At 50.1% G+C, this 70330-nt stretch overlaps 3 protein-coding genes and 1 long non-coding RNA gene across 4 annotated transcripts in view; 1 reads left to right on the top strand and 3 right to left on the bottom strand.

The window, feature by feature from the left end:
• The window catches only part of LOC147199678 (protein ELFN1-like), a 29567-nt gene extending 15466 nt beyond the window's left edge, over positions 1-14101 (top strand). Inside the window, exons 2-5 of the mRNA XM_086119501.1 lie at positions 7411-7778; positions 7860-8013; positions 8789-8955; positions 9132-14101. Of these exons, the coding sequence (XP_085975627.1) occupies positions 7483-7778; positions 7860-8013; positions 8789-8955; positions 9132-10965 (2451 nt within the window). The 5' untranslated portion in view covers positions 7411-7482 and the 3' untranslated portion in view covers positions 10966-14101. The remainder of the gene's footprint in view (positions 1-7410; positions 7779-7859; positions 8014-8788; positions 8956-9131) is intronic.
• Positions 14102-18005: 3904 nt separating this feature from the next.
• mad1l1 (mitotic arrest deficient 1 like 1) lies at positions 18006-48494 on the bottom strand. Its single transcript, XM_086119503.1, has 18 exons — positions 48223-48494; positions 47050-47205; positions 46838-46978; positions 46198-46377; positions 44307-44431; positions 44147-44228; positions 43940-44070; positions 42995-43109; positions 42818-42879; positions 37722-37808; positions 35255-35399; positions 31966-32106; positions 31766-31822; positions 30106-30197; positions 29900-29990; positions 25495-25714; positions 24844-25037; positions 18006-18272 (listed from the first exon to the last, which is right to left on the bottom strand). The coding sequence occupies exons 2-18, from the start codon at positions 47194-47196 to the stop codon at positions 18120-18122; spliced, it is 2163 nt and encodes a 720-aa protein (XP_085975629.1). The 5' UTR covers positions 47197-47205; positions 48223-48494; the 3' UTR covers positions 18006-18119.
• An 8875-nt stretch (positions 48495-57369) lies between these two features.
• On the bottom strand, positions 57370-62162 carry LOC147199676 (galanin receptor type 1-like). The gene is made up of 2 exons (XM_086119580.1): positions 60404-62162; positions 57370-58686 (listed from the first exon to the last, which is right to left on the bottom strand). The coding sequence occupies exons 1-2, from the start codon at positions 61066-61068 to the stop codon at positions 57849-57851; spliced, it is 1503 nt and encodes a 500-aa protein (XP_085975706.1). The 5' UTR covers positions 61069-62162; the 3' UTR covers positions 57370-57848.
• A 7145-nt stretch (positions 62163-69307) lies between these two features.
• Positions 69308-70330, bottom strand: part of LOC147199675 (uncharacterized) — a 1511-nt gene continuing 488 nt past the window's right edge. Inside the window, exon 2 of the long non-coding RNA XR_015101788.1 lies at positions 69308-69569. This is a non-coding gene — a long non-coding RNA (uncharacterized LOC147199675). The remainder of the gene's footprint in view (positions 69570-70330) is intronic.

The raw sequence follows: 70330 nt of genomic DNA, 5'->3' as shown, positions 1-70330 counted from the left end.
GGCAAGCATGCGGGGCGCCCGTCTTACTTTGGATACGGTCAGATCGGCGAGGGCGAGGGCGGCGGACGTTTACGAAAGGGAAGGAATCGGAATCGGAAAGGCTTCGCACGGAGTCGTTGACTCGCGCGACGCCGTGTGGCAACGATTAGGGCGGGCGAGTCTTGCGGGACGGTTGGGGGGATGCGGATGGTGAGTTTTCACGCGGGGGGGGGGTGAGCGAGTCTTCTTGTCACGTGTTACACATACAGCACATTTGACAATAAAGTTGTATTCAATTCAATTCAATATTCAGTTGTTCGGCATTGGGGTCAAGAGGTCACGGGTGGCGCAGACACAAGGGCTGACTTTTGCCTTTGAAGGACATTGAAAAGTGGGGCTCCCGCGTCGTCCAAGCCGGCGGCCGATCGGTACGGACCGGCGGTGGGCATCGTCGTCATCGGGGGCTCGGATTTGCCACAGAAGAGTTGTCGGGTCGGGTCGGCTCCTGGCGCTTCAGGGCTTCGTTTCCGCGGTTGCGTCGGTTGAGTTGCCGTGGGTCGGGGTGAGCGGGTGGCGAGGAATCGGGGGCTTCGCGCGTTCTCGGCCGCTGACGGTCGGGGCCGGGCCGCCGCTCTCGGGGTCGCCGACAATGGGGTGGCTCAGGAAGCCTCCAGAACGGGCGGCGCGACTCAGGCCGCCGACTTGAAGGGGATGCAGGGAGAGGTCGGGTGTGTTTTTTCAACGGATCCGCTTCCTCGCCGATGTCGGCTCTCGTTTGTCTTTTCTGGGAAGAACCGCGACGGAATACTGATGATAGCGCGCGCGCGCACACACACACACACACAGCCTTCTCTTCACCGCCGCCATTTATCCTCTCAACACGTACTCTACATTCTGTCTGCTCAACTGATTTCCTGCCTGCCGTCTCAGCTCCCCGTGCAGCTGCACTCTGCCGACCCAGATTTCCATCCGTTCGCTCCCTCCCCGCCCCCCCCGCCCTCGCATGGCCTTGGCTGTGACACACCTCGCCGACGTGAGTCACCGCCGTCCCATCTCTCTCGTCATTTAGGCGCGAGCCGAGTCGGCGTCCTCCGCGGGCTCAGGTGGCGGAGGAGACGTGACACGGGAGGCCGCGGGACAGCCGGCCGGAAGGCGGCGCCGATGAAAGGACTCGCGTGTCCTCATGTGACGACTCGCGGACGACCGAGCAGCTCGCGTGTCTGCGCGCGCGCCCCGTTGCGATTCGGCGCTAAATGTTCTTTGCGAAAACAAGTTCTGGCGGTTTGCTGCTGTGAAGGCTTTCAATAAAACCTCGGTTTTCGACCATAATCCGTTCCAGAAGGCTGTTCGAAAAACCCAAACCATGTTTCCCGTTGTAATCAATCGGTAATCAAAAAAATAATAATCCCTTCCCAGTCCAGTAAACATCTTTTTCAAAAGCATTTTAAAAATGATTTTACACCATTAACTGTATACGCCTGTTATAAGAGAGCAGGTAATATGTAAAATACTGTACAAACAAAGTACAAACATTTTGTATGTTTTCTTTTCACCAATTTGGGCTGCCGTTTGTGCGCCGGGTCTCAATCACGACCCGTTTTTGTGAAACCGGAATAATCATTTCCCACGCTGTTTTTTGTCGTCGCGGACTTTGTCCTCCTTCATCCGCCGCTGCCTTTCACGCCAAGCGTTGGGTCAAACGGTCGCGACCTTTTGGATGAATGTGACCTGGGCATCAAGACCGCAGGCGTTCAGTTTTTAAGCGGGTGCGAAAAAATTTGGATTGTTGGTCTTTGAGAATTCAAGCCAAATGTTGTGATTTTTTCCCCAAAAGATGCCGTGGCGGCTGACATATGTGGCGGCAAATGCTTTTGCACTCCTGACAGACAAAGATATGGGCATTGACCTGGGGTGTGCTGGTGACTTGAGCCCATGAAGCGCAGCCCACTAAAATATGGGATGATAAATGGAGGGGGGGGGGGGGGGGTCAGTGGCGTTTAGCCCCAAAGGTTCATCGCGTTTTACCTCCGCCGCCGACCGGCTGCCTTTTGTCCGGATGAAAGGAGCGTTGAAAAAGTCCCGTCCTTCCTTCACTCGACAAAGTTTGGAGCCCAACTTGCGCTGTGGGCGTTTGCGGGGTGCCAAAGCATCTGGTGGCATTTGGCGGCGGCAAAATTGCTTTTCAACGGGCCATCTGTGTGCTCTCTTTCCAAATTAAACATCTCGCCACGCCGCCGTACACAAAACGTGGGATTGATGTGAACCGACAGACAGCCGCTTTCATTGCGCACTTCGCGTCAGTCGAAGGCGTTTTCTGTCAATTGCAAGCCAGTCGCCGAATGGGCCGCGTTTCGCACGTGGTCGCTCGCGGGACTCGGTGACCCGATGCCACCGAATCGCCCGAGTCTGCGTTTGACTCGAGTCGGGGAGCCGAATCATCTCCCTCTGTCGCGTTATGGCGAGTCAATCGGCGGACTCGACTGAACTCAATCTGAGTCCGCCTTGTTTCTGTTGAGTTGACTCTGAATGGGTCTCTGACTCGCCAGTCGGCTCGACTCGACGACTCGGTCAAACGGGTCATCGTTTGACTCGGTGTTTCCGCTGAGTCGGAGTCTAACTTGTGTGAGCCGAAGAGTCAAGTGAATCACCGGACCGCACCGGGGCTCTGCTGGTTTTGCCGACCGGTCGGATTATCCGAATCCGCCGCCTTTCCGGCGCTCGACCGGCTCGGCTCAGTCGTCCGATTCAACTTAACCGGATTTGTCTGCTTGTTTTCCACTAACTCGGTGCGCCCGCCGACTCCCGTCAGCGAACCGAATCGAGTGAGTCTGCCGCGTTTACGGCAAGTCTGTCTCTTTTCCGTTGAGTCCTTTGAACTCTTCCTGTTTTTGGGTGAGCGCGCCGTCCGATCCACCCGAATCGCTTCGGTCCGCGTTATCGATGGTGCGCGGGCGACGTCGAGTCGATCACCGGATCGGACGGAATGGCCGGAGTCCGTGTTGTTTCCGGCGCGACGGCCAACGCGTGGCGGCGACTCGGATGGTCCGAGTCGATTTTGTGTTTCCGGTTGACTCCCATCGACTGTTGTCAACCGACTGTTGTCCGTACCGTTTTTGCGGCCCACCTGCGGGATGGGAGTGGACCTTGCGCTCCGATAATCCACGGTTGACCGCCACGTCGTCACCGCCGACACGCGGGCTGGCGCTCGGGCTCGCCGAGTGTTACCTAAGTGACATTCAGTCAAGAGCCAGGCTGCCGCGACCGGCTCGCTGCACTCGCGCCCGCTCCCTCTGCTTGGTCAGGAGTCGCTCATATGACCAACAAGCCCCCCCCCCTCCCCCCACTGCTGATGGCAACCAGCCGAATGTGACTCAGTGAGCGGGCTCCCGCAGCTTCCTGTTCGGGTGGCACCTGACGGCGCTGCGCTTTTTGATGCCAACGTGCGTGCGTGTGCCACACCCTGAGCCAGGCCATGAATGAATCAATTCATTTGGCATCAGAAGTCGGTTTGAGGGAGATTCCAAACTGATTTGAACGGCGGGCCTCCTTTCTGGCTCTTTTTTTTAATTTAAGATAAGATATCCTTTATTTGTCCCACACTGGGGAAATTTACAAATTTACGCAGCAGAAAAGGAAGTCTCTGTTGTGTCATAGATTTATTGATCGGGTATTTTATTTTATTTTATTTTTTAGATTTCTGGCATTTTTTTTTTCATTTTTCATGCCTTTAAGTCCATGCAGGAAGAACGGAAAGCCTCCCGACCTCGGCACCGTTAGGCGGACGTGCGAACCGGTTGACCGCCTATTTTCAATGCGTTTGTTCACGGCTTCTTTGAAATGCTGACTCAATGCATTCATCTCTGAAATGACCTTTGCAGAGACTCAAGCCTCGATTTCATCGCGTTCCACAAAACTCTTATTTCCCGCCGACCCCCAACAACCGTGTCGCATTCAAGTACAAGTGGGAAAATTTCGACGGGAACGACCATCATTGGTGCCTTTTGTCACTTTGACCTTCATCACACTGTGCTGGAGAACATCATAAAAATGAATTATTAGATATAAACACATAACGGGGTAGGACTAGATAAGTTTTTTACTTCTTCCTACTCCCTTGAACATAATAACTGTGTTGAATGAAGACTGATTTTATCTACCTTATTTTCTGTCAAATTATTACTGTATATGTTTTATGTTCAATAAACAACAACAACAATCATCATCATCTTAGCGGCGCCATTTTGGCACCAAACATGTTGTGTGTGTCCCCCCCCCCCCCCCCCCCCCCCGCCCCCCACATACACACACTCGCCTGCAATGATTTTGCTTCGTCCGCGTCCTCTCGCCCTGTCACCAGCACTGATTCAATGTTGAGATTGAAAGGCCGGTGAGCGGGTGGGGCGCCGTGCGCGCGCATGTGTGGAAACTCGGCCTCTTTTTCGCAATTTTAAGACCACTGCTATTTTTTTCCTTTATAATTATATGATATTTAAGGCTCCAATTTTTACTTGAATTTTCATTAAGCCAGACAGTTGCACTCCGTGACAGTCGACACCCCCCAAAAAAACGAAGCAGACTTTGCACAGACTCGTACCAGGATCAAAGGAATGTCACAAAGATAAAAGGAAAGGAAACAAGTGAAGACAACGAGGGACTCCAAACGAAAAGACAAATCGTCCCTTTGAAATAATCTCGTGAGTGTGTTTGCCTCAACGCTGTCAAACAATCCACAATCAGCTCATTAGCATACCAGGTTTTGGCTAAATGGAAAAAAACCCAAAACAGATCGTGGATGACGAAGGAATGACGAGCGTGTCTCTCGTCTCATTGTAAACATGTCGGAGCGAAGCCATAACGTGACAGCGCAGTGGACAGTTTTTATGCTCCGTGACGATGACAAATGTTTCCCAATTGTGTGTGTGTGTGTGTATGTATATATATATATATATACATATATATATTTGTATATACTGTGTATAGCTAGCTAGCTAGCTTGGTGGACGTAACAAACCAACCAGTTTGCTGTTTGCCAAGGTTACCCCCCCCCCCCAAACAAAACCCTGTAGAGGACAAACAAAATGAATCACCAAGTTTCATATGCAGCGCAACTGCCAAGAAGCAAACAGCCTCAGCTCAACAGATGGAGCTCGTTGCCAGTGCGTGTTTGCACTCCCGAGTCCTTCAAACAACGGGTTGAAAATACAGCAAGCAAAGCTCACACTAATGGTTTAGTTTCGGATTGAACGTGGATCGACAGCTTCGGGGGGGGGGGGGGGGGGGCGTCGCGGATTAGCCTTCCCCGAGCAGATCAGCACTCAACACTTAGCATCGCGCGCTAACGTGTTGCGGCCGGGAAAGATGACTCGTCCGCACGTCGAAGGATGAGAGACGCGCGCGCACACAGATGGCGGACGCGCGCGTCTGGGGATGCGGTGCCAACGTGTGGCGTCAATTGGTGTGATATCACACCCCCCCCCCCCCCCGGCGGCACGCGACTTCCGAGTCATAAGACTGAATCCCGTTTGCGCTGATTTGTCAAAGATTCTCGAAGTGTCAAGACAAAAAAACAAGCTAGCCTCAATTCAGCTGAGGCATCGGACACGAGCGGCGGGTGCGTTTGATTTGTCAACTCGGACAGTTCTATTGTCAAGTATTCGGACTAAATCACTTTAGGAACAACACGACCAACTAATTGACCCAGTAAATGACCGACCAACTAAGTGACTCATCGTCAGCTAACCGGACTGACTCATTGAACCGCCAGCCGATTCTTATCATTTTTTTTTCCCTTTAACGTAACCTCGACGCGCCCCCTTGCGGCGTAAATGTGCAGCGCCTGACAGATGGAACCAACCGGTTGGCGATGATGCAGAATGACTGACAACCGCGGCCAACTCATCGCCGCCGCCGCATTGAACGTCCCAGCGCGCAAAACGACCAATGAGGAGCGAGCGATGCAGGCGACCAATCGCTGCCACCTCGGGGCAAACCGCCAGTTGGCAACAAGCTCGACTTGAACAATAACTTGATGGAAACGCATTGATGACCAACAAATCCATCAGCTGCCACAAGCCAAAGTTCTCCCAGTCCGGCGTGTTGTGTGTGCGTGTGTCAGTTAATGTGTAATTGTGTGTTAAGTGCATGTGTATCACGCTCTGAGATGGCGTGATGGATGGAAAGGTTCATCATTCCTGACAGATGCTACGTGCTACGCTAAATCACCACCGAAGTGCCTGTGTGTGTGTGTGAGAGAGATGAGTGCACGTCTGCCCCATGATTGCATCGTTACGAGGAGACGAAGGGGGTCGTCCATCGGCATGGTAACGAGCAGTCTTGCTAATATCGTCAACGTGACCAGACAGTGCGTGCGTGCGTGCGTCCCATCGATCTTGGATTTGAGCATTTGATGGTGAATTCCCGAAGGACCAGTCTTCTCACGCGCCGCTCCCTGTCAAGAGGAGCGGCGCCTCACTCGCCGCGTTTCCAGCGGGTCGACGCGAACTGCCGCCGAGGCCCGTCAATCGTTTCGCACGCGATTTACTCTCAATCGGTCGGTCTCCATTCCGCTCGCTTCGTACGCCCTCCGTCGATTGGTCACTCACTGTCGATTGGTTGTTCTCCCTTCCGGTCGCTTCATGCGCCGTCAGTGATTGGTCACTTGCTCACGATGGGTCGGTCTGCGTTTATCATTGATTCTTGATTGACTGGTCTCTGTTCCGGTCACTCCCCACACCGCCGGTGATCAGTCAGTTTTGTCGTTTCGTTTTGATTGGTCGGTCTCTGCTCAGAGTTTGTCACACACATCGGTTGGTCGCGACGTGCATCGCCAACGACAGGTCGTTTTTTTTTTTTTGTGGCTTACAAATCAGAACACGGATGTCGTGACTCGCGTCCATCATGCCGACGTGACTCCGTCTACACGTGAATCCTTCATTTGTTTTGTTTATGTCAGTCATGGTGATTTTCGTCGCCGGCCCCTCCGTGATCGGCCACCACGCCAGTCATTGCGATATCCCGCAAAAGATGGCCGCCGGGGCGACTTTGCCTTTGGCTGACGCGACCGCTCGCCAAACACGGATTTCCTCCCGAGCGGCCCATCTCGTTCCCGCGCTTTGATGCGCGGCGGCTCCTTCCGCTCCCCGTCCGGGCGATCGCGTGCGGCCGGACGTCGTTCGTTTGCGTGCGTGCAAAAGTCAAATTTGCATAGAAACGCAAGCAACCATCTGCGTTTCCGATTCGTCTCTTCTCGAATCGATTTCGAGGTTGTTTCACTTTGCGGTTTTTTCACATTTTCAGGAGATGCGGACGACCGATTCCGTTCGACTCTCATTTGACTTCGCTCGGCAAGACTTGCCGTTTTAGTTTTCCCCCGACGGAGAATTTTGGGACGTAACGTTTTGCCACCTGCCTCCGTGTCGTCCTCTGCTCCAGGGGTCCGGCGGGCACCGGAATCCGGAGGATGAGGAAGCGCGGGAGGAAGTGCTCGTGCGACCCCAGCGGCGGATGGCCGCTCAGGACGTGAGGACCGAGCGAGCGATTCGGGCACCGGGGCCGAAGCCTCCGCAGGCGTTCCCTCCCGCCGCTCCGGCTCATTCTGCGATGGATCCGGCGACGGCGGCCCGTCGGCCCGGACAAAGTGCCGCCTCGGTCTTGGCCTGGCTCGCCCTGCTCTCCGTCACGCGGTTGCCCGCGGCGGCGGGCGACTGCTGGCTGATCGAGGGCGAGAAGGGCTTCGTGTGGTTGGCCATCTGCAGCATGAACCAGCCGCCCTACGAGGCCATCCCGGCCCACGTCAACAGGTAAGCGCCAGCGCGCCCGCCTCCGTCGGCGGGACCGGGCCGAGAGCCGCCACGGAGCCTTTTGCCGTCTGCCGACCGCAGCACCGTCGTGGATCTGAGGCTGAACGAGAACAAGATCCGCTCGGTGCACTACTCTTCGCTCAGCCGCTTCGGCAACCTCACCTACCTCAACCTCACCAAGAACGACATCGCTTACGTGGAGGACGGAGCCTTCTCGGCGCAGTTCAACCTGCAGGTGAGCGCCGGCGGCAAGCGAAGCGACGGCCGAGAAACGCGCCGAAAAGCCGCACGGGCGGAATGTGACGGCGCCGAAGCCCGGCGAAGATGACGAGTGACGTCGCGGCGCCGGCGCCGTGACGACGGCGCGAAGCGACGGCATCGGCGCGTCTTCACGCGTGCACACGGGGTTAAAACGGCGCGCGCGGCGGGAGGTGACAATATTGACACCTTATCGGATGAGGTGAAAACCGGGCGCCGGTTTTTCACCTTCGCCTTGGGCCAGGTTAGCGTATTTTCCGCACTAAAAGGCGCACTGGATTATGAGGCGCAATCTACAATGTATCCACTAGATGGAGCTACGCTCCCCGCGTTCGACTCGAGAGGCGTTCATGAAAAAACTGTAACGATGACTTCAAGGAAACTATGAAAATGGAAAATAATGCATCAAAGCAGAAAATCACAAAATAAATTCGACCCGACGTATTATCGTAATGACCAGACACAAGGCGCGCCGTCAGCTTTTCAGAAAACGGAAGACTTTTCCGTGCGCCTTAGAGTGCGTAAACTGCGCTACTTGAATTCAGCGAAGTCAATCTCAGCTCCCTCCTGAACATCCTGCGGCAGGGATGCGTCCAGACCAAAGCAATCGATTCCGAGAGTCGTCGCACGTCTCGCCGCCGCCGCCGACATTGCGGAGCGGCGAGCGTCCCCGGATGCAAAACAGCCAGCCGCCGACCCCGCGTTAGCTCCCCGAGATGACCGGTCGTCCCGCTTGTCTTTGCCCCCCCAAGGTCCTCCAGATGGGCTTCAACAAACTTCGGAACCTGACGGAGGGAATGCTGCGAGGTCTGGGCAAGCTGCAGTACCTTTACCTGCAGGCCAACCTCATCGAAAGCGTGGCGCCCAACACCTTCTGGGAGTGCCCCGGCATCGAGAACGTCGACCTCTCCATGAACAGGTACCGTACCTCCGGAACAGGACGCCGAATGGCTCGGATCGGTCCGAGATTTTTGGTTTGAGGGGAAAGCAAAGCCCGGCCGGAAGCGTTTCTCGGCTCAGTTTGGCTCGAGCGAACCGGAATAGGAGACGCATCGACCGTCCGCGCGTGCGGATCTGTCTTGTCTCGGTCCTCAGGATCCAGGTGCTGGACGGGACTTTGTTCTCCGGCCTCTCCAAGCTGACCACCTGCGAGCTGTACGCCAACCCCTTCAACTGCTCCTGCGAGCTTCTGCCCTTCCTGCGCTGGCTCGCCGCCTTCCCCAACCGGACGGGCGATCGCATGGTGTGCGAGGCCCCTCGCGGCTTCTCCGGCTACAACCTGCTGACGGCGTCGGGCCGGCGCGACGCCTTGCACGCGCTGGGCCCGGTGTGCGCCGAGGACGGCGGCAACTCCACCGGCTTCTTCGTCGAGGGGCCGCCGGACGCCGCCACCGCGCCGCCGCCGCCGCTCGACTTTTCCCCGTGCGGCCTGGACGACTGCGCCTCGGGAACGCCGCCGGACGAGGTCATCTACCGCACCGTCTTGGCCGACGTCAATCCCGTCATGACGCTGAAGCGGGTGCTGCACTCCAGCGCCGTGATCACGGTGGAGATCCCGCACCCGTACCGCAAGATGTACATCCTGATGCTGTACAACAACAGCTTCTTCACCGACATCGGGACCCTGAAGTACCAGAGGCAGGACGTGGAGCTGAGCGACCTGAAAGCCGACACCGACTACACCTACTGCGTGGCCTCCGTCCGCAACTCGCTGCGTTTCAACCACACCTGCCTGACCATCTCCACGGGTCGCGGGGCCGGGCCGGAGCGGACGGCCGAGCGCTCGTCGGCCACCCGCTACATCGTGACCGTGCTGGGCGGCCTGTTTGGAATGCTGCTCTTCCTGGGCCTGGCGGTCCACTGCCTCCGGCGCAGGAGGATCGCCGAGGAGAAGGAACGCCGGCCGAGCCGCATCCGGAGGACGCCGACGGAGCTCGAGTACGGCGACGGAGGCGAGACGGAGAGCGCCGGCGGCCCCCCTTCCCCGCCCCGGACGGTAGACCCTTACCGGCCGCGGGAGGCGGCGGAGACGCCGGCGCGCGAGCCCGCCGAGCTCAGCTACGCGGAGGTGCGAGGGTCCGGCGCCGAGAGGCGGCGAGAGATCTCGCCCCGGGCCGAGATCTCCACCATCGCCAAGGAAGTGGACAAGGTGAACCAGATCATCAACAACTGCATCGACGCCCTCAAGTCCGAGTCCACGTCCTTCCAGCGGTCCGCCGCCGAGCCGCAGCCGCCGCTCCACTCCCCGGTCTACCGCCATTCCTTGCGGCGGCACCATAGCACGGAGGCCCCCGCCGGCTCCAAGGGGCCCAGCGCCTCCTCGTCCCCGGGCTCCGCCAGGAGTCCCCGTTCTCTCCGCTCGGAGGGGGGCTGCCGCGCCTCGGAGACCGGCTACATCCAGAGGGGCTCGCCCGGCGGCGGCGGCGGCGGCGAGGAAGCGGTCCGCACGGTCAACCCGGCGGCGGCCATCCTGCGAGCCGAGGCCCGGAGGATCCGGCAGTACCGCGAGCACCGCCACTCCTACCCGGGCCCCCGAGAACTCCAGCGCCACCCGCAGGAGCTCCGCCACCACCCGGGCGGACGCCAACCCTCCGTCCCGGACCCGCTCACCCTCGGCCGGCGGGCCGAGCAGAGGGAGCTGGCGTACTCCCAGCTGGCCCCGCGCTATCACAACCTCAGCTACTGCTCCAGCCCAGAAGACGAGGAGGAGGAGGAGGAGGAAGAAGAAGGGCTCCTGTGCACCCCCACCCTGGGCCTGTGGGAGCGCTTCAAGCTGCACCGAAAGAGGCACCGGCAGGCGTCGGCCGAGGACGAAGGCTACGTGGCGGCCGGCCACGCGCTGCGCCGCAAAGTCCAGTTCGCCAAGGACGAGGATCTACACGATATTTTGGACTACTGGAAGGGGGTCTCGGCCCAGCAGAAGGCCTGAGGGGGGCACCGCGGAAAACCTGTAAATATCAAAACACGCAACCCGCATCGCCGGGAACTGAAGAATCAAAAAAACAAAAAACGGGAGGAGGAAATGCTGTTTGACTCCAAACAAAAAGCAGAACTTCAAGATTCCCCTTTTGTTCAATATCTAACTCGTAGCTCTCTAATTATGTAGATGTTCGAGAATTTGAGGAAGAAAAAGTGACCCGGCAGCCCGTCCCGAACTTTTTTTTTTAGGACGGGTTGTGAAGAAGAGACAAGAAGTGGCTCCGTTTCTTCAGAGACATTTTGCGGGATTGGACGCAATTGTCCTTTGCTTCCAGGGCGGGCGGCCGGGCAACGTTAGCGCCCCCTTTCACCCGGTGACGCACTCGCAACTAGCTAGCTGTCCACCGTGTCCGTGGACCCGCAGCATTTGACTGGCGCGGCGGCAAGTGTGTCGCCGATCCGCTTTCCTTTTCATCGTGGATCGAATTTGCCTTGATTTCTACGACCCCCAAATGCGGCGGCGGGCCGAGGAGTCGCCCGCTGCCGCTGCCGCGCCCGCCGTCTCCGGGTTCTCCTCTTGGCTAAAACGCTTCTCCTTCCCGCGGCCCTCGTTTATCTTGGCGGTGATCTCATCAGGACCGCCTGCTCCTCTTTTCAGCAGAAACGCAACCGCCTCAAATCCGGGAAGATGCGGCGAGAAGCGCGGGCATCGGGAAGCGTGGCGGCGAGTCCCGTACGACGTGCCAAATACTGCGTGTGACTCCTCGCCAAACTCTTTTCTAGACGGAATTTCAAGATTTTCTAAAAAGATTATCCTCGTTATTATTAAGTCAAATTCTGGACTCTTATTCTTATCTTCTTACTGTTCCTACGATCCTCCTCATTAATGGCCCGAGCACAAGAGCGCCCCCTTTTGACCTGGAGCACTTCAAACAGGGATTCAAGAACGTTAGATGTTAGCTAGTGAGTTTGAAAAAAACAACTTCAAATGAATGTTTTAGTTCCCGCGAACATGTGGGGCAAATCGCACTGTTGAACTGTTGAAAAACTTCAAGGGTGGGGAAAAAGAGCTTCGAACTCTTCGGGGGTGGGGGGGGGGGGGCGATGCCGTAGCTCCACTGTGTCTCATTGCAACGTCATTGTTTTCTTTTTTAGTTTTTTTATGTCTTTGCTTTGTATCTCTGATTCCACTGTGGTGCCGTTGTGCCAAACTTGACAATTGACAACAATTTGACAGCCACACACACACACACACACACACACGCACGCTGACGTTGACAATTTGCCAAATGACAAGGTTGCACAAGAAGGCGCCAATCATCCTTACGACCAACGTACTGTGCTCAAGGAAACGACGAACGCTCGCCAACACGCGCGCGCACGCATTTGCAAAACACAGGTGAATGTATTTCTTGCAAACACATTTTGGGATCACAAAAGGGCCCCATGAGCATTTAAGGTCATTGGCTGACACATTTTGAAGAAAAAAAAAGTGGGGGGTGGTGGTGGTGGGGAGTCTCCCTTTGATTTTGAACACTTGTGTTATAAGAATGTGAACGTTGCGGTGGGCGCGATAAAATGTTCAGTCTGCGCTGAAATCTTCAAATGTGCGTGTTCTCATGAGAATGTGCCGCTCGGTCCAAAAATGCCCCCCCCGCCCCCCCAAAAAAGCTGACGTTGAAATGCCAAAATCACCAACAACGGTCTGCTGGAACTGATACCACACAAACAAGATTTAGTTTTTTTTCATTGGACACGATGTAAACGTTGGCATTCATGAGCGGTTGAACCTCCAACAACCTCAACCGAGCGTTTCCTCTCGTTGCAGATCAGACGTGCGCAAGGGTCAGGAGGAATTTTGGACTACCGTATTTTACATTTTAGGACCAATTGATGCCGAGAGCCGGGTCATTCCGACTTTTTCTCGCAACCGTAAACGCCGTTGGGGTTCTTTCCAGTCAGGCTCTGATTTGGGTTCCGGTCACGCTCGGCGTCAGGGGACTCGGTGGGGCTTGACTCGCTCTTGGGGGTTCTTGCCGGGCTAAGGGTTTTGATGGTTCTACCTTACAGAAGCTTCTCAGCCTTGTTGGGGGTTCTTGTTTTGGCTTCCAGGCTTCCGTAAGGGGCAAAGTTCGGGTTCCGGTTTCCACTCGCTCAGGTTTGTTGCCAGGATTGTGCTTCTTGAATTCTTGGTAGTTTGGGTTCGACGTGAAAGGTTTTTGTCATTTTGGCCGGTTCCGTTGTGGATGGCCTTCAGGTTGGGCCATCAGGTCTCTTCAAAGGGGGGCTCGGATTCTCGTGAAGGTAACGTAAGGCCATTCGTTTATGGATGGATTTGAATTGGTTGGGTTGGGTGTCGGATTTGTGTTAAGGTTCTTGCCGGTGTGACGTTCTTGTCAGGGTTGTTGTTCTTCAGGGTTGAGGTCAGGGTTGACGTGCGGTTTTCTTGTTCCACGAAGGGCGTTGCGGTCAGGTTCTTGCGTTTTGGCGAGGGGCTCTTGCTTGAGTTCCGAGCATTTGTCACCGCTGTATTTATTTATTTCTTTTTGTTGGTCCAATTCTGACACAATTGACTTTAGAATTTCCAAAAGTAGTGTTCAAAGATTGTTTTTGATCTTTTAATGGAAAGGCCCAGGAATTTTCGGTCTACCGTTGCGGCCCGCTCAACGATTTGTACCATGCGTTCCAAAATTCTCGTGAGAACATGCTAGGGGGAAAAAAAAGTTGAATGGCAAAAGGGAAGGCAAAGTGTATTTTCTTTTCTTTTCTTGTTTTTTTTGCATCACAAAGCGCAGTCAAAGGCGGTGCCAGCCAGATTGTGTCTTCAACTCGACAGCAGCCTTACTTTTCTTGTTTTTCCCTTTTCATCTTTTGCTTTCCAAATTTAACTTGCTTTCTTCTCCGTGTTGACTGTTTCCAAAGGGCGGCAACACCGTCGTCGCGGTAGCCATGTCGTATCAGCGCCGACTTTTTTTTTTTTTTTTGAGGACTCTTATTTTCTTTCGCGGAACGCGGCGGATCCGTTCCTGACGGCGGACGCGCGGGGAAATCCTCGGCAACGTGACGCAAGTCTGTCGGACGCTCTCTATTTTCTTTTTCTTGTCAAACGATTAAAAAGAGCACAATAAAAATCAACATTTCTGCCACTCCTCTGCAATCATTTGTACCTTCCGAGTTGTTTGCGCTTGTCTTTTTGATGTGAGAAGCTTCTGGAGAACCTGACATCATCTCAACTCCTCCTGATGATGATCTGAGTGCAAGTGGGCATGGGTTCGATCCCAGAGGTCCACCCGTTTTTGTTCAGAATTATGACGTTTTGAAGGGATAGTTGTGGCGGTTCAGGTTCGGTCTCGAAAGAACGTGCCCTCATGTTTTGCCACTTTGGCTTCTTTAGGGGAAGCTGGTGCAAATGTTTTGAAAAAAAATCGACCACATATATAGTAAGGCGTTTTGAGCCGAAAACTCCCCCGACCATGTATAGTAAGGTGTTTTTAGCCGAAAAAAACGACCATGTATAGTAAGGCGTTTTCAGCCGAAAAAAAGATAGACCATGTATAACTAGGCGTTTTTAGACGAAAAAAAACCAACCATGTATAGTAAGGCATTTTTAGCCCCTAAAAAACTACCATGTATAGTAATGCGTTTTTAGCCGAAAAAAAACGACCATGTATAGTAAGGCATTTTTGGACCATGTATAAAAAAAGACCATGTATAAAAAAACGACCATGTATAGTAAGGCATTTTTGGCTCCAAAAAAAACGACCATGTATTGTAAGGCATTTTTAGCCCCAAAGAACGACCATGTATAGTAAGGCGTTTTTACCCGAAAAAAAACGACCATGTATAGTAAGGCATTTTTGGCCGAAAAAAAACGACCATGTATCGTAAGGCATTTTTAGCCCCTAAAAAACTACCATGTATAAAAAGCAGTTTTTAGCCGAAAAAAACGACCATGTATAGTAAGGTGTTTTTAGCCCCAAAAAACGACCATGTATGGTAAGGCATTTTAGCCCCAAAAAACAACCATGTATATTAAGGCGTTTTTAGCTGAAAAAAACGACCATGTATAGTAAGGCGTTTTTATCGGAAAAAACGACCATGTATAGTAAGGCATTTTTGGACCATGTATAAAAAAACGACCATGTATAGTAAGCCGTTTTTAGACGAAAAAAAATGACCATGTATAACTAGGCATTTTTGGCCGAAAAAAAACGACCATGTATTGTAAGGCATTTTTAGCCCCAAAGAACGACCATGTATAGTAAGGCGTTTTTAGGCGAAAAAAACCACCATGTATAGTAAGGCATTTTTGGCCGAAAAAAAACGACCATGTATCGTAAGGCATTTTTAGCCCCTAAAAAACTACCATGTATAAAACGCCGTTTTTAGCTGAAAAAAACGACCATGTATAGTAAGGTGTTTTTAGCCCCAAAAAACGACCATGTATGGTAAGGCATTTTAGCCCCAAAAAACAACCATGTATATTAAGGCGTTTTTAGCTGAAAAAGACGACCATGTATAGTAAGGCGTTTTTATCGGAAAAAACGACCATGTATAGTAAGGCATTTTTGGCCCAAGAAAAACGACCATGTATTGTAAGGCATTTTTAGCCCCAAAGAACGACCATGTATAGTAAGGCGTTTTCAGCCGAAAAAAAAGACCATGTATAGTAAGGCATGGTCGTTTTTTTTCGGCCAAAAATGCCTTACTCTACATGGTCGTTTTTTTGGACTAAAAACGCCTTACTCTACATGGTCATTTTTTCGGCTAAAAGCGCCTTACTATACGTGGTCCTTTTTTTTCGGCTCAAAACGCCTTACTATTCATGGTCGAGGGTTTTTTCGGCTAAAAACGCCTTACTCTTCATGGTCGTTTTTTGGGGGCTAAAAATGCCTTACTATACATGGTCGTTTTTTTGGGCTAACAACGCCTTACTATACATGGTGGGGTTTTTTCGGCCAAAAATGCCTTACTATACATGGTCGTTTTTTGGGGGCTAAAAATTCCTTACTATACATGGTCATTTTTTTCGACTAAAAACACCTTACTTAACATGGTCGGTTTTTTTTTCTTAAAACGCCTTATTCATGGTGTTTTTTTTCGGCTCAAAACACCTTACTCTTCATGGTCGTTTTTTTCGGCTAAAAACGCCTTACTTTCGGCCAAAAACGCCTTACTATACATGGTCGTTTTATTGGGGCTAAAAAACGCCTTACTATACATGGTCGTTTTTTAGGCCAAAAACGCAAATGTCCTGCTGTGACTTAGATGGCTGATGACATTTCAGTCACAAAAGGACATTTCTACCAATTCAAGTGGAAGGGTTGTTGTCATTGGGTAACAACCCTTCCACTTGAATTGGTAGAAATGTCCTGTTGTGATTGAGATGGTCAGATGACATATCCCCTTTCTCCGACAGGAACTGGTGGAGAAGATCGAAGCCAAGAAAGCTGCACAAGAGCAAGAAATGACAACACAGAGAGAATTAAGAGGATCATGACTTTTAATGTGTTGTGTTGATCATTTATTTTTTTTCATTAAAAAAAATAAATAAAAAATAAAAAGTGTTTTATGCTGTCATTTATACATTTGAGTGTGACGCTGGGCTGGCTCCGTGGTCCACTGGTTAGTGCGTTGGAGTGCGAACGCAGAGGGCCAGGGTTCAAATCCAGCTCCGGCCTGTCGCGCTTGCGCGTTCTCTTCTTGCTGGCATGGGTGTTGTCCATCCACCCTCCCATCCATTTTCTCATCCCCTTGTCCTCACAAGGGTCGGGGGGGGGAGGGTGCTGGAGCCTCCCCCAGCTGTCTTCGGGCCATCGGCAGAGGGGAGGGCCACAGCCAATCAAGAAAACCATTTGCACCGTTTTTTTTCGGCCAAAAATGCCTTACTATATACATGGTCGTTTTTTGGGCTAAAAATCCCTTGCAATACATGGTCGTTTTTTTTCGGCTTAAAACGCCTTACTATATATACATGGTCGTTTTTTTTGGGCCAAAAACGCCTTACTATACATGGTTGTTTTTTTCGGCTAAAAACGCGTTTCTATACATGTTTTTTTTTTTGGGGGCTAAAAACGCCATGGTCGTTTTTTTTGGCCAAAAATGGTTTTGCAATGCGGCTCAGATCTGGGCCGAATGCGGCCCACATCGTGGATGCCAGACGTGGGCCACTGCAGGACCGGCATTCATTGAGGTATGTGGGCCGAGTGTACGTGCCGTGTCTGCCCCAGAGCCGGGCCAGACCAATTTTGACGACCTCAAGACGGGGGCGCATCCGCCAAAATGCTCATCGCGTTACGTTCCGCGCTCCGCGCCCCAAAGCCTTTTGGGAGCCGAGCCGACGGCTGATGCGAAGGTCGAGCGCTCGCAAGAGCGCCTTTGCTCCGACGGCCTTGAATGACGTCAGCACTCCGTCATGGTTTTTGCGGCGAAAGATCGCGGATGCGAAGGGCTCGCACGGTAAGGAGGACGACCGTCACGATGCCGCCATTCGTATCTGCCAATGTTCCCTTCAAATGCTTTATCCACAACAAATGTGACATTTTCACGTTTCACTAAAAGCGAGCAAATCATTCAACCTTCACATTTGATGGCAAAATATCACACTCAAAACAAAACGGTCGACAAAAATAAATATTTTGAAAAACATTGAAACCTTAGTTGAAAACCAGTTTGACACACAGTTTGAAACCCTAATCTTTGTTCAAATCCGTAAGCCTAGTTTTCAACCCTTCTTTGAAACCTGAACCATAGATTTTAAACCGCAATTTGAAACCCTAACCCTGGTGCAAACCCTTAGCCTAGTTTTAAAACCTAATTTGAACCCCTGACCCTCGTTCCAAGCGCTAACCTTCGTTTGAATCCCCAACTCTAGTTTGAATGAAAAAATTGAAACCCCAATCATAGTTTGAAACCCTCGCCCAAGTTTGAAACATTAGCCCCAATTTGCAACCCTACTTCCGAGTGGAAATCCAAACAGATTTGTTTCTTGCTGTTGCTTTCACGCGAATTATAAATCCAAAACGCAAAAAGAAGAGAGAGCGACTCGACCCCGGAACCGGATTCCTTTTATTGACCCCGTCCTTGCTCCGGCGCGTCTCCCGCAAGACAGACAGAGGTTTCTTCAACATAGAAGAAGCAGAAAAAGCGCGGGGGGAAAAAAAGTCAGGCGACGACGGTCTGCCGCCCGAACAGATCGATGGTCAGGGTGGCTGTGAACACGGGGATGCTGTTCTGGTGGTGCAGGTGCAGCTCCACCAGATCGCCCAGCGTCCGCGAGAAGGCCGTCTCCATCAGCTCCATGCTGCCCGACGGACCCTAAACAAGCGAACCAAAAAAGACACGCACGCAAGGCCCTCGGTCATTTCCTTTCAGCTATCAGACACCGATAAACTTTTTTTCTGAAGGCGATTCCGCTTGAGAAGCTTCGTGCTGCGTCGCGACCGGGTCTGGATCGGCTTCGTTACTTTGGCTGTGTTTTAGCTTCGCCAAAAAGCTCGCTTTAGTTTTAGCTGGAGTCTTCTTTCGGCTATTTCGACATGGTATATATTAGTTGTATGCGATAAAAAAAATTAAAAAAAATCACCCAACGCGTTATCTGAAGACACGGAGAACACCCTTTTGTTTTGGGGGATTTGCAGTTTTATAAGGTCAGAAATCATTGCCTTAAAAAAAAAGAACATTTGTGTATTTTGGAATCAGAAAAGTCAAATTGGTTTTCAATTCAAATCCAATGAAAATAATGCTCGTCTCTTTGGAGTTACCTTTCATTCGGATCGGTTTGTTGGCACAAAAGCCATTGGCGCGATATCAAAATAGCATCTCCCTGGGTTGCGTTGAACGTAAAAGAAAAAGATTGATTGGCCTCATATCGCAATGTTTCGCATTGGTAAAAAACGTATCGCTGCACCCCTGACGTACATGCGCGAAATTGATATCTACACTATCAAGCAGACACAAAGTAAAAGAATTCAAGCCGCATCACTTTGTCAGGTTGCCGGCGTCTCCTGAGAGAATCGGCAAGATGGCGCGTGTGTGCGCGCGCGCGGGCGCAAATCTGTGTGGATTAATTAGACGCCGCAGCTCCAGGCGACGGCGTGGAGGAGAAAGCCATGAGGGAACCGAAGGATGGAGTAATTAAAACATGGCGTCAACGAAGGAAGGAAATCAGGAGGGGGGGGGGGGGGGCGCTCGCCCGGGGCCGGGGTGCCCGGCGGCACACTGGGAACTCACGCTGACGTCGTCTTCATATTAGCTCAACGCTGGCACGACGACGGAGAAAGTCTTCGCTCTTTACGTGAGTGACTGCCGAAAGTCGACGTACGGGCGATCGGCGTGATTTCGAGGCGTGGGGGGGGGGCAGCGCTACGGAGGTCGACCGGCGTATCGCGGAGACGACGCTGTGCGGTTACCATGGCGACCACAGTTTGCCCTCCCTGCAAACGTCAAGTCACGAGGGAAACGCCGTCGCGGGTTTCCGATCTGTTTCAATCGTGACCGCGTCAGGCCGACGTTGGCGTTGCCGCCCGTCGGCCGCGCGCTGAAACCGTTTCGGACCTTTCCAGAAACAACGCGCCAGTTTGAGCGCAGGAGAGTCGATCAAGTTGAAGCGCGTCCGTCGCGAGAAATCCCGGACGCCCCCTTTCGCGCCGCCTCTTCGAGCGAGGAACTTGGCGGGCGGTCGTTCTGTGCGAAAGCCATCAAAGAGTTGAGGCGCCGCGCGGCTTTGGTGCGCGGAGGCCGAACGAGGACCGCGATCAGAAAAAAGCCTCGCTCGCCAAAATCCCGCTTTGCCGGGCTCTGCGTGAAAGGCGGCCGCGGCTAGCCAAAGTGATTTCATTTCCAAAGGAAAAAGCGTCCCCCTGGAAAGGAGCGCTTGCGCCATTCATCCGCTCTTTTCATTTGTCTACCCGATTAAAGGAAATCAATACTCCCTGGCTTGAGATGCAGGGCGGGGCTTATGAGTGACCTCATCCAAGCGAGGAGTCACGCGCCGCCTGAATGCTAACGGCGCTGCCCCCCCCCCCACGCCAACGGGCGGCAAGAAAAGTGGTCAAAGATGAGAAAGAAGGCAGCAGCGAGCTAACGTTTGCTTTAGGGATGTCACTGGGGGGGGGGTTGCAGGAAGTCTGCCATTTTGTTTTGGATTTTTGACTAATTGGCAATTTCCACAGGTCCTTCAAAGACAAAGCTGGTATACGAGACAGATGTGCGATGCTACATTGCCCCCCCCCCCCAAAAAAAAACAACAACAAAAGGTTTGCCAAAACTGGTTTTTGCTCTCACATTTGGGTGGAGCACAGCGGCAAAGTCGAATGATGATGTGTGAAGTAGAGCCAGCCAATCACTGAGCCACATCGGAGAGATTTTGTCCAATCGCGCCACGATTTCAAGCAGGCATCCCAGCCGCGGAGGCCGGCGAGACAGTTCGACACGGCAGCCATTGAATCGGTCCATCACAGTCCGGTTTCGGGGCCGCCGCAAAAAAAATCACTCCGGAGGTGGCAAGACATTTTTTTTTCAAAATCTTCGGCACTCTCGAGGATTTGCACACGGGCAAGTCCTCCTGGACCCCCCGCGCCCTGCCCACCACCTCTTCCGGCCACTCCCTTCAGGTAAGCGCTTTCAAACCACGCGCCGCAAAACCAGCAGACATTCAAACAGCTTCTTCCCTGTCGCCACGAACACTCAAATGTAGAGTGGCTCTTTGCGTAATTGCGCACCCCCCTGTGGAACAGGATTAGCGCACCGCTCCTCGGAGCTCCGGCTCTCTCCGTACTTGAACGATTGGCATCCATCGAAACGCCCACGAACTGGTGCCTCGAAAAAAATGCCGCGACGATGATCGGCACCAACCGCACGACCGTTGTAAGTATCACGACACTTTAGCGCCGCTCGCTGATTCACAGCACAGCTGTCGTCGGGTGTTACTACTTGCACAACGGTCCCCCCGCGCGCTTTCGGAAGGGTCTTTCGATACTTGTCATGTCTTTGTTTATCGCAGTTGCCATAGCGGCGTCGCCGATACGACCGGAGACAAATCCCTTGCGTGTTCGACATACTCGGCCTCTCAAAGATGATTCCGAAGACAGAAGTGCAAAATAATTAGCTTGTTCTGAAGTAGCTGCGGCTAACATTCCGCGACCATCAGTCAACGTTGAGTGTATCAAATGGCACAGCTGTTGATTGGCGCGTTGATGCGAAGGGTGTGTGTGTGTGGGGGGGGGCATCGGGCTTTAATTGAACAAATGCATGCAAAATGCAAATGAGCGGCTTTCAATTTAAATGCAGATTTTGGTATTCAGGATGAGATCGGCGCCGCCTCGTCTTTCCATATTCATATTCCAATCAGCGTCGCGTCGACCGCCCGAGCGCTAAATATCGAGTGACTCCGTACGGTGGGGAAGCAGTTCGGCTCGGCCGATTTCATCACGGGAAACGATTCAACGTTTCAAAGTGACAAGTGAGCACCTGGAGCGAAACGAGGAGAGGGGGCGGTGTCACGCATCGTCAAGCTTAGCCTTTGATCTTTCGATGTGACAAGCAAGGAAAAAAATTAAATGCCCGGCGTCGGGGCATCATTTGTCCTAATTAAGAACATTTGGGAAGAGTCTTAGCAGAAACTCGCAGCGTGTCGATGTGTCGCCACGAAGCCTTGAACCGCTTCGCCGCACCCTGTCGGCGCTAATTGGTTCGAGCGTTTGCGGCGCAAAAGTCCAATTAGAAAGTCGAGGCCTCTCAATTTGTTGGGTGTTCTGCGCCCGCACGAGGATGCGAGCGCGTCTTTGAATCTGGCGCGAGCGTCAAATACGGAGATGAGGTCACCCATTCCGGTTTGTGAGAGGAACTTTTCGGGGCGCGTTCTGCAACTTGGACAAATTCCGACTTGGGAAGCCAAAAGAAGGTCAATTCCAAAAGTTGGACTGCGAGCAGAGCAAATTCGACGTTTACGGTTCTTTGACGGATGGCGCGGCAAAGACGGGCCCGCTAATTAGCTGGCGCCGAAAAATGGTTTTCGTGAGCGGCCCCGGTCCATGTTTACAGCCGCGGGCAATGAAAACGCCACGAAGCCGGGCCGCGACGACCTCCCGGCGGACAGGTGGGTGGCTAAGCGGCGTTGCCTCGGCGACCGCGGACATACACTGCGGACAAACAAGACGCGCAAAGGGGGCGGGAAGCTTTCAGGCGGCATCAGAGTCAACAAGCTCTGGATTTGAAACTGCCGACTTTTCCCTCGGAAGGTTTTGAAGCGCGTGGAGAGAAAAAAAACGAACTAAACCATTTGTGCGGTTCATTCCTTATTGCCGTGTTAGGATTAAACAAAGCGAATGTCGTCATGTTGATAGTGACCTTTTTGCATCGCCGCGCTGACATCTGCATATATGCTCTGAAACAGGCGTTCCGTCTTTCGTTTCCCTTCTGAGTCATTCGGCTGACATTTTGGCGCACTTCGCTCATTGACTGCCTTCAATGTTTTTTTTGTTTTTTTTTGGTAAAATGGAATCCAGCCCTTCACGGCCATTGACGCATATAGCCGTCAACAGGTAGGCATGGAGGAGGTCGTTTGTGAAATTCGGGTGCGTCAACCGCCGTCCCCGCACAATTTGCTGTTGCATCCTTCCGGATAGGAGATCAGCACAGCCTTTGAATGAATGAATGAATGAATGAATAAATAAATAAATAAATAAAACATGGGGGCGGTAAACGAGCACTGGCAGACGAGTTCAGGTACCTAACACTGGGTCTCTAAAGTGGTAGGGCGGGGGTCTTGATTTGATATTGACATCCGACATTGGTTTAATATCAGCCATAAAAATGGTATCGGATTATACGTACGAGCAAATACACTTGTTTCAAATGTCAAGGCATCGCTGTCTATGTATTATTTATTTTTTGGAAGTATCAATGCATCACTCTGCGTCTTTTAGTCAAGTTGATAGGATTGACCCCCCCCCCCCTCCCCCCCACGCAGAATTTGCGCACCTTGCACATTATTGCGGTGAGGTCAAACCTTTTGCAGCTCTCGTTTCCAAAGTGCAGGAGCCGCGTTCGCCGAGGACGAGCTAGCGTAGCTTGATGGCAAACGGCAGTGCGATGGCAGATTTCAGATAATATAATAATAATAATAATAGATTTTATGTCCCCCCCCCCCTTTTGACTTCAGAACAATTCGATTGAACAATTTATTTTGTTTCTTTTGTTCGACAACAGTTGCTCTATTTGGTGATTGCGCGCGTGCGCCGATGACGTTCCGCATTAGTCGAACGCGCCTCGCCACAGCCGAGGGCCGCCGAGACTGCGCGTGTCATTCTCACACGGACGGCAGCCTGAATACTAAAAGCGTCGGTGGCGCGCGTGCGAGGGAAAGCGAGTGAGTACGTCGTGGTCGGACGGAGGGGGCGTGCGTGCATGCGACTGTGAGACCGCACACTTATGTGGGCTTTTCGATTGTGTGCGCGCACGCTCTGAGGTGAATAAAATTCGAGGGTAAATTATCTCTTGCGGCAGGGTCGCAGGTGGATTGGATGCCGGCGCCCTCCTCCTCCTCCTCCTCTTTCTTATCTTTGAATTTGTGATTATCGCGTAGACACCATCGTTCACGCGCGGAGAGGAAAGCGCCGAGCGCCGGTCAAACGCCATTCGCGCACCGAAACACCAGCGCCTCGTCAGGCGCGTCGGCAGACTCGGAGGTTCTTTCAATGGCGAATCAAGATGATCTCGCGTCATGACGATCGCTCGCCTTGCGTCAATGCGGCGCAATTTTTCCTCCGTACAGCTACGGAGTGCTGCAACCGGCGATCGCTCATTTCAACAATCAAGTCATCAATGAATCGGATTAAAAATCTACACATCGCACCTCTATCCGTTCATTCAAAAACAGGAAATTGTTTCAAATCCATAATGTTGCAAAAAAAAAAAATTTTTTAGTTCATGTTTTCAACACAAAGACGAATAGTCCGCCATCACGGAGTACAAATCGAAATCGGGATCGTATTTGTTGTTGAGGAAGCTGAAATTTGGAACATTTCACATTGAAAAGTGGATCTCAGCGATGAAGGGATGATGACAGCCTAACTTGACAACGGACGAGTTAATTCATCGACGCACCCCCGCCTGTGGCAACGACTTAGTGAGACGATGGGAGTGTGCGCCGACCGCCGCTAACGTGACGTTGAGAAATTGGCCGTTTGGATTTCAGGAGCGACATTCGCCTACCGTACAATGAGTGGAAACGATCCGGTGGAGAATAATCCCGAGAGACACGTGCGTTCGAACAACGCGCTGCCTTAAAAATGGGATTGCTTCACCACAACTGCCCCTTTGCACAATGGGGGAAAAAGTGGATTATTATGAATTTGACTACGGGAAAAAAAAAAAATGTATGGGGGCAATTGCCCCTTCTCATCAGGTTAACGCCTTGCAAAACACTATTCAAAGAGGCAAAACATTTTTTTTGAAAAAGTCGCTGATGGCCCAATCCAAATGATTTGTACCGGTTATAGTTCATGTCATTTTTTTGGAAAAACATGACCAGGGTCGTGCTGACTTAATAGATTAATCGTGCTTAAGATAGCACTTGCTCAAAGGCAAAAGGACTCCGTGCACACGTGTGTGTGTGTGTGTGTGTGTCTCTGTTTGCAGCTGGTAACGATTTATGCAGGTGACACCGCCCCTGTCATCGGTCTCTGCCCGGCAACGCGCGCACACACAGGAACAACTAAAAGAGTCTTGCCGTAGCGTCGTTCTCGCTGCACGGCTGAGTGCGGCGCAAAGCAATAAGGTAGCCTAATGGTTCATAAATGCGCTCGCAGCCCGCAAGGTCAGATTGGGTGTGTGTGTGTGTGTGTGTGTGTGTGCGTAGAGGAAGAAGATGCTGCGAAAGGAAAACCTTTTTGAAGACCAAGCAGTCCTCCACGTGCTCGGCGTAGACAGAGGTGAGCCGGTACTGGTTCTCGATGGGCATGTCCAGCTGGTAGCCGGTCAGGATGTAGCAGACGGTGCGGAACTCCTGAATCTTCTGCTTGAACACCTCCTTGAGACGCTGGTTCTTCAGCTCCAACAGCTCGATCTGCTTCAACAAATCTGTGAGGGGAGGGGGAGGGGGGTTGCAGACGATGTATTGTTTTTCCACTCCTCTTTAGGAATAGCACCCCGCTTCTGCTTGGGGGTTGACTTTGGCATATCGGCCGGTAGGAGTTTGTTAGAGTACAGCTCCAAAATGGCGGCTTCAGAACAAAATGGACGACTTCGTATTTTGAGACCCTTTTCTGTCCACTCAATTCAGTCAAACTGGGTGGGGGACAATCGCTGGGAATGAGGGGGTTGCTCCACTGAAAATGGCTGCGATTTCATGAGTTAACACTGAACTGTTGTGTCCTTGCCCGTTCGAACCGAGTTGCCGAGCAAAACCGCAGCGCCCAACTGCCACGCCTCTCCGCTGTCGAGCGTTCCGGGAATCGGTCCGCTCATTTTGACATTAAACCAAAACAAAGGGCCACGCGAACAAAACCGATGAGCGAAAAAGCGGCGGGCTTCTCACCGAGGACCTCCTTGGGCGGCGGCAGGCTCAGGTCGGCCGAGTGCAGGGCGGCGTCGGCGCGGGCCCCGCGGCCCGCCTCCTGCACTTTGCGCACCACGTCGCGGAGGCGCTCCACTTCCTGCCGCAGGGCCTCGGTCTCCCGCTGCCGCTGCCGCTTGGCCGCCGCCGCGGGGTTCATCTTGAAGCCGAGCACGCGGGTCTCCAGGGGGTCGTAGTCGCCCTGAGGGATCGCAATCCATGAATCGAGATACGGTGGATGGCGACGGCTCAGATGGCGAGCAGCGATTGCAAACCGCTGAGCGCTAACAACTTCAAGGTGACCTTTTTTTTTTTTAAATACTTTTTGGGGGAAAGTGAAAGTGAGTGGATGCTTTGGGTACAAAGTGCACCAAGACAAAAATATATGATATGAATAACACGCACGCAGACACACAAATCTTTTTTTTCCCCCCCTTCGCCCTACACTCCTCGCGACTGACTTGGGACCATTCGGCGGGCTACCAATCGATCGCGATCGACATATTGGGCACCCCTGATGTAGAAAATACTTGCACAAGAATCTGCCTCAGAAAGAGGGATCCACGGATCGAGCAGCCCCCACAAAATAACAAGGACAACCCAACTCACGGAGTAATACGGAAAATGGCACCAGAGGAATCAAACACAGAAGTGGGAAGCAAAAAGTGACCCCCCCCGCCCCCCCAAAACAACAACTCTAATTCAATCATTAAAGAGAAGCAGAAAGCGAGCGATTTCTCCCTTTCCTCAAGCCAAAACAACAAACGAGCAAATGAATCTTAACCACGGCCGAGTCCCGCAGAGGCGGCGGCGGCCAGCACGCCAGAGAGGAATCAAATTAGCACTCGTTGCGCACGGCCGCCGGCATTGGCGAGCGACGTAAACGACCGTTTAGTTGGCAACGACGGCATTTCAAAGAGAATCGCCAGCAAACGAGTAAGAATCGCAGAATGTTGTGGCGCGGCTCGACATTCTTTCAACAACAATAATGACGAGATGTGGTGAAAAGGACCTCGTCCGCTAGGGTCAACGGATGCGTTTGGAGGAGTGGGCAGGGGGGGGGGGGGGCGGGACAAAACAAACAAAAAAATCCCATCCGAGTCGCAACTCAAGTGTTTTTCTCAAGCACTTCAAACAACCAGCGCTGTTGACAAAGAGAATGGTGCAAAAATAATTCACAGAATAAAACAAAATGAATATACAAGACAGTAGAAAGCACAAAAACGGTCCAACTCCAAATCACCACTGATTTAGTCTCGGATATCGACACAAAAATGCCTACGTTTGTTTCACTGTGGACTAACTGGCCTTTGATTTTGACAGTCGCGCCACAAACGTCTTTGCAATGGCAAGCAAATCTTTCCATCTCTTGCCCAAAGCCAAACTTTTGTTTTTGCTCACTTATCAAGATGGCACAACCAAAAGGGTTCGAATGCGCATTATGTCTGACAAGAGCCAAATAGATGCAAACGGATGGCGGCGGGTATTGGGGCGTCGTCATCAAGTGGATCTTTTCTCATCTCACAAAAAGAAACAAACAAACAAACAAAAAAAACCTAATCCGCCGCAGCGGCTCGCTTGATGCAATCGCTTGCAAGGGCAACAATTTTCTCCCGTCTTGGGCCCTTCACAGCAACAACACATGGGGGAAAAAAGGCGGAGAAATATTCCGCCGGCTTCACTTTGGTAGGAAGTGAGCATCAAAAAACAGGAAGCGAAATTGAACAGGAACAATGTTGACGCTTTAGCGCCCGACTCGCTACGCGCTTGGATATTTGCCGGGCTGCTACATTGGGACCGGCGAGGTCGGCCGCCATCAATATCGCATCTTGTGGCGAGCGGAAGGAGCCGAGGAAGCAAACAAAAGCAAAAAGTTGTTTTCTTTCAGCAAGACCTTGTCAAGGATGCGGCAGGAAGGACCAAAGGCCTTACGTGTGTTTTGGAAGACGTCACACGCCGCGCGAGTCTTCAATAAGTCTGACGGAAAAAGAAACTTGATATTTATGAGAAGAAAAACAACAACAACAAAAAATCGGAGACGGTTGTCTTCAGTGAAAGGAACGCAAATGTTTTGGAAAAAAAATCGAAGGAGACTTTGGACTTCAGCGAACAGAGCGGATATGGATGTTTTAGGCAAAATCGAAGACAACTACGATTCAAACGTACATCTCTTTCTTTGTTGTTGCTCAGACATTGCAGTCTGCCAAAGCACTTTCAAATTCAGTGAATGTGATGCGTGTTGTTGGAAAACATCCTCGACTTCATATTTTAGTCTTCGGGGGATCTCGATTATTTGCGCCAGTAAAAATCAAAGACGCCTTCGTCTGCATGAGACTTGATCTTGAGTTGGACTGTCTTTGCTTACGGTTGCTCCGCGTACGGCACTTTGTCGACAGCGCCGGTGGTTTGGAAAGATATCTGGGAGTTGAGAAAATATCCAAGCAATAATTTAGTCTTCGGTGAACACAACGTGCAGTTTTGTAAAGACTGCCAACGTGGCCACGGCGACGCCCGCTCAAATCTCGATATGGCGACATCATCCGACAAGCCCGTCGGGCCTTTTCATGCGCTAACTTGCAGTTATTCCGGCAGCGAGGCCCCCAGCCCCCCCGATGAGCGTGGCAAAGTCGAAGCGGGGAGAAAGCCGCGGAGCCGAGCCGAGCCGATCCATCGGCCACGCTGGCGCGCTCGCGCCCGCATTTTCACGCTAATTGCCTTCAATGAAACCATACCCATCCCATATTGACGCGGTTCAAATCTTTAAAATTCAATCAATTGGTGGAATATAACCTCCTGAAAATGACGTCCCAAACTAATCACCGACTTTGACCCGATAGCTCGCGAAAAAGATTGAAAAAGAGAGAGAAAGTGCTCACAACTCAGTGGAACCGAATGCGCGCGTTCCATTGCCAGGCGTCACTTTGTGGAACAATCTGACTTGTCAAATGAAAACATCTCAGTCCCTTTTGTACTTTCAAGAAATCAATGACAAACCAAAACTGCTATTTAGCAGCGGAAATGATCGATTAGAAATCAGGGAATTGAATCCATTCTGTTTTGCGTTGTGAAATTCTGTTGAGAAGTTGGCCGTCCACGGTTGCGGTTGTCGTTTGTTTTCTATTGCTAAGGGGCTAGATACTCTTGTTTGTGTTTGGACTTCTTTCCGCCCCCTAACTTTTCTTGTCTTTTCATAAAATAGATCAATGAAAATGAAATGTGTCAACAAAATTTGGATCGCAGTTGCACAACGTGGCAATGTCGCAAACCGAAGTCCAACGAAAATAGACGGATGCTTTCACACGCGCTAGGATGACTTTTTTTTTCAAGCCGCAGAAATCCAGTATGTGCAGTCGATCTACGCTGAGGTTTAGAACAATATTTAACCTTGTGGGCAATAGCGTGTGAGTGAGTTGAGTGAGCGGGCCCTTACACGCAGAGTAGCTAGCTTATGTTTTGCCATCGATAAGAATCGCAATTGTCGAGTTTCGCACTTTGTTTGATTTGTCTTTTTCAGAGCCGTGTAATTTTGTAAAAATTACACGGCAAATTCAGCCTTTTTTTTCCTACTACTTTGAATTCAAGTCTTTTTTTTTTTTTGGATTTCTGGAATGGATCCATTGGATGAACATTATTTTCTGAGGGAAATTCTGCTTTGGATTTCGGGCCATTTGCTTTGAGTCCCACTTTGCGGAAAGGAGCAATCGTGGAAGCTGAGGTTCCACGGTGAGAGTTTTCGCCGTCGCCCCGCCTTTCTGAGTGAAATCACCCCCACCGTGCGGTCCGCCACCCAAATGAGTTTGACACTCACAGTGATCATTTGACAGTTTGAGCCCTGCGAGTCCTGCGGGACTCGCTGATCAGAAAGGTCTGAGTGCCAAATTTCGAATTCTGAAATGGTCTACTTCTTCAATTGCATCCGATAATAACACGAACAACAACAATGTACATTGATCATAGGTTAATTTCTTATCAACAAATGCTGCAAAAATGTCAATAATTCAGGGATACAAGACTATTAGTGCAAAAAACGATCCAACTTTAGCCGCTTCCTCTGTGGCAACACTCGTTTTAACGTGACACGACTTGGCGATCGTCTGCTTTCCGCGCGGCGAAGGCCGATCTCGCCAGTCTCGTCTCGCGAGAACGGAAATCTCGTCACGTGAGATCAAAACAACAATGGCGGCGATTGTTAAACTGCGATCGTTGCTGGAAAAAAAAGGTTTACCGCCGTTTTTTTTGGACCAAGAAATTTCCTTGCATCCCAAAAACGCACATCATTTGGAACTTTGCGTCTGGCGGGAAAATTCCGCGTCTAGGAACGAGACGGCTGCGCTCGCGGCCTGGCCCGCGAGAGGGCTCGCAGAGGCGGGAAGAAGAAGGCACTTACCTGTAGGTCGAGTCTCTCCAGCCGCATCTCCAGCATTTCGTTCTGCTCCTGCAAACGCTGGCGCTCCGCCTCCAGATCTTCAATTTTCTGCCTGGAAAATATCAAGAGTTTGCACCCGATGAGCCCCACTGACGGTCGATCGCCGCCCGTTGCGCAAAAAGCCGAGCGCCCGACGGCGGTTGGCCGGGGCGGGCGTCGCCACCCACCTGAGCATGGTGACCTCCTCTTTGCTCGCCGGGGGGACGACATCATCTGCGGAGGTCTGCAGCTTCTTCAGCGTTTCCATCTCAAACTGCATCTGTAACGGAGGGGCGTGTACATATTTACACACGTACACACAGACAAAGACATGTATCGCTCGCTGGCATCATCAGCGAATACCCGAGACGCCGACAGAGGGGCGGTATCGCTCTGACGCGATACCTGATATCGGGACTCGCGTTTGCCGCGAAACCAGATCCTCAAAGTTCCTCGGACGGTGGTGGAAAAGAAGCGAATGAATCTCCATCTGAGGTGTGCGCGTTTTTGTTCTGATTTGGCAACATTTTCTGGGAAGGTTCCCTCTTTTTCCATTTCCACACCAATTTGCCTCCTTTCGCTGACAGCATCTGCCGCTAATCCTCGCCGCCGCCTCCCGGAGACAGATAAGTCATTACCGCTCTGGCAGACAGGTGGATTTCACGCGTCAATGGCTACTCGCCGCCCGCGTTGACGTCTCCCCGGCAACGAAGGGCCATTAAAATGTAGGACGGAGCGCGCGCGGACGTGGTGACAGTCAAAGTTTAAGAAGGCGAGCGCAGGGGCGCACGTCTGTCTACTCCTCGAGAGAAGACGTACGGTGAGCGGACTAGAACGTGACACTGTACCGTGTAAAAGATTCGTATATGAATTCATATCATGCCGGCCCCTTTTTTTTCTCCAATTGGGAGAGGCGGCGCCAGCCAGTTTGGACCATTTTACTCATTTTTAAGGGCTAACCGAAAACGGAGGTCAAGAGTTACATAAACATGGAACCAAAAGAAAGCTTTCACCGTCTTCTTTCATCAGGAAAAAAAAAGTCAACCTTTAACCATTCTTGAGTAAACAGCAGTTGAACATTGGCAGGTTTCTTGGAAATGCTCGTTTCCGAGAAATACTCAAGAGAAAAAGAGCTTTTTGTGCAAGGACGCATTTCAAGCAGAACGTTCACTTTGATCCTATTTTTTGGGGGGGGAGGGTTGCATTTGTGATACCGCAAAAATCAAAACAATGCTTTCCTCCTAAATAACAACATACCCAACACCCAAAAAAAAAAAAGGATGTGTGCATGTGAATGGACGTGCTGACGGTTACAGTGAATCTGAAGGGAACCGTTTTATACAGACGCATTTTCACTTTGATTTCATTTTGTTCCCAAGCCCCCCACCCCCATCGATTTTTGTTATTGCATCAGCTTTCGTTATTTATAATAACCTCAGACATAAAAGTATCTTGAGGTTATTTGTATGTGTGGAAGGACTTGCAAAGAAATGTTGATGCAAGAAAAAAAAAACCGAACCTTTGCTCTGTCGTTTTTCAGCGCGGGAACCGAAATCCAAACTGTACCGCGACTACAATGGCGCGGCATTAACAAATGGAGCTTTTTTTTTTTTGCCGTGCCGTTGATATTTTTAGCCGGCGCTTGAAGACAGGAGACGTTTTTTACAGCGCAAAGCAACTCGTGAGGTCAAAGAAAGCGAGGCGTCTGACGGCACCACTCGACTAATTTGCAGTCGATGCTTGTTTTGCAAACGCGCGGGCTTGAAATGGGTGTGTGTGGGGGAGGGGGGGGGGGGTTGAACGGAAAATTGCGCGGGGGAGGGTGTGCGTGAATATATTCGGACTTACGGTCTGAAGCTGTAGTTTAAGTGCGCCGGTCTCGTCCTGTGCTTTGGTGAGCTGGACCTGAGATCATGAACACAACACGATAAAAAGAATGTGGACATTTTGAAGCCATTTTAGTGCGAGACAAAAAACAATAGATGTGTATATATCTGCGAGAGTTCCCCAACGGCGAGTGGGCCTTGGAAACGGCGACCGCCACACACCTGCATCTCAGCGTTGAAGCTCTGCGTCTTGCGAAGCACTTCCTCCGCCTCCTTCAGACGCTTGCTGAGCTGCGGCGAGTGCTCGGCCGGCCCCAGCTCGCCATCGTACGACTCCAGGATGGCGCGCATGCCGTCGCGTTCCTGCACCACACGCACGCACACACATTAACCGAGTGGGAAATCTCCGTCCTGATCTCCTCATGACTTGAGGGGTTTTTTTTTTCTGACACCTAACATTTGTGAACGAAAATGAAGCGTTTCTCGTTTTTGCTATTTCCCCGATTGGCCTGCCACTTGTCAGCAGTTGGCGTGTGACAGACAGGCAAAGGCTTTCTCCCCCCCGCACCCCTTTTCTTTTGGTGAATGAGGAACAGGAGGCTGATGAGAGGTGCCCGGGAGTGACGCTTGTCTCCGTTATTTCTCAGGCATTTGCACGATTTTCATGCGTGGCTGCATGCGTCTGCATTAGAGGTGTTCAAATAAATTGATTCATCAACAACTCATCGATTATCAAACGAATCAAGAACAATTTGAGTCATCGATTAATCGTTTGAAGCCATTGTAAAACTTCAAGTGGTTCCGATCGTCTCATTTCAGCCTCTCGGCAGTACTGTACGTATTTCTGAAGTTCTCGGTGATTATGTTTTGTGTTTCACCAAAATGAGACCGTTGCAAACTTCTGCCTTGACTTTGGGATGTCTGCGCCGCTGTGGGAGTGGCCACGGCCGACTTCAATCGCGGGCAATGAAAGAGGCTCCTCTCGTTCCCTTTTGTTTGACACGCCGTGCGAGTCGCACGTCAGAGTCCTGACAGGCGCAAGCACAAACGCGGGCAGAGAAAGATCACGCCTAAAGCCAGCGGGGGTGATTTGAACAACGATGATTCAGAGGTGGGGCGGCCCGGTAGTCCAGTGGTTAGCACGTCGACTTGACAGTGCAGAGGTACCGGGTTCAATTCCAGCTCCGGCCTCCCTGTGTGGAGTTTGCATGTTCTCCCCGGGCCTGCGTGGGTTTTCTCCGGGTACTCCGGTTTCCTCCCACATTCCAAAAACATGCATGGCAGACCGATTGAACGCTCTAAATTGTCCCTAGGTGTGAATGTGAGCGTGGATGGTTGTTTGTCTCTGCGTGCCCTGCGATTGGCTGGCAACCGATTCAGGGTGTCCCCCGCCTACTGCCCGAAGACGGCTGGGATAGGCTCCGGCACCCCCCGCGACCCTAATGAGGATCACGCGGTTCGAAAAATGGATGGATGGATGATTCAGAGGTGTCGATACTCGCCGTTTAAATACGCATGAACGAAATCTGTCGTGTTAAGTCGCGCTCCGACCAGCTGTACGGTTTCGATGGGTTTTCCGCTAGCAAATGATCACTGTCAGCCGCATCTCCGAGGCAATCCTCCTCAAGTCGGCGTCTTCACAAGGGTCACTCAGTGTGACGTCGCGCCTCCAAATAGCTCGCCACTGCCAGCGTGATCCACGGACATCAAATGAACAGACCGGAGGCGAGATGTATTTGCGGGACTGACGTATTTGGCAGTTTGAGGGATAATACGATGGGATATTTTGGGGCGGGGAGGGATTAAATTTGACCTCGTGAAAAGTTGGAGGCTAAGTAGAATTTATTTACTTGCACTAAAGTAAAGAAAGAAAGCCGAGTGGGCAGACTGCACTGTCTGAAAAAGTCAAACCTAAAAGGTCATCGCAACTGCATTCATTGGTGTCGGATCCGGGAGCGAGCACAGTTTAGCTTCGGATAAGCGGCACAAACTGCACTCGACCGTCGGGAGAAGGCGTCGATCCGTCGTTGGCAAACAGCGCACAGAAACACATCACGTCAAAACCAAAAGCTAAGCGGTTCTGCGGTGCGAGCGCAGACGAGCGGCACTTAACATCGGATTCGTGTGTACCGACGTGCCCGGAGGTCAGTCAAGCGGACCCCTCGTCCAAGTCACACAACGGCATTCTCACATTTTTGGAACTCCACAATTACAAAACTACAATTATTAGGCGCCCCGTCCATTTTGGAGAAAATCGAAGACTTTTAATGATGAAAATACTGGCTCTTATTTTCAAACGCTGCCCTACTGTCATTTAATAAATGTGAGAACATTGTAGCTTTGATTGAGCGTTGAGCGAGTCAAGTCAATTCTGTTTAGCACCGAGCGCGTGTCCTCACAAAGCGCCGTGTGACCGCCAAGATCAATGCTCAATGGGGCTGAAATTGCTTGAGAGGGAGAAGCCGGTGGCCTCGTCATGTCATACAACCCCCCCCCATACCGCCCCCAAAAAATGATCACTGTAATCAAGTCCCAGCAGCGAAATAGGGCGTGGCTGATTTGAAGGTGTTACGGTCGCGTAACAAACCGCAGAGAGAAAAAAGAGGGGGGGGGTGGAGAGCGAGACAACGATGAGGCACAAAAGGGACGTTTGGAGGTCGGCTTCAACAGCCGAGCCCTGTTGGCGATTTGCCGTCTATTCACGCGCGTTTCATCTAAATCAAAAATCTGTCAGATAAAGACTAAAAGGCTTTTAATTTGAAAAATAAACAAAAGGGAATGGGAGGGCGAGATGATAAAGAAAAAAAAAGGCATTAGCATTTTTATGGCCTTTTTAAAACAGTGCCTGCAGCTCAAACGGCTGCCACAAGGGCGGCGAGGCGAAGGCCGTGAGCAGGCTTACTTTGCATCAAAAAGTCCACTTTGCGACGATCATTTCATTTGCAACGGGTCTTGTGAAATCAAGTGTGTAGCCGAACAACCAATAAAAAAATGATGAGATACTCTTCCATGAACTTGTTAAAAAAGCAAGTTGAATTTGTAAACATGAAATACTCCGTCATGCACCATTAAATGTTTGTCGGTAAACAATGGACGAGATGTTTTCAGCAACAAGTACCTCCATTGCTTGACAGAACATGACATCGTTTAAGTCCATCTCATAACGATTTGGACTTGAAGCAGGAGTGCCCAACCAGTCGATAGTCAGCGGATTGGTCGCACAAATGTGCAAGCCCGCTTCTAACCGGTGATGTGCTTTAGCGCCGCATTATCGGATCACAAATTGGCCTTAAAAAAGGCCAATTTGTGATCAAATATGCCGCATTTTTAAGTTGGTCTTGATCACTAGCGGAGCTACGTTTTTTTGGGAAGTGTAAAAAGTTGGGTTGGGTACGATCTTGAAGGCCGAGTACATCATAACATCCGCCATTAGCCAATTCCGGGGCAAGGAAACGATTCCCTGCGCATGCGCTTGTATGTGGCTCGGGGTTTGTGTGCGCGTGTGTCACACCTTGGTGAGTAGCAAAAGCCTCTTCTGCAGCCGGCACAGGAGCAGAGATTGAGTCTCCCGCTTCTTCTGCTCCTCCAGCGTTTTGCTGCGTTGCTGCAGCAGCTCCGTCTCCACCTCGGAAAGCGAGCGCTCCACGCTCCGGATGCTGTTTGGCAGGGGAGTGAGCAGGGACGTCCTTTATACAGTGCCGTGAAAAAGTATTTGCCCCCTTATTGATTTCTGTGTTCTTTGCATAATTATCACACACAAAAGATTTCGCTTCATCAAACCAATTTTAATATCGCACAGAGACAACCCGAGGATGCCCTATGTGGAAGAGGTAATTGCGCCCTGAACCTAATCATGGGGCGTGCCACCCTTGGCAGCTGTAACTGAAATCAAGCGTTTACGAGAATTTGGGAAATCAAGCGTTTGCGAGAATTTTGGCCCACTCTTCGCAGAATTGCTTCAACTTGACCATATTGGAGGGTTTTCGAGCATGAAATGCCCGCGTAAGGTCACATTGGATCGAATGTTCTCCTCCAGGTATTTTCTGGCAGACAGCAGAATTCATTGTCCCATCAATCACAGCAAGTTGTCCTGGTCCTGAGGTAGCAAAGCAGCCACAGACCATCACACTGCCACCACAGACGCTAATGGGCCTCACATCGTCCAAAAAGTTCAATTTTTGACTCATCAGTCCACGGAATGTTTTTCCAAAAGTCTTGAGGATCATCGAGATGTCCTTTAGGCAAATGTGAGAGGACGGCAGTGGTTTTCGCCTGGGAACTCTCCTAATGATGCAATTTTTTTGGGCCAGTGTCTTCAGCAATATAAAAAAAAGCAACATCTCTTATCTTTGCTTGAGCAATCTACTAATCGAGGTAACATATTTTGTCGTTGCCTTTGCTTTGTCAACGCACAAAATGCAAGATATCTTGCGTTCACTTTGACGAGATAAACAACTACGTCACACCTTTGCTTTCATTTTGGCACTACCGTATTTTCCGCACTAAAAGGCGCACCTTCAATGAATGGGCTATTTTGTAATCGTTTTCAGATATTGAAAACAATTGATACCTCCCCCTCAAAAAAAAAAACTAAAAGAAAACAACACATTGTGGATCAATGACACAAGCCCAAAAGAACGCTGCTCGTCAAATCCTCTCAGAGATGATATGCTGCGCTGCTGTCAGGGCTGATCGATAGGACGGTAATTATACAGGGTTGCGGGGGGGGAGCGGAATAATTACATGGCGTCCCTTCCCTCCCCTATCCTCTCCTCTCTGCCGTCACCCATTTTTCTGTTTCTAATATTCTGTAATGAGGCCCATACGCCGGGCAGCGGAGACGCTTGTTAGCTAATGAAAGCTTTCGGAGGAAGCCTCCCCGCAGACGTTCACCTCGACCTAAAGAGGACGCCGTTAATTAGGCCCACTTTCTCTTCCTTTCTCATCTCTCTTCCCTGCGCACGTGCGCTGCCGTGAGCTGTGCAATCAGAACAGGGGAGCAGTTTAATTAACTTGGTGACAATTAGGGAGTTGTCCGAGATACGCTCTAATGCAGTGGTCACCAAACTACGGCCCGCGGGCCGGATCCGGCCCCCCTGAACAATACCAGAGAGTCTTTTGATTTATTTTTCACCTATGTATATTTGTATTTTATCATAAAATTTGGCTTTTGCAATAAAATTTTCCTTAGTTATGGACTATTTTCATGATTAACTATTAGCTAGTAACAATTTCATAAACACATACAGTATAACGTGACATTTGTTCCATCCGTGCCGTTATCTGGCAACCCCAGAAAAAAAATCCTAAACCCGTCCCTCTCAAAGAGAACGTAATCATGGCGAAAAGGTGAGGTAAGAGAAAAAAAATTATTCAGAATACAGGGAATTTAACCCAAAATGGAGAAACTTTTTTTTTTTTCAATGCAAAGAAAAGATTGTCTGTCTCATCTGTCGGTGGCGGTATTCAAAGAATACAATCTGCGGAGACACTATGAATCCCGTCACAACAACAAGTACGATTTTTTGCATGGGCAAATGAGAGCAGACAAACTGTCAACGCTAAAAAGAGGAACGTTAGCTCAGCAAAATACATTTGTACGCCAAGCTCAGCTGAACCAGCCATCTGTTCGGGCTAGCTTTCGGTTTGCTCAACTGATAGCAAGCAGCGGTAAGGAGAGTTTGTCAAGAAATGCATGAATGCTGTCGCTGAGGTGGTGTGTCCCGAGAAGAAAGACGTCTTTAATACCGCGAGTGTATCAAAAAAAAGTTATTTGATTTTGTGTGGGTTTCTGGGAAACAATACATTTTTACGTCTAGGTACTCTTTTGCTGTTACAAACTGACCCCGGCCCCCCCCCCCATCAGAGAAGCGAAAAGTTATGTGGCCCTCACAGGAAAAAGTTTGAGGACCACTGCTCTAATGGATATGAGGGCTGTTCTGGAGGAGGGGGATTTTGAGAGGAATTGTGGGGGTTACCGGCTGTTGAGTGCGTAGTTCTGTTCTTTCAGGACAATTTCCCTCTGATGGATCTGAATCACCTCTCTGGACAGATCCTCGGGTTTCCTGCAACAAACAGCGGCCGGCGAGATCAACGGGACGGCGAGCCAAAGCGTTTTCCATATTGTCTTGCTGGGTGTTATACCCTGCGCCACTAACTAACACACGCACACACACACACACACGTCATGACGATGCAGAAGGTCGCATTGGTAAAATGAGGCTGAGCGCACCACGAGCGAGCTGTCGTTAGCGTTCGCGTTGGGAGGATGGCGAGTTGTTAGTCCGTGCCTTTCGGAAACAACTTGTGCGCATTCACAAAGCCGATGCGGCTTGGCGCATTCAGATGATTAGAAATGTCGACGACAGTGCCAGGGTGTGAAGCCGTTTATACCGCGGTCAAAAATTTCCTGACCCTAATCAGTGTCGCAGGCCAGCACATTATTTGTAATTTTTTCATTTACTTTAAAAAGTGAGCGGAGGTATGAACAATGTGGCAAATGGCCGCTATTTTATGGGAATTTTCACAAACAACAGAAAATAAAATAAAAAATAGGGAGACATGGAATGAGCACTTCAAACATCTAAAACAATCTTCCCGAACGAATCAATTAGGGCCGCGATCGGCCCAGCATGAAATTCTTGGTACCTTGGCCTTTGATCATAATCGATAGGGTGACACGGAGCAATAATCCCCGGAGGGGTGATGGAAAATCAAGCAAAAATGGCATTGGGACCATGGGAGTTGATTAAAAAAAAAAAAAAAAACTCGAGCTTTGGTTGACTTGTGACTTTTACTGGAGTATCAGATCACGTCAATTGCGCCTGGGTTGATGAAAAACGATAAAGCTGCTGATTCGGAAGTCTCTGTATTTATGCCGCTTGGCTGGGGAGGGGGAGGGGGAATCGGGGACCCAAGTAATCTCATGACTAAAATATGAGGTGCCGTGAATCATTCGATGGAATAACTACAGTGATTCCGCGCGGGCCCGAGCGCCAGCAATCGGCTTCAAAACAACATGGCTGTCTCAAAATAATGGGAGGAAAATGCACCAATTATGAGCTCTGCATGACTTTCTTCGTTGCGGCGGCATGCAAAAGCGACTTGGAACAAAAGGTGCAAAGGAAAAAAAAAAAAAAAACAACACCACTTGTGGTGCAGATTTCAGGCAGATTTTTTTTCAACACAAAGCCAATTTCTTTCCCCAGTGAATAACGCACCAATCCAAAAACCTGGTGGACATCGATCGAGGTTCCACCTTGGCGGAGGCCTGCACTTGACACAGGTTAACCCAAATCTAAGATCTTTCATTTTTCTGTGTGCGACCCTCAAACGAAAAAGTTTGGACACCACTCTCCTAGACCGGTGGCGTCAAACATACGGCCCGTGGGCCGGAACCGGCCCCGAGGAGGATTGATCAGGCCCATAGGACAATTTAAATGTGGGGAAAAAAAGCATAAAAGACACAGAATGAATATTTTGAATTAGAGGAAATTTGTGGATTATCCGCTAGGCGGCACTCTGTTTTCTCCTTCGTTTGTAAAGTGAAGGCAGGGATTAAATTTAGATTTTACATACACGTGTAAATGGCTTAAAAATGCCTTTCTTTACAAGTCTCGTTTCATCTCAAAATGCATGACTATATTTTTCAATACCAATTACTTGTTAAAGGTTTTGCGCCTTTGTGCAATCAGTGGGATCAGTTGCAATGCAGATATGTGAACGATCAAAGTAAATTGCACATTTGTCTCAGGAAATCTAAGGTGCTTCATGAAATGCTTTGTAAAAGATATGTTCATTAAATGTCGACATTTTCCTAATGTTCTTGTGCTTCACCATGCCCAAAACAAAGGAAAGAGATTGGCAGCGCATGGTATAACTTTCATGGTCCGGCCCACTTGACATCTACCGAGGCCGTATGCGGCCCACAATGTCAAATGAGTTTGACACCCCTGTCCTCGACAACGCACGGACGATCCTGACTTGAGAAAAATAAATAATTAAAATCAACGATCCTTTTGTGGATTAACCGAGCCCCCGAAAAAATCAGGCGCAAGGGGCCATTGGCGCAGTTTCCCTGACACCGTTTTCAGCACAACTGGCCGTGGGACAAAACGTCGGCTATCAGCACGCCTTCCCTTGACGTCTCGACTCGACATATTTGTGCTTCCGATGCACGATAACGCGAGGATGAAGTGCCGCTGAACCTTCGTGAATCGATCCCTCCTAACAAGAGGGCTAATTAGACGCGACTCGTTTGCAAACATCCACGGCCCCGCTGGGACAAGACAAAGCGAAGAGGAGGCATAATCCGGCGCGGTGCGATCGGAAGGCGGCCCGGGAGTGGTTTCTAAATATTTATTTGCTGCCTTTCGTGTTGAGCCTCAGTCATGCGGCTGCCCTTTGCCGGCGGATTGGGCGATGCACGTGTTTATTTTTGGTTTAGGCCACAGCACGGAGGCGCAGCCAGCCGCCGACACTCGAAGAGATCATCGGAGCGGTCCGCGGGGCGGGGGGACAGGCGGCTCAAGCTGACGGCGTTCTCACGAAGGCAAAGCCGGGGTTCTGCCCCGTCAATTTCCAAAGGTGACTGATGAGAGTCCAGATGCGCCGCCCTGATATCTACTCGGCGTAATGACATCGGTTGAGATAAAGCTCATCCAAGTGTCATTATGGCGCCTCATGGGGGTGGGGGAGGGTGGTCACACACCTCGCCCCGCCAGTGTGGCGCCACTTCTCCAGCGACAGAAGCTTCCACGGGTGAGCGTGACAGAGGAGTGCGCAGAATGTTGATTCGCTTCAGGCACAGAGGGTGAGACGCAGAGATCAAAATTCACGGATTGATTTTTGATGGGATGCTCAGTTTTGCGGATCCGTTTGCTTTCACGTTTACCCAGTCGGGAAAGCACAAAAGCGTAAAAGCCTTTGCAATTTAAGTTTGTCGAATGGTCTCCAAAATGGCCGCCTCAAAGCAAAACGGCCTTGTGGGCTGGTCATGGCTCCTTGAGACTTGATTTGCGAGAGATGAAAAATTCCATCAGGCTCATTTAAACTGCCTTATGGGGGACGACATTTTCCTCCCGAAAATCGAAAGGGCGCAGCTGAGCCAAAATGGCCGCTTCAAACGAAAGCGGTAGAATTCCTGCGTCTTGCGGGCCTGATCTATTTGTTGATCTGCTCATGATAGACATGCCGACCCAACGTCGTGATGCGGAGTGAAACTGGCTTCGGGGCTCAATGTTGACAAATTTTTGTTTGTTTTTGTGTATGGGCGAGAGAAGGAGTGCAGAACCAGGAGTGCGCTTGAATGTGGCGACCTTACGCTTGGTGCTACTTCAAGTCAAGTACAACTTTATTGTCAAATACTGTATATGCTTGCGTTGGATTGAGATCTTTAGTCGTTGCCGTAGGTTAACGGCAAACTGTAACTTTTATTGTTGCGACAATATCCATCACATTTCATTTTGAGAGGTAGTGGATGGAATTGTTAAATGATCGCGTTTTACTGTGATCAATTTAGATCGTTCCGTCACCTTTGTATTTAAAGCGTTTGGGTCGTTTGTTTTTTTTTTAAATCGTGTTCAACCACTTTTGAACTGTAATGTTTCTGTAGGCTAACGGGATACGTTTTTATGTGCTTGAGGTTTTGGGAGGGGCTGACGCGGACGCCGATACAACTTACCGGCAACCGCAGCTACTTCAGTGATGGTGAGCGGCCATATTGCGGAAAGACGTTTGTTGTTTTCATGTTGACGCGTGAGAGAGAAAGTTCATCTCGTGAACCGATTGGCTGCGCATCGTCGCCGCATTTTCCTGGGGGTGTGGGAGCATGTCCGACACTCGAGCCAATCCTAAACTTGCGGTTTTGGTGCAGACTTTCTTTTCCCATTAACCGCAAAAAAAATGTCAGGATTACTGTAGTCTCATATATACAGCTGAACGTAAATGGCTAGGACTGCTGCTGTTCTGGTCTTTTAAAAAACAAACAAACAAAAGGAGCCACTCTTCTTCTCGTATATCAATCTATTAATTCAATAGTACACAGGTGTCAAACTCAAAGCCGGGGGGCCAGATCTGGCCCGCCACATCATTTTATGTTGAAAGAAAATCAACTTCAAAAAGTGTGTCAACTTGCATGATCCTTCCTTTAAAAAAATAAAATAAAAAATAAAATAAAATAAAAGTACCGAAAATGTCAAATTGTCATGCGTCATAAATGACGTTGAGATTTTGCAGTAATTTTGTTACCCTTACAAGTAATAATGCGATTAAACTTTGTGGTTTCATTGTCATTACGGCCCTCCGGGGGAAGACGTAACTCAAAAGTGGCCCGTGACAAAGATGAGTTTGACACCCCTGCAATAGAAATACCTCCGGTTGAAGGCTTTTCTCAGCAACTCTTCAGTAAGACTCAAATAGAGGTTCATGACAACGCACAATTCATTCATCTCTCAATTTTTGTAATCTCTTGACAGCGCTGGTTATGGATAACAACACGGAAAGTAACCAAAAACCCCCCCAAAAAAACAAAAAACAGATGATAGTGTCGTGTCGTTCTCGTGCGACATGAGAAGTAACTGACGAAACGCATCAACATGGTGCAAGTCAATTAAAAGTTTATACTGTGTATCTTCTTTTTTGCCTGCTCGCCACGAGCACGAGTCAAGCTAAACACCTCGAGGCGATGTTCCATTTAGCATTCTGTTCGCATCACTGTCACACTTAATCACAGCGACGCGCTGAGTGCGCGTGCGCGTCAAGGGCAACTCGCAGTGTTTTATCATCTGTCAGATCTGCTCGGTTGCTCAAAGGGAAACATGCAATCATTCTCTCATTACCTGTTTGGACTGGAGAGCATTAAGACAAACACCACGCAGCTATTTCTCACACACACACACACACACACACCAATGCACATTATTGGAAAAAAGTCGTCCTTGAAACAGTTGTTTTGGAGAATTACCACAGCTCCATCTACAGGTCTCTTGTTACATGACAACGGTAAGGGCCCTTGGAGGGAAAAAAAGAGCACTCACGCTCTCACGTAGACGCGCTCGCGAGCACACACACTGACCTGATGTTGAGTCCGGTTGATTGGCCGAGGTTCTCCCATGCTCTGACCTTCTCTGTCAACTTCTGCATGGTGAAGAATCACGTCAAGACGACCGAGTGCCGAATAAATAACGTAGCGACTCATGCCTCTAAAATGACCCCAAAGGGCCGGGTTGAACTTTTTGGGGGGTTACTGTACCTCCTTCTCCAGTTCCACATTGATCAAATCTTCTTTGGTCTTGGCCATGCGCTCCAGCTTCCTTTTCAGGCCCTCTGCCTCTTCTTTCAGCAGGCTGCAGTTCTCCCTGCTCTCCCTGTATTCACAACGTCATCGACACTGCCGCATCACACGATATGTCGCATCCGGCGTGTGTTCGCGGTTCCATTTAGGAAGCATTATGAAACACAATATGCGCGGGTACTATTTGTGCCGCCTTCCTGTAGTATCTGTGACTTGACAGGTGTCTGCATAACTTTACAAGACGGGACCTGGTGAGTGATGTGGGCGTCGCTGAGTGAGAGTGTAGAGTTGGCTGGCTGCTAACCCATTAGCCATTTGGAGTGTTACGTGAGTCGGCGTGAGTTGTGGCCATCGGCAGCTTGGGTCTGAATGTGCTTATTAACTCTGTAATTCCACAAGACGTACTTGTACGTCTGTTTAAAATTAGGCCCCGCCTGCCAATGACGTACTTGTACGTTCAAGTCTTTTTTTTTTGTGTCGTAGAGAGGAGGAGGGTCTTATGCAATCTGTAAATGAGAATAAGCTGTTTGTATGCATTGTAAATCATGTTTAAAAAAGCGACCAGTAGGTGGCAGTGATGCCTCACGTGCTTGAAATGCATGCTTTTACAAAAAGCTTTTTCTCCGTTTTTTTTTTTTTTTTTTTTTGCCCAGGAATCAATGCGATGCAAAGTAGACATGCCGTCATGATGCACTTCATGTTCCTTGTCAATGATTCAAAACTTTCCCCTCAGTGTTGCGTGGACTCTTTCTTGCCGGCTCGTTGCCATCATGCCAACTTGTTACGACGACACGACTTGAATTTTCCACTTTGTGTTGAACAAATCTGGCAGCAATCCCGTTTGACCAAAAGGGCCCCCCTTTGATCCAATAAATGTACAGACTCTGAAAACGTATGCCCGACCTGAGGAAAATGTTCTCCTCTCGAAGGCGCTTGAGCTCCTTCTTCAGGTCAGGCACCCTGCTGGCCTCGTACTTGACATTCTTCACAATGGCGAAGTCTTGCTCCTGAAGGGACAGACGCCTTTCCAATTCCTTGCGGTGGGAGGGAGGAGAGACACACAAAATGGCAGCCGTCTGCAAAAGCTGGCTTATATGTGCGCGTGTGTACCTTGATCTTGATGACGTGATCCGAGCAGGACAACTGCGCCGCTTGCAGACTCTGGCACAGCTCGGACACTTCCTGGTACTTCCTGGTAGAAGAGGACCAATCAGGGGAAGGCGCTTCCCTGACATTCCAGTGGCCATTTGCTCGCTGCGGGAAGGAATACCTGCGCTGTAAATCCAGCTGCTCCTGCAGTGCCTGCTTCTCCAACTTCTGGGTGGAAATAACCGAGTCCTGGTTTTGAAGATTCTGCTTAAGGTCTCGGATCTGGTCCTTCAGGCTGATGAGGGTCTGACAACACACGTGGGCAAACGACAAAAGTTGTTTCTCGGGAGTATCGAGGGGCTGGGTCAACACGTGTCGCAGATTTCTGACCCCGCTTGTTGTGGAGCTACTTTCTATAATATACACTAAATGCTGGAGGGGGGGCCACAGTTTTGGACTGTGGCCACAATGTGACTACGCACTTCTTAACCAGATGGAGGACAAATTTTAAATATGGACAAAATACAGGCATATCATTCCCAACCCACAAAAACAATTTTGAGGTCTACTCAGGTTGTAAGACTGGGCAAGACCGGGTCAGGCTCTGAGCTGAGCAAATTCTCAAAATTGAGTGACTGTGTTCAGCAGTAAGTCGACTTCTGTGTGAGGTTTTGTTCAGCTTCATCAAAAAAAAAAAATAATAATAATAATAATAATAAAATATTTTTTTAAAAAAAAGTTGTTCACACAGGTATGTGCTGCCAAACATCGACAACGTTTGAGCGGCCTGGACGCGCACCTGGGCCATTGTGTCGGGGAGAAAACGGGCAAACTGCGCAGCACCCACTGCCGTATCTTTTTCATGCACAATGCAGTCGTTGTGTCATGCATTAGATGTACAGCCAAAAACTCCTCTGTCACGCTTAGGCTGAAGTCCACTCCGCGGATGAAAATTGACAACTGGGCCACGTCAGAAACGTCAGCGTTCTCATCCACAGTCGAGGAATATGCAATGACATCTTTTCCGTTTTTCACAAGCTGCTCTTTTAGATAAATGGACAACTGCTCTACTCGTTAGGCAACGGTGTTTCTGCTCATGCTCACGTTTAAAAAGAGTTGCTTTTTTTTCCGGGGCAAACTTCGTCACAAACTTGAAGCATAGTTTTTAATGAAATCCCCCTCTTCTTGTTTTTGTTTGCGCGTGTCGTTTCATGATGTCATCTCAGATTACACTCTTTCAATACCGCCACACTTTCTCCGCACAGAACACACACAAGGTTTTCCAGCTACGTCCGTAAACATGTACTCCGACTCCCACCTTGTTTGAAACCTCCGGTTCTCAGTGTCCACCTTCTGTTTTGCCATTTTTGATGGGTATCTGAAAGCTAACGTCGCTGTTATGCGAACGGCTGCTGCACTAATATATATGTCACCGTTGCATTGTGGGAAATGCAGTGTTGGTGTGTGTAAAAGATCTGCGGGCTGCCGGCTTGCTGCGGTCTGCAGGCCGGTTCTAATAATAAATCAATATCATCCCAGGGGCTACTGAAAACCTTCTCCGCGGGCCGGCACTTTGACATATGTGCTCCAAATGCATCATAGGACTCAGACTTTTCTGATCAGCGAGTCCCGCAGGACTCGCAGGGCTCAAACTGGAAAATTATCACTGCGCAAAGAATAATTGATTGAACGACTTGTGAGACTGCTCAATCCACATATCCGATCGCAGACACCATTTGCTGTGGGCAAAAAAAAAAAAAAAAAAAAAAAATCTCAATTATTGTCATAAAAACTGAAACACCAGGAGTTGACGTGATGTTGTTTTGTGGGGCTGATCAATCACTGCAATCAACTTCTGAAGCCAGTTGCTTTGGCAACAGTTGCAGCATCGCCATAATAAGCCCTGGAACACATTAGGAGTGGTCGGAATGCAGTTTTATGGGGTCGGTCAACCAGTGAATGCCACTTCTGATGCCGGTTGTTGCTGCACTCTTTTTTATTTCGGTGTAGGAAGCACATGGAAAGGAAAGGCATGAGAAATGGACCGTGTCCGTTCGTTCGGCTCCACGTACCTGGTTAGCGGCATCGAGTCGGGCGTCTCGCTCATCCAGCTTTTTGCCGAGGCTCTCCAGGTTCTTGCGAATCTCTCGGTTGGCCTCCACTTGCTGCGCCAGCGTCTTAACGAGCTCCGTCTCACGCTCCTCCGACTTCTTGAGCCGCGACGTCAATTCACTCTTCTTCTCCTCCAGTTGCTACGGGCAAAATAGAAATACAGTTGCACATGAGACTTTCGTTCACCCAAAACATTTAAAAGTGAAACACGATTCCTCGATTCAACGAGGTCAAATGAAGAAAAAATGAAAACATTTCACAACACGGCCAGCAGAGGGCTCTTTTGTATTTATTTTGTTTTCAAGTCGGGCTGCTGGCTGCTTGGATTACTCCGTTTCTGTTTATTGGAAAAACTCCTTGATAAATCATGAAAAAAAAAGATCTTGATAAATAAATCATGAAGTAAAATGCATATGATAAAACGAAATTTACAACAACGTTCTGCAAAAATTACTGGACTGGACTTGACTTTGTCTTAAAATGTAAACGTTGACTAATTGAACTAATGTGGGGAGTATCACTTCATTCCAAAAACCGAGATAAATCATTTTTTGCTGAAAGCCACAGGAACGAATGAGCGAGGCGCAGGGTGCGCGCTACCTTCAAGTTGCACGCAGTGTCACTGGCACTTCTCTCAAGCTCCACACGAACACGTTTGTGACTGAACTCCATCTGCTTCTTCTCCTGGTCCAGCTTCAGGTAGCGACTGTGCGACTGGACCTTCTCGGCCGCTTCTAACAACTAACAACGTTGGGAAGACGGGTCATGAATGCAAATCGCGTACCTACGAGTGTTGGCGTGTCTTCGCATACCTCCATGCTGCGTTTGTACCGGTTCTGTAGGGTGGTAGCGGCCGCCGCTGAGGGCCCCGGCAACTGGGGCGAACGTCCGGTGCAGTCGATGAAGGAGTTGAAGGACTTCATGGTGGAAAACACGGTGGTGTTCTCGTCGCAGTCCATTTTAAGAGTCTGTAGAAGCCAAATTCAAGCCAACAAGTCACAAACAACACCAACTAACTCCCGTTGTATTTGGTGCGTCACAGTCAGACACACATAGCGTCACATATATTTAAGAGATGAACATTAAGCATGAACGGGTTTTGCATCTCCAAACTAATCCCAAAGTAGAGCAGAGAAAGGTAAGAGCGCACCACATTTGCTTAAGAGACTTTTGCATTTTTCAGAGTTCTTTTAATGCAACGTTTCTCAATTTTTACTTGAGTGTTTTTGCAAAGGAAAAAAAGCTTCTTTTACCACATTACACTGAGCAAGAATGGATGGACGCTTCGGGAGAATTATTTATTGTTTGAGTATTTCCTGCAGCAGAAAATAGGGGGCACTTTTATCTCGTCTGGAGGCAATCAATACCTGGACGGCACGGAATTTCAAAGAAAAGAACACAGAAGTGAGGGCGTTTGGTCCCAGTGGCTCTTGTCCATCCCATCCTGCGGATTTAGGCCCCGTGGGTCCTTTTCTGAAGCCATAAACTTCAAACTCGCATCGATTCTGTCACGTCATTGGCCACTTACTTTTGACTCGGGTCAATGTTTGGCGGGCTTCTTTTTACTGTTAATTGAGTCATATTACCGTACAGTATTCCAAAGAGAGAATGGGCTGGTTATACTTGAGCACAATTTTGGGCTACTCTTGCTACCTCTGATTATTTCAGGAGGATTAATTAAAGACGCACTGAATCATGGACCAGTGGACACGATGGTGGAATCAAAAGGCAGACTTTCGAATGCAGGTCTTGTGTTTGGACCTCGTCTAACATTGTGCAAGTGTCCCCAAACCATTGCGGCCACATTTGAGACGTTATATGTTGAAATGACGCCAAAATGATCGAGCAGACAAAGCGAGTTCTAAAATGTCTAAAATGTTCGGACCGCTTTAGAATGTGTCCCAAGTGGCACCGCCATTCACCGCCAAAGTAAATTAAGTATCATCGGTCGTTTAATTACACGTTTGAACATTAAAACGACGTACCGTGTTCACTGCGGCGTCGTCCTCTTTGAGACGTTTATTCGATGTTTGGTGGTGGCGAGCTATGCTAGTTTTTTTAAGTTGTCTTGTTGGCCGGGCTGTAGCCTAGCTTGGCTACAGCGCGTAAAAAAAAAAATCCCTCCTGTTTGCCGCAAACCAACTGTCGCGAGTGTTGACAGCGAAGACGGAGATCTTTTTAAATATGAGGTTTTTCCAACACGCTGGCGACCTCAAGGAGGAGGAGTATGAAAGTCCCGTCAGCTCGACTAACGTTTGTGCGATATTTATTTATTTTTTTTAATTAAACGTACTTCTATAATCGTGACCGCGGTTGCCGGAAACGAGACCCGTATGTCGCAAAACAATTCGCGCTCACACTTTTTGAATCGATATAAATTGAATATGTATCGTTATTGACGAAAGCGTCGCTTCAGTATTCAAGAGAAACGACCAGATGTTCACTGACTTCACATATTTTTTAAATCGTATTATGGAGATTGTCAGCAAAAAAAGCACATCGATAATTCTAAAATCCGTCTGGACAAAATGGTTCCACTTCCAATGTTAGTCCAGTAGATGGCAGCAATGTAGATTGGACAACCGTGCCTTGTGGTAGCGCTGTCGTAACTGTGGAACAAAACCTAAGCGGCACCATGAGCATATGCCGTGCTTGACGCAGGACAAGGGTGCCAAAATCCGGTCCTCGAGAACCCCTATCCAATCTGTTTTAGACATCTCCCTCCTCCAACACATGCGATTCAAAGGACCAGCTCATCTTTGCAGAATTCTGCTCACAATCTTCATCATTTGGATCCGCCGTGTTGGAGGAGTGAGGCATCAAAAAGTAGGCCGGGCTCTCGAAGACCGGATTGGGCGCCGCTGACGTAGCATCTGATGGCGAGTGTGAAGTTGTCCTGAAAAGGTCAGAAGATGAAAAAAAAGAGTGGCGCTGTTCGGACTAATGACATCACCGCCTCTATTCCCAGCGTGGCTGTCGCTTTCACTTTGAGTCATCTCGCTCTCGAGAGAGGGCGCTGCTTATTTCGGCGACCTGTCCTCACTTCGCCCGCACCCCCAGTACGTCCTTTCGATGACTCACCTTCCTTTAACCCCATCAGGCTTCTCGCCACCTGCGCATTTTCTGCCCGCCGTTTGCACTCTGGAGCCCACTTCTTGGTCCAATTGTTGGGTTTGTGCTTTCTATATTACCGTCTGAATCACAGATAAACAGCAGAATTTGTCTATTTGTTGTTTTGCAGATCTGGTAAATCTTTGGATGCCACTCCTGACACCAATTTCAGTGGCTCAATTTCCCATATTACTCCTGAAGTTGGCTTTGTTATTTTGTGAGGATGCCAAATGCTTGGATCCCTCTTCTGACACCATTCACTACCTCAATATTTCCCACATTACCATAAACACCCCAGAAAAAAAAAATCTTAATATCAGTTTTTCGGGACGATTAATCTTTGGAATGGATACAATTGATGCGGCATTTTTTTATTTTATTTTATTTTTTGCACATGACTGTAGACATCCCCAAAATACAACAAGTATTTCATTTAGTCACTTTGAAGGGGTGGTTATTCCTTAGATCCCACTTCTGACGCCAATTATTGTGGCAATATTTTCCAAATTGCCATAAACAGCCCAGAAAAACAGAATTGCCTTCATGTTAATTTGGTGGGGGCGGGGGTAATCCTTGGATTCCACTTCTGACAGCAATTTTTGTTTCAGTGTCTTTCGAGTATTTCTGGAATAAACACTTGGAAACATCAAGTGGTGTTTTTGACATTTCGTGGGGTCGGTCAGTGATTGGATCCCATTTCTGACACTAATTGTTGCCGCAATGTCTTCACCTTGACTCGGAAAGTCGGAATAAGGATGATTGATGGATAGATAGAAAAAAAAGAGGGAGAGGCCTAGACCTAGACCTTTGTCATTTTGAAAGGCTTTTTGAGACAGGGGTTTTTGCTGCAATATTTTCTCCACAACTTGAATGGACTCTCACGATCACCAGTTGCCGGCGGAAACGTCAGACAAGCGATCGATTTTGAACAAGCGGCAACGTGAGCGCGGCTTCCTGAAAACCGGGAGACGGGCTCCATGGCCGCGGGGCTGAAGCCAAACGGCGTCGCCTCGGCAACAAACGTGAACACGGCGAAACCGCCGAGTTGAAAACCACGTTAGAAAACAACGCTAAAGACTTTAAGGGTCAAAGGAGAGGATTCATTATAGCGCTGATTTTATTGCACTCTCGTGAAAGAGGCCCGAGTCAATAGGCCGGCGCTCTCGTTCTCGCTCGCTCTCCGGCTCCCACGCTCTCCGCTTTTTTTTTCGCAGCCTGCGGGAATATTTTAGAAGAGGGGCGGCGTGCGCACGGGGGGGGGGGGGGGGGGGGGCCCTCACGTGGCCTGGCTCGCTGGTTTATTAGGGCGCGCCCTTTAAATTGTCAATACCGTCAAGAAAGAAAGACAATTCTGGCATAGGGTTGTACACTCTTGTCTTTTATAAACTTGTTTTACTGTTTGCAAAATGAAACGCAAAAAGAAAAATGTTGCAGTGGCATGAGCAGTCAAGACAGCTTTTGAGTGACGGACACGCTTTTTCTTTTTTAAACAAAGCACCAAGATACATTTGTGTCAGTGTCCACGGAAAGGTCATCTTAAGTCATCGTCCAAAATTTCCCCAAAATGTAATTCGCATCTCCAGAAAATGATTCGCATCCTCAATCGTGAAATTTCATTTGGGACAGATGACAGCGTAGCGTTCAACCTGTGACGGACAGGACGATTCTTAAAAAACCTTTTGCATGACAACAGCTGCCAATGATTCAAATCTTCATATCAGTCAAAAGAATGAGCGGGGGTACGTCTCGACGGTTATTTTTCATTGCTTTTAGATTGCGACAGATGAAGCGTATTGCCACGTGCATCGCGCGCGGAGGTTTCACCCAACAGATACCGAACGTGCGTCACGACATGACTGGGCGCGCTTGACTGGCAGGTGAAAATGAAGGGCTGCGGGCGAGTCCGGCGCACCGCGGACGAGGCGTGAGCGGGGACGAAAGAGGAGGCGAGGGAAGAACACAAGGGCAAGCCAAGGCTTCGGAAACACTTTGACGAGCGTCAAAACGGGAAGCGGGAAACGTGATTGCTTTGTGCGCGGGTGGATGGCACGCAGGAACCCTGCCCGACCTCCCGACGCCAACAAATGTTCAGATGCGGTCACGTGCAAAAGACGCGTGCTCGTAGAGGACCGCCATGTTGAGCCTGCGCGCCGTTCACGTAGGATTCCGTGGCGATGCGTTTGATTTGACGTCAAATTTTCTCCTAGGACAGAAAATGTTGCTGTGTCCCTTGACATGTGCATCTGCGCCAGATTTTGCATGCGCTCCCATGTGTGGATGTGTGGATATTTGCTTTTCAGAAATATTTACACCCATTTAATATTTGTCTGCATTGGTTCTGTGTTTTTGCGGGTTGTTGTCCCTGATATGTTTGTGTATTTTTCTTGCTTTATAGACACACACACACCCACACAAATATATATTAGTGCTGTCAAACGATGAAAATATTTAATCGCGATCAAATGTATAATTTCATAGTTAACTCGGAATTAGATGTAATTAATCACAGATTTTTATCTATTCTAAATTTCCTTTGGTTTCTTTTTCTCCTATTTTTCCCGTTTTGATGCTCTCATCAACGTGGAATCGTGGATCCGTTTTCTTTGCGCGATATGCAAATATTGTCTGAAACAACAATTTTGATTTTCAATTTTCGCTGAACATTTTTCACTTGGAGCAGTTACTCAAACGTGGAGCACATTTTATTATTTTAGAGCAACGTAACATCGGCCGTGACGTGGTGCCGCATTAATCTCGCGCTAAAAAAAAAATTAATCGAGTTAAAATTGTTTTAAATGAATGCCGGTAATAAAGTGTTAAACTGAAAGCACTAATATACTGTATATATACAGTATATATATCAGGGTCAAGGCTGGCTCTCTTGACCCTGAGTGCTAGAAGAGAGCAGACTTCAATAATATTGAAGTGGAAAGATATATCAGGGTGCGTACGTAACCAATCCTTTGCAGAAGTAATAATGCATGTGGACTTTGGCAATGAAAAACGATTCATTATCAGCCCCGAGCCATTTTTCATCCAAAAGAAAGAGCACGGTGATCCGTCCCGCGCTGATCAAACTCTTCCCTTATCACTTTGCATCAGTGCCCGGGGATGCTCCACTTTACAAAGTGTTCTTTCATTAAAGTGATATGAAAAGAAAAGGGAAGAAGAAATACCTGTGTCAACTGACCGGATTATCCGATCAGACGTTGACTCGCCGTGGACCGGCGCAGACGTCGGCAGTGCTCGAGCTCCTGTGCCCTTTGTTTAAAAAAAAAAAAAACATTGATTATACCGTAGCACATGGCAGTGCAATACGGTTTGACTTGTATAATGTATTCTGGTATGATTCGCAGGGTATGGTGATGTATACTTCAGTTACGTGTACAGTGATCCCTCGTTTATCGCGGTTAATGGGGACCGAATCCACCCGCGATAAATGAAAATCCGCAAAGTAACGACCCCTCCCCCATATAGGCGCGTGAACATGTGTATGAGTATACAAAATATTTACGAGGCCAAATTTAATGGTATCCATGCATGTAGAAGTAAATTTAGTAGTAATTAGCATGACTGAATGCTGTATCCTAATAGATTTAAACATGTTTAAGTTAGGTTAGTGTATGAATAACAAAATACAGTCAACATATACATGTAGTACTGTATATGTTACTCGATGTGACTCGCGGACCGTTGTGCTGACTTTCGCTGCTTCTCGCGGACCGTTTGCGGACTTTATGTATTTATTTCTTGATTTATGAATATGTTTGAAAAAATCTGCGATGCGCCAAAGCCGCCATAAACGAACCGCGAAATAGCGAGGGATCACTGAACGGGAGTTTACTATGTTAGCGTATAGCGTAGCTTTCCGTAGCGGGGGTTGAATAGTATTGTTGGGGTGCAGAGTATGTTGTACGGTGCGCTATGGTGTCGTGCGGCGCTCAGTTTAGCGAAGTCTACGATCTCGTAGTCAAGTGCGGTCTCGCGCAATGTAGTTTGGAGTCGCGTTACAGTCCCGTGTCTGTGGCGTACACCGTATCGCAGGTTTGCCGCTGACCGAATTGGGGCTAGCACGCTACGATACGGCGCAATGTACGCTAGTAAAAAAAACAAGAGTACAGTCCTCAGCGTTGAGCACATTGTATGGTAGGCCCGTACTGTCGGGTAGTGTGGTTTCAGCTCGCAAAGTACACGCTTTGGTACGGTCATGCGTCCGGCGACCTTCTCGCGACACCGCGGCGGGACATTTGGTTCCCAGCTCAAGCGTGAACAAACTCATTGACGGCCGGCCATTGTCATCTCTTCCCTGGCCGTAATGTCACACTGCGGGGAGGGACGCCGTCATCCATCATGCCGATTTGACGCCTGAACAAGTCGCGTAAGTTTCCCCGCATGCGACAAACACTCTCCGGTTTTCGCCGCAGGTGCATTTGGGTCAAACAAATGACTCCCAGGAGCCATTTGGAAGGAATGCGGCGCCCTCACTCAGCTCACCTGCAACCAGACGTGACTCCGTTGGCTTTTTTTTTTTTTGGATGGAAAACAGGAAGCGGCCCATTTCCGAGCCTCATTAGTCTTCATGAGACTTTCATGAGAGAGACGCGGAGCTCGTCGCGTTGGCGCCAGGCAGGTCACAGAGAGGAAGGAAGAAAAAAAACGTCTTTTTCTGCTTGACTTGATGGGGGTATCGGATATTGGAAATCTGGAAGGACGACACGATGACAACAATCACCCAGCAGCAAGGAGCACGCTTGACGGCAACTTTTCACTATATCAAATGAGCGCTGGAGTGAAAAACAGAAACGCGTGTGGGCAGCTTTCACAACAAACGGTTCCATTTTTGTGTCGTGTGTGCGAATTTCATTTATTTAAAAAAAAAAAAAAGACAATAAATGAGACGAGAAGAATTGAGCTCGTCTCTTTGCTCTCAAATGCTTTGGGCGTGTCCACTCAAAATACATTCAAGTACTACAACCTGGAAAAATTGAGACGTCGTCATACACTATCTTTCTAATGTCTACATCGAACAACAAATCCAAATCATTTCGCCCTAAAGAGGATAAGCCAGCGGGTTATCGTGGGATTTTTTTTTTCACACAGCAACAACAAGGCAACAACAAGGCACTCGAAAGTGGCGAGTCAGAAGCCTGTATCCGCATGCGAGCGCCGCACGCTAGCGTCGCATGCTAGCGCCGCACGCAAGCGACACGCCATTGGATCCTCCAAAGGTCGAGGTTAGCTACATGTCGCTAGCAAACTGGTTGTTGCGACAGCGCTGGATAACCGTTGATGTCTATGAAGGCTCTCAAGAGCCTGAAAGAGGTGCCACCCCAACCTTCCAACCCCCCCCCCCCCAAAAAAATCAGTTTAATGCTAGACTTTCCCAAATGAGCTTTGCATCATCCTTCATGTTAGCGAGTGTTTTCAGTAAGCGTCTTCCCACGTGTACGCGGTCTTTCAATCTCAAATCTCCAAATTCACTTGAGAGCATTAATTGCTGCCTTCATGTCAGATGGCGACGAAGAGGATTCGGCAGGCGAATGGCTCGTGTCAAGTCAAGCGGTCCTTGAGTTCACGCTCCTGAACGGCATCCCCTGAGGGAAGCGATTGGTGTGCGCGTTATCCTTGTTGATGTGGCGGGCCCTCCCCATGAACCCGCCGGTGCCAACTTCCCGGCGGGGAGGGGGGGGGGGGGGGGGGCGGATGCCCGAGCGGCGGCGCGCTGCGCGATCTTGCTCACATTCTGCAGAGCCTTCCTTTCCCGTCCCGCGCGCTGCAATTTGCCCGCGATAGAAGGGCTGATGACGAGCTTCACTGTACCCCTGCGGAAGTTGCCGAAGGTTTGGGATGAGGGGACAAACATTCCGGCTTTCCCGAGAAAGTGCGGCCTTTTCGCTTGAGACCTTGTCGTGCAATTTAAGTCCAGGGGGCGCTCGTCGGCGATGTGGGTCCGCCAGGAATGCGCTGGAAAGGTTTTCACCCTTTCCACTGCGGTGGAACTTCTCTTCTTTGGGGCCACGTTAATCGCTAATTGCACGTGAAGCTTTCGACTCGAGTCTGCGTCTCCGCCTCGGGCGATGAGTCCCGCGACCGCGGCGACGGTGACATTATTCTTAGCGGCCGACGCAAAGATGACTAACGAGCGGGGCTCCTTCGAGTGCGCGCAAGACGGCGCCCGATGCCTTCCGGCTAGTCAATGGGGAACGTTCGCTCTCACGCCTCCGCTTGGGCGGCGGCGCTCGCGTGGTCTATCGGCGGTGTATCCGGTTGCGACGATGTGCATTCGGGGATGGGTCTCGGGTTTGAAGACGTCAAGCCAGTTCTGACGAGGGGGGCGGTCATAGCGCACACGCCGGGATGCTGTCCGGTTCGGCTCTTCTCCTCGCCTGGCCCGGCCTGGCCCACCTCTGCTGATGTCACTGACAGCGATCAGTCTTCAACAAATACACACGCACCAGCCATCTCGTTACCTCCCCGTCCCGTGTCCTCGACGCATAATTTTGCCGTTGGACGCGCGGTTCCGAATAATGTGCGTTTTTTGGGGACGCAAGGAAATTTCTCAGTCAAAAAAATTGCAAAAAAAAAAAAGACAATAAATCTCTTTTTCCAGCGACGATCGCAGTTTGAAAATGGCCGCCGTTGTTGTTTTGATCTCGCGTGACGAGACTGGCGAGATCGGCCTTCGCCGCGCGGAAAGCAGACGATCGCCAAGTTGTGTCACGTTATTTTGTTGGTGAAGATTGCACGACTGTCTGTGTCCTATGTGTTGTGTTGTGTTATTTTGACTTCAAAATGGCGCCGCGAGAGTGGCTGCCTTTCCAGCAGCTCCTATATTTTGTTGTTCTACTTCTTCCTTTCATAACTTTGCTGCTGTGAATCGGGAATTTCTCCATTGCGAGACGAATAAAGGTTTTTCCTTATCTTTTCTTCTTCTTAAAACAAGTGTCGCGAACGTTTATTGCGGAGATATCACAGAGGAAGCAGCTAAAGTTAAAGAGAGTTTTTTTGCAATAATAATCCTGTATGCCTGAATTCTTGACATTTTTGCAGCATTTGTTTATAAGAAATAAACCTACGATCAATGTATATTGTTGTTGTTTGTGTTCTTATCATAGCGGATTGAATAAGTTGACTGTTTCAGAATTCGAAATTTGGGACTCTCGAAATGCATCTTGGGACTCCGACTTTTCTGATCAGCGAGTCCCGCAGGACTCGCAGGGCTCACACTGGGAAATTATCACTGCACACACAAACATTTGCAGGTGCTGAACTCTGTGTGAGGTTCGACTGTAGTTCCAATGATATAGTTTTCCACGTGAGACCGTTTTGTTTTGTTTTTTTTGTTTATTTTGTTCAAAACCATACTTGAAAGCCAAAGTACGTCGTGAAGCACCAACAACACACACCCATAAAACAGAGGGACAAAAAAAAAAAAAAGCAGACAAACAAGAGGTCGTTATGTTTGTGTTTATGCTGACCAACGCAGTTGTCAGTGAGCTATGGAAAAATAAGTGTGCGCAAAAGCTGTTTTTCAATTTTGGATGCTCCTCTCAAACAAAACAAAACAAAATTGGGTGACAAATAAGCCAAGTCAAAAAGGGAATAACTGCGAGTTGGACCCCTTTTTTTTCTCCTCCACAAAACACCCCCCCCCCCCCGCCAACATTGATCATTTTTGTACATGAAAGTCATCAGACTCCAAATTTGGGTTGTTTTTGACCAGTCAACCTCGTTGCGATACTTTCATGATTTCACCGCAGCGATCAACGCGCACTTTTTCCGGGACCGGCGAGCTGTGAATTCACAGGCATTTTCCGGCAAGCGGCGAGCTTCTTTTGGGGTGCTCGAGCGCGGCGGAGAGAACGTCTTGGGGTTACGCGAGCGCCGCCTTGTTGGCGTCGGCGCGTGGTCAAACGCGCGATACCAGCAACGATGGCTTCCGAGATCGAATCAAAACCAGCTTCTTGTACATGCTGCTCATACCCCTCGTTTGGGGTTCGGTCTTTTTGGGGGGGCGGACTGCCCGAGCGCCCCCCCCCCCCCCCCCCGCCTGCCAGGAACAATTCAGGAGTCATCGCAGATTCGACACCCATCAAAACTTGACATTAGACCCAAAACCATCAGTGACGTCGTCCGCGTCTTCGGGACGCTCGAGCTGTGGCCCGTTCCGCAAAGACTCTTTCGGGTGATCGCCGGTTTCCTTTTTCGGGGCTTCGCGGAAAACATCCGTGCGAAACAACGGTCGCGCGCCAGTTCCATTGCGGGGGCATTTGGGCCGCCCGAGCGTCGTCCGCACTCAAATGACTCGTCTTATGACAATCACTCGCGGTGACGCCTGAGCGCCTCATGGCGGGGGAGAGCGTCTCTCTCGGGTTGCTATCTTGAAGCTAATGAACCAACCAATGACCAACGCAACCGCGTTTCACACGCGAGTTTCCTTCGCCCCGTCTTCGGGGGTTCTCGAGCGTTGCGATGAGAATGAGTCCATGGGTCGCTCCGGCTAAGTCCTCTCGGAACACAAAGCGGACCGTCCGACTCCCGAACGCCTCCCCGCGGGGAGCGTGTCGATTCCAGCCTCGAGCCACGGGGGTAAAGGCCCAAAGCCGTCGTGGGCCGAGTGTCTCCGCGAGGGGAGTAAGTCGAGCCGAAAGGGGCCCGGCGCGGGGTCCGACGCGCGCCACCGGCAAGGGAAAAGAGCGGTGTCGCGTTCGCCCGCGCTCGGGCCGGATCGGCGCCGGTCCGAGACGCCGCGAGTGCGGGAGACCCTCTGGCCGAGTCCCTCGGCTTGGGCCAAACTCAGCAAGCGGGGAACGGTCGCCGCCGAGGCGGTACCGCCGAGCGGCGCGGTCACGTGGTCCCGCTCGGTCGCGGCGGCAGTCGGGGACGCCTCCGCCCCCGAAGCGACAAAGGAGGCGCCCCCAAAGAGGGCGGCCACTTTCTGGTAGTAACGTGTCCGGATCACCTTGGCGGAGCGGTAGAGATCCCCGATGAAACAGTAGCAGATGGGGTTGAGGCTGGAGTTGGTCAGGCCCAGCCACTGGGCGAACGGTCGGGTCTGGAGGAGCCACGGCGGCGGGCGCAGCTCGCGGTCGATCCACAGGTCGGCCACGTAGAGCGGCAGCCACGAGACGGCGAACAGCAGCACCAGGCACACCACCGTCTTGGCGATCTTCTGCCGGGTCTTCAGGCGAGAGGCGTGCAGGGCCCGGCTGCGCGGGTCCAGGTCGGCGAAGGCCGACCGCGTGCCGCCCCGCAGTCGCCGGCCGGTCAGGAAGCCGATAGTCAGGTTGAAGGTGACCGGAAGGCAATAGAGCACCGCGAACAGCAACACGTTGTACCTGCGCGGGAAGGAGGAAGGAATCGGGTCAAAGTCAAAACGTCGCTCCTCAAATGAAGTCACGGATTCGGCAGAAAGGACTCCAAGCCTCGACGACGGCGGTAGCTGGACTTGACGAGTGCCCCGACTCAAGAGAGTGCCGCACGAGGCTTCCAAAGCGTTCCTCGGTCGATTTTTGTCACTTTGCGTTCGGAAGCAAAATTGGAACCGGAATGCGCTTCGCATACGCTGCCGCCGCCACTCGGGCGACGCCAAAGAAACGGAGCGAGAGGGACGTTGCTCCAAATGGTCAAAGGCGCAAACGCACAACGAGAACCCGCCCCGATCCGTCTATTTTCGGCGTACCTCGTCATCCGCGTTTGGTTGCCAGCTTTCGTTCCGTCTTTCCCGATTCATTCTTGCTTACTTTGGCCCTCGACGTTTTGGCGATGCTTTTCGATGTCGTATTTTTCATTCCTTTGCGGGGCTCAATCGCGACAACGCGCTCGTTACCGACGGAACGCTAACTCCTGAGCTTTGCGGTCAAAGCTTCCTCTCAGCCGTCCTTTGACGGCCGACGCGGCCGCGGTGCCGCGTGAACTTGTGCGAAGGCGACTCGCGGTTCATCGACGGCTCCGCCGAGGGCGCGGCTGTCCAAAGTCGGTCTTTGAGGGCCGCCGTCCCGCCGGCTCTCGCAGGAGCAACGCACCCGATGAAAATCATCAGGATGGAAAGCTGGACCCGCCCGCCCTGGGGTGTTCCGCCCCTTCAGGAGGTGTTCACTCGAGGCGCGCTGTTGACTTGCGGCGGCCGCTATTTGAGGAAAGGAAGCAAGTGTGTCCAAATCGAAAGCCGGTCGGTTCGCAGTCATTCCGCGGCAAAACAAGACCGATATGAATTTCGAAAGAGGTCAAACTGGGAGTCAAAGGTGATTTTTCTCTGCGATGAAAGCCAAAGTAGTCACTTCAAAAGGTTTTTTTTCGCTTCCACTATGAGCAAAACGCAAACGGCTGACGATCCCGAGAGGCGGTGGGCACGAATCTTGATGAGGCCATCCTCTTCCGGGTCGCTCATCGTCGGCCGGAGAAACGAGCTACTTCGCGGAACGGCTCGGACGCTTGGAATCTCGAAAGGGTTCCGAGGATGCGACCCGCAGGCCGATCCTTTGACACAGCGGCCCGGATCAAACACGAGCGGACCGAGCGGGACGAACCGAAGCGTCATTATTTTGGGGGCTCGGACCCAATCGATCACCCGAGCAGGGGCCGACCTGAGAAATGAGACGGGCCGCGAGGACACCATTCAGACAACACCTCCCGAACGTTTCTCACCAATACAACACTCGCAGCGACGCCGCATCGCACATTTCGACGTGTGCGGTCGCCAAGGGCAAACGGGGAGGCGCGGAAGAGGAAACCGGCGCAACGCCGTCGGATTGAGAAGCCCATCGCAACTCCGAGGCTCTTTGCCCGCCGGCGCCGGTTGGGAGTTCGACACGGTTGACGATTTTGAAAGGCACGGCGACGGAGGGAATCGTTTTTTGTAATGAGCGCAAACTATGACGCTGACTTTCCCGAGACTCGGGATCCACTCTGCCAGCCTTGCTGGCAGTCCTACCCAAAGTCCAGCAACTCCAAAGTCCTGAGTCGTAAGGACGAGACGGCACGGTAAGCGGCGACCTTCATCCGAATGGCCCCGAGCCCGAACGTCGACGTCGGCGTACGTACGTACGTACGTACCCTTGTTTTAGGCGATGCTCGGGCCACTCCTCCTGGCACACCAGAATGGAAAAGCCGCCGAAGCCGATCTCCCGCCGACGGTTGACGACGGCGATGGGGGCGCACACGGCGGACGAGGCGGCCCACACGGCGGCGACGGTGGCCAGGACGCGCCGGCGGGTGAAGACGGAGCGCGCCCTGAGCGGCGAGCGGACGCTGTAGTAGCGGTTGACGCTGATGACGCTGAGCGTCAGGACGCTGGCCGACACCGAGACGGCCTGCGTGAAGGGGACGGCGCGGCACAGCAGGTCGCCGTACACCCAGGCGGTGTAGATGCGGCTGGCCAGCGTGATGGGCATGCACACGCACACCACGGCCAGATCGCACACGGCCAGGTTGAGCAGCAGGCTGCGGGTGGAGCCGACGGCGGCCAAACGCCGACCGCGGCGGGCGGAGAGCACCCGCAGGGACGTCAGGTTGCCGGCGAAGCCCAGCAGGAAGGACAGGCTGTACAGGAGGGTCAAGGCGACGGTGCCGGGCTCGCGCAGGGTCCACAGCAGCATGTTCTCCAGGTCGGCCGCGTCGTCCCAGGACGGGCTCCGCGTGCCGTTGAGCCGCTCCGGCGGCGGGGAGGGGGCGGGCCGGGACGAGCTCCGGTCCGAGGGGCCGTTCTGGAGAGAATCCATGACGCCTCGCGGGACGCCAGGCTCCGCAAAGACTGGAGAGAAACTGATCCGGAATTCCAGACTCCGCAACTCACTGCTCCCCCCGCCCCAATTTTTTTTTGTTGGGTTTGTTTAAAAAGAGGCCATCTGCCTGCGGGGTTTTTTCGGAGGGAGGATAGCGCCTGGAGACGAAAGGCCGATTTTCGGATTCGTTGAGACTCTGAAGCTCACCCTGGAGCCAAAATGGCCTCTTCTACCAAGAAGTGCAAACCTCCCGACTTCTTCCGGGCACGGCTTCTCGAGACGTTTTTGTGGGTCTACTCCTTGGTTGACCTGTCAATCAAATTCCGTGTTCCCGAGTGAAACCGGGGCTCTTCTTTTGCTAGTATGAAAAAAGCGCCTAACAATGTTCATTTCTTTGCCCAAAGAAGATCATCGCGGCTAATTCAACGGCAGCGAGATAAGGATCGGGCTTGTCCGACACTTCTGACGAAGGACGACCCTCGAACGAGGTCTTAATGAAATATTTCCATTTTTTCGCACGCTCACATAATCCCGTCGTCTTCTTTTAGGAGGTTGCGGACACGTCGCTAGTACAGTGTGAAAATCAATCCTGAAGTTTCCTCCCTCTGAGAAATGTTAACCTCTCGACTCCAAACGGGCGAGCGAAAAAGTCACATCCGTTCAGGAGCGACGTGAGTCACAATGCACGGAAACTTCAAACTTCAAACGCGGATTTGCCTTGAATTTGCCTTCGTTGTCTTCGGCTAACTACATTGTTGAGCTTTCGATACCGCGGCGTGAACACTCGCGGTCTGTGACTTTTGATGATCGTATTCGTAGTTTGAGTCAGATTGCCATTTACGCCGCCGAGGCTTGAAACGGTTTCGGATTGTGTCCGCTGACACGGAACTGGGCGTGAAAATGGCTGAATCGGCGACACCACTAAAAATTTGGTTGCGCGGAAAAAAACAAGGCTTGAAACCGGTTTGAAATCTGCTCAGAACTGGTCAGCCGACACAGACTTGGCTTTGAAACCGGCTTCCTCAGCGACACGATTGATTTGAGTTGCGAACGACTGTCGCTTCGTTTCGGCCTTTTCACTTTTGGGGGGGGGGGGGGGGGGGGATTTGACTTCACTCCCAAGAGGAACGTTTCAAAGGAAGAATGCAAATCCATAAACTGACCCCGCCCCCATCCCAAAAATATCAATATATAGAGAGTGGGAAAAGAATGTTCAGCTCTCGTTTGCTGGGGCCGCGAGACGGGGTGAGGACCCCCGCCCAAAAAATGCCGAGTCCCGATTCCCCGAATTGGCCCCTGCGTTCCCGCGGGCGCGTGCCGGCACGAGACGGTCCGACATCTGCCTCCAATATACTTTCTTACCTTCCAGGCAGGTGGACCTCATGTGAGAGACCCCACAAACCTCACACCCCCTCCTGCCCCCCCCCCCCCCCCCCCGCCACACCGCCAAGGGAAAACACACAAGATATTCCACTTTTACATATTTGCCCTAAATATGGATTTGATTCCACTTGATCAGTTTCTGTCCTCCCCCCGCAAGCGATCAGTTATCGAAACACAGCAAAAAGCGAGACGACATGCGCGGAGCAATGAAAATGCATTCTCAATGAGGAACTTTGAAAGAAAAAGAAAAATTCAAAAAAGCTGTCGTTTACTGACCGCCACCGCACTGGTGAAGAATTTAGTCAAGACGCGGCGCGATCTCCCCGGCTCGGAAGTCAGCGTTTCCGAGTAACCGCCGAGCATCTGCCGAGCTCGCCTTCTACCCGGTGACTGAGTGCCGCGTCGGCGAGGGAGGGAGGTAAGCGTTCATCCACAAAATGCGTGCGCGCGCACATACGCGACGGGGCAGACGGAGCTGGGGTGAGCCAGCATGTGTGCGAAGGTTTGGTTTTTTTCGAGGGAATGCAGATCGTTTCGAGATGAAGCGACGTTAGCGGTTTCCGATGCCTTTCACTAGCATGCAGCCATCTCATTACCTCTGCGTCCCGCGTCCTAGACGCGTAATTTTCCCGCCGGACGCACGGTTCCAAATAATGTGCGTTTTTGGGATGCAAGGAAATTTCTCAGTCCAAAAATAAAATAAAATAAAATAAAAAACTACGGTAAATCTTTTTTTTCCAGCAGCGATCGCAGTTTGACAATCGCCGCCATTTGGCGTCAAGTCGTCTCGCGTGACGAGATTTCCGTTCTCGCGGGACGAGATTGGCGAGATCGGCCTTCGCCGCGTGGAAAGCAGACGATTGCCAAATGGTGTAACGTTGCCAACAAGTGTTGCAAAAGTTTATTGCGGAGATATCACGGAGGGAGCAGCTAAAGTCGGATAATAATAATCTTGTATGGCTGAATTATTGAGATTTTTGCAACATTTGTTGACAAGAAATAAACCTATCATCAATGTATGTCATGTTTCGGTTTGTGACCAACAGGTGGCACTGTGGGGCTTTTCCCTGCAGCTGCACACCTGTTGGTCGTTAGGTAATTCGTGGCTATAAAAGGACTCCCGGCCGACTACTCGGTGTCGGGTCATTGTTTGTGTTGCTGTTGGCCACTGTCATGTTTGTTTGTTGCTGTTTCTTTGCAACTGCCATGTTTGTTCTCAGTCATGGTTTTTGTTTGTTACTTTGAATTCGTTTTGTTCTTAGGACTTTGTTTTGGATTTAGTTTTCTGTGTTTTAATACACTTGTACGAGTACACCCCGCTCCTCCCGCCTGCCTGCTTTATGGGGTCCGCCACCACCTCGCAACGTGACAGTATATTGTTGTTGTTTGTGTTCTTATCAGATGCAGTTGAAGAAGTAGACCATTTCAGAATTCGAAATTTGGGACTCTCGAAATGGATAGTGGGACTCCGACTTTTCTGATCGGCGAGTCCCGCAGGACTGTTAAACTGTAAAATTCTCATTGAAACGTGGAAAAAAAAAAGTTGGATCCAGACCAAGATCTCAGACTTCCCGTGTGTTTTTGGGGCATGTCATCTTAAGACTGTTTTTGGGGGTCCGCGTGTGCCGACCAAATGCGAGGTGGTTTCGTGTCTCCCGGGGGCTCGAGTATTTTTCACAAGTCTGATGGCTGTTACCGAGCAAAACGGCAGAATGATCGTGTTTGGTTGTGCATGGGGTCCCGAGACCTTTTTGTGGGTCTCTCGGGACATTCGTGCCTCAACACGAGTCAAGTTGAAAACAACCACCGCTGTCGACGAAGCGCTGCGACATGCGCCAAAAACAATTCAGACAACAACAAACAAGAAATGAATCATGCCGAAAGCACAAAAACTGTCCAACTCAAAATCGAGTCTTATTCCGAGTCAACCCCCCACCCCGATTTTGAAAGATGGGCAGCCAAGCTTGACTTGCGCCATTTGGAAACATTACGCAGTCAAAAGATCAAAGCAAAAGGGTCTGCGAAGGCACGGCTTCTTCAAACTTTTTTGTGGCTCTTCTGGTCAGAGACGAGCCGACCAAGTGAGACGTGCCGCTCAGCGAAACCGTCACCGAGGGCTGAATTGCAAAGACCGGAGAAAGCGCACGCAATCTGTTGACTTCTTCGGCCCAAAAAAAAAGACACCGGAGGCCGAAGGCTGCGGCGCGGCCCGACATCCGTCAACGGATAATATCCCGTCACGTCGCGGTTCCATTTTTTTTCTTCCCCCGCCGTCTTCGGTAAGCCCATCACGTTCGCGACGCCCTTTGCCTCTCGGCCTTCCTCATTCCAGGAACTCCGGGCGGGCGGCTAAAGAGACGATCTACGTCAGGGCGACAAATGACCTAAATCAGGCGGCGCGCTCCTGCGGCCACGCCTCAGCGACGGCGCAAATTCCCACTCGGGATGCCGCGCCGTCGCCGATCGATTCAAATAAGCACAATTTAATCAGCGCTCACGTGACCGATGGTGTAACGCTACACTGGCCTGACATCCGCGCGGTGTTCGGTTTCCACGCGGAGGGGAGGTGTGTGTGTGTGTGGGGGGGGGGGGGGGGGGTGAGAAATTCTATCAGAGAGCAACAAGAACGTCAACGAAGAAGAATAAAAATCAACTCAAATGAAAGTCGGGGTGATGTCGAGCGCCTGACGTCAACGGCGAGTCGCCCGCCGAGCTATTCTCGTTTCTTATTAGATGTAATATTTATTTCCATTTCCCAAGATGCCCCGCCGCGTGGCTTCCCGCATCCCCCCCCCCCCCCCCTTGCGGAGTTGACATCACGACACATTCGACTCAAAAGGCAATTTTGTGCGTGCGCATGGTGTCCCCCGGTGGGAGTGACTCATATGCATGATTTTTTTTCCCCCTATCTTTAGCAATTACACATTGCGTCTTATAATCCAGTGCGTCCAATATGTGGAAAAAATGACAAAATGGGACATTGATTGAAGGTGCGCCTCATAATCCAGTGCGCCTTTTTGTGCGGAAAATACGCCACGCCACGCTCAGCTGCCAACTGTCCATCAAATACGGTAACGGTACTACAAACCTGGAAAATATGAACACTCCTCCCACGAGGGACTTTTTTTTTGTTTTGTTTTGTTTTGTGGCGATTTGGGTCAGTTCGTCAAGGCCGGGTGTCGAAGCAAACATGGTGAATGTCAGCCCTCCCTACCTTGGATTGAGGTCTTTTGAATATCAATTTCACTCGACGGTCTTTGAGTCATTTCAGCGGCATTCCGGAGCAACTGGAGACGCTCGATGGAGGATGGGCCGGCTCCAAATTCAAGCCCACGACAGTCATCCAGCCGGGCCGTGACCAAGGCGTGACCGAGCGTACCTCAAAACGCTCTTCAAAAAAGGAGATGCTTGACTCAGGCCAGCCGCCTCAGATGAAAGAAGCCGGACTTGACGACGGCACCGATTTGCCGCTCCGATTTAAGACCCGAGTTCAAGACTGTTGGCTTGAGACAAGGATCCGGAACAGAGTAATAATAATAATAATAATTATGATAATAATAATACATTTTACTTATAAGCGCCTTTCAAAACAATCATGCGGAAAGCCTGCGTCGTGATGGTAAGAAAAGATATCTTGTTACTTACGTCGGCAAATACATCTCATCAAAAGCCCTTTGTGAGATTTGTTTTGTTGGTTTACAGTGGAAGGTGTCACCGAAGCTATTTGCATCACAGTCAAGCTTTTGCGTTCAAAAAGAAACTCCTTTCTCCGCTTTTTGGTCAGACGCCGGTATTTTGGGTGAAACCGACCCACGTTCAACCGCCGATGATGAAAGAACAAGTCCAAAAACGTTTTGCTCTTTCTTTTGGTAGGTCTGATGTCTTGGAAGGTTCGGTGCAAACGCTCCAAAACGACTGGCCGTGAGGAGAACTGCTTTGAAAATGGCTCGCGCTACATGAATGAATTAAATCTTTTTTCAATGATTTAAAACTCTACGTTCGATTCTCATTTGCAGTCGTGGTCGCTATTTATTTTTATTTTTTCAAATAAAGTTGGCGGATGAGAACGGTCTTCCTTCGATGCTTGCGGAAGTCATCCGTGTGCACTGCTGCCACCTACAGGGCTGTTGACTTTTTTTTTTTTTTTTTGAAAGACCTAATTGGAGGGGTTACCAAACAAACACTGCTGATTATCAAATGAGGCAAAACGAGCAAGTTCGCTTCTCCCCTGCTGTTGCCTCTCACACGCACACGCACGCACGCGCGCACACAGATTCCGTGTCCCCTTTGCGCATCACGCGAGTGTCTTACCGTGCACTCATTGGAGTCTTTCATCAAACTGAGCGTGTGTTGTTGTGCGCGGTGAATGTGGGTCACGGTCTAATCAGCGGATCTGATGAAGAAATAAATCGTGGGAGTGGTTTCCTCGCAGGGAGGCGGGACGCAAGACCCGCTTCCAACGATATCGCAGCTGCGTTGTCAACACGGAGCAGCCGAGGCTAATGAGCCGCACGCTGTTTCACCGCGGGCGGTGCGGACTCGAGTCGACTTGAGACTAAACAGCCTTCAAGCTAAAAAAAAAAAAGCAAAAAAGGAAAAAAGCTGAAATAACCTGCCAAGTGAATTCTCACACATGGGATCAAACTAAAATCCCCAAAACATTAATGAAGTAAAAATAAAATCTTTGTCCAGTGATGTTTGAAATATGGCCGCACGTCGAGACGGGAGGCGGAAGCGCAAACGGCCATTTGTGAATTGCACTTTGCTTTACAAAACTTTTTGTTTGTCAACAAATACTCCAACATCTTTAAGGAAAAACTCGACATAAACAGTCTTTTGGAAAATAATGAAAAAAAACCCCAAACAAATCTGCTCTAAAAATGTTTGTCCACTGTGACTACTTGTGATTAAGGGCACTAGAAATAAATGTGACTTGACTTGAGCAATCTATAAAGGGGGTGTCGCAGGCGAAACGAGGTGGTTTGATATATTGCAAAAAAAAAACCTAAATTGAAGAGAGCAGGACAAAATGTATCAACGTCGAGGTTTGACCTTTTCAACTTCATCACATCAACGGAGAGCAGAAAGCAGACGTGCCGGCGAGGATTTCGGATTGAATCGTTCATATATTGGACCTCCCCCTCAAGGAATGGCCTGCAGAGGGATTCAAAATGGCTGACGCGTCCTCAAAGTCATCTTGCTCAGTTTTACACAATTGGAACATTAACGCTCGGGCCGGGGAGGGGGGCGGGGGGGGGTAGGAAGAAAAATGTATGCATGTTTTCGAATGAAAGTGCAGCTTCCCCATGAGCCCGAGGCCTTTTCAACCCGTACATGATACTCGGCTGCACATCATCAATATTTATCTGCTGCTCACGTGCTGTGTGTGTGTGTGTGTGTGAGGGGTGTGGGGGGGGGGGGGGGTCATTATAAGGCAGTTTTATTTATTTTGGATGCTTATCTGGTTAAAAATAAACATCTGAAAAAACCCTGAAGATTCCCTTTTAGAGTGAACAGTGCTCACCCCATTGAGCTCAGCAATCAAAATAGTGAGGGAGGAAGGAGCCGGGATCAATATGCATTGATTCACAAATAACAGCTAATTACACTCCCAAAGAGCGCTAATGGCGCTTGTTAAACGGACCCATTTATTCATATTATGCATGTGAATGGTAAAAACGGACGAGTCAAACAAACAAAGTAGCTTGTGACAAACGCCAGATGACACGAGACGCATTGCGCGCGAGCAGGCAAACGGCAGCGACGAGCCGGCCAACCTCGTGCTTCCTACGTGCGTGCGCAATGCGACAAAAACGCAACGACGCATGTGAAGCACCACAATGGATGCTGTGCGTAAAATAAGACAAAAATGCACGACGCCCAACAAAGCACCCGCGCCGAACGTGCCGTTTATGGAAATGGGCAAAGCGATGCGGCGAAGAGTCCCGCTTGTTAAAACCTTCAGAAAAATTGTGAGTGGACGAAGAGACGCGACAGATAGACGTGCCGCGGCTTGTTAAACAGGCGGACTCATGTGCTCGGGGGTTCGGCGCTTTCCATCGACGTTGGCGCTTTGGCACACAAGCGCAAGGTGGCAAGCCATCAGACAGAATAAAAGTGGCTTTATTTTTTTTTTTTTTTGCTCAGCGGGACGTCGATCTGACAGTCAGCCGCATAGCAGAGGAAGGAAATACCACGCTTCCCTAAGATGGAACCCAAACGGAGCACATCCAGTGAGAACAGCAGAGGCCCCAGAATTGAGCCATGCGGAACACCACACGACGGCATGGCAGTTCGGAGTAGCCTAGGCTAACACCAAAGATTCTGTCAGCTAAATAGGAGCTAAACCACTCAAGGGCGCTACCGCCAATGCCCACCAGGCGCATCCGTCGGCAACATTCCGAGTGATGGAACGAACTGCGGCCAGCACCACCTGCCGTTGTTCTGATGCTAACAAAAAAGCAAGTGTGAACACACCGACACACACTCTTGGGCGCCTTCATTAGGTACACCTGCTGTAGTTCTGCGCACCTTACGAGAGCCACATGCTGTATTTATCAGCGGGGGAACATCTTGGAAACACGACCGCAAACGAGTCCAATCACAATAATAAACATTATTCGACACACTACACCTGCATTGATGATCCGCTACGGCAAAATGTTCACGAGTAATCCAACATGTCACGATCGGGCAAATTGAATCGAGCACTGAGCCGCACAAATCATTGACATGAGGCGCAATGCCTTGATCGCCGCTCCGGTCTCTTGCATGCACAGTTTCAACAGGCTCACAACAAACGAATTGTATTGTATTGTACTTGATGAAACACAAAAATAATAAAGGGGAACAATTTACATCTTTACCCTGTGAAGTTTATTACGAGATGATGTCACCTGCGCCCGATCGTCTGGGCGGGGGTGACATCACATGTGTGCCGAGTCACGTTTCGGGGCATGTTGACGTCTTCTCACGTGTACGTACCAATGAAGGAAACTGAGCTGTTGTGTGTTTTCCAGGTGGAAAGACGGTCCCCATGTTGAGGATGTGGCCGCTAAAGATGAAAATGCAAAGGCTTGCTTGTCAACTCTGGACTGTAGACGGTGTTATCACTCCTAAAAGAAAAACAAAAACGTTCATCCAATTTGGAGTGGCAGCACAGGACACAAAAGCAGCAGGTTGTGTGAAGAGGTCGCTGAATTTTGGACAGTGATCCCTCGCTATTTCGCGGTTCATTTATCGCAGCTTCGGTGCATCACGGATTTTTTTTCAAACATATTCATTAAAAAATAAATGAAATAAAATTAAGTCCGGAAAAAGTCCGCAAACAACAGCGAGTCACAGAGAGCGACATATACGGTACGACAAGTATATGTTTACAGTATTTTATTATTCATAACCTAACTTGTACATGTTGAAATCTATTAGTTTTCAGGATTAAGTCATGTTAATGACTACAAAATTGACTTATACATGCATGTATACCATTAAATTTGGCCTTAGAAATATTTTTTATACTCACACACATGTACATGTACCTATACGGGGGGAGGGGGGGGTCGCTACCTCGCCGATTTTCGTTTATCGCGGGTGGTTTCGGTCCTCATGAACCGCGACAAACGAGGGATTACTGTACTTAATTGGCATTGACAAAAACAAGTAAAGGTCATGAAAAGTGGTTGACAAATGAGAATCGCAGATTATTCCAGTAAATCCTAAAATTTGTGAAAGTAAACATAAAACCACCACCAACAAAAAAAGATCAAATAAGACGATAAAGAGATGTGGGGATGTGCAGAACGATGCAATGCGGGAAAAGGTGTGGATCCAGCAGAATGAAGTGCAAGACATGTGATTTCACGCAATATAGAAGGTC

The sequence above is a fragment of the Hippocampus guttulatus genome, chromosome 9 (genome assembly GCF_054856545.1).
Source record: "Hippocampus guttulatus isolate MCC_2025c chromosome 9, RoL_Hgut_1.0, whole genome shotgun sequence".
NCBI lineage: Eukaryota > Metazoa > Chordata > Actinopteri > Syngnathiformes > Syngnathidae > Hippocampus > Hippocampus guttulatus.
Note: the sequence above shows the minus strand (reverse complement) of the source record. Positions and strands in the feature narration are given on the sequence as shown.

Bases quoted from the DNA above. Each gene is read 5' to 3' on its own strand.
- LOC147199676 (XM_086119580.1), bottom strand. From the start codon at position 61,068: ATGGATTCTCTCCAGAACGGCCCCTCGGACCGGAGCTCGTCCCGGCCC. The intron at 58,687-60,403 runs GTACGTACGTAC...CTTCCCGCGCAG, and splicing joins GAGCATCGCCTAAAACAAGG to GTACAACGTGTTGCTGTTCG.
- mad1l1 (XM_086119503.1), bottom strand. From the start codon at position 47,196: ATGGACTGCGACGAGAACACCACCGTGTTTTCCACCATGAAGTCCTTC. The intron at 46,378-46,837 runs GTAGCGCGCACC...TTTTGCCCGTAG, and splicing joins ACACTGCGTGCAACTTGAAG to CAACTGGAGGAGAAGAAGAG. The intron at 42,880-42,994 runs GTACAGTAACCC...TTCACCATGCAG, and splicing joins ATGTGGAACTGGAGAAGGAG to AAGTTGACAGAGAAGGTCAG.